Source organism: Curcuma longa, chromosome 6, assembly GCF_044706935.1.
Source record: "Curcuma longa cultivar G26 ecotype Majalengka, Jawa Barat chromosome 6, ITB_CL_G26_1.1, whole genome shotgun sequence".
Classification (NCBI taxonomy): Eukaryota; Viridiplantae; Streptophyta; class Magnoliopsida; order Zingiberales; family Zingiberaceae; genus Curcuma; species Curcuma longa.
In genome coordinates, this window is record NC_133866.1 from 3,564,478 (window position 1) to 3,626,314 (window position 61,837).

General features: G+C 36.2%; 5 protein-coding genes and 1 pseudogene across 7 annotated transcripts; 1 reads left to right on the plus strand and 5 right to left on the minus strand.

Moving 5' to 3' along the window:
• Positions 1-829: 829 nt before the first annotated feature.
• LOC141830903 (uncharacterized) lies at positions 830-9,701 on the minus strand. 2 transcript variants are annotated; one of them, XM_074718351.1, is made up of 7 exons: positions 9,407-9,701; positions 8,340-8,551; positions 6,159-6,476; positions 6,005-6,079; positions 4,754-4,828; positions 1,051-1,648; positions 830-952 (listed from the first exon to the last, which is right to left on the minus strand). In XM_074718351.1, exons 1-6 carry the CDS (start codon positions 9,627-9,629, stop codon positions 1,094-1,096), a joined length of 1,458 nt encoding a protein of 485 aa, XP_074574452.1. In that variant the 5' UTR covers positions 9,630-9,701; the 3' UTR covers positions 830-952; positions 1,051-1,093. The 2 variants fall into 2 exon arrangements, with proteins under 2 accessions (XP_074574452.1, XP_074574451.1); XM_074718350.1 differs by having other exon boundaries at positions 830-1,648.
• Positions 9,702-10,793: 1,092 nt separating this feature from the next.
• Positions 10,794-16,493, minus strand: LOC141831265 (uncharacterized protein C57A10.07-like). The gene is made up of 3 exons (XM_074718672.1): positions 15,446-16,493; positions 13,441-13,565; positions 10,794-11,362 (listed from the first exon to the last, which is right to left on the minus strand). The coding sequence occupies exons 1-3, from the start codon at positions 16,047-16,049 to the stop codon at positions 11,042-11,044; spliced, it is 1,050 nt and encodes a 349-aa protein (XP_074574773.1). The 5' UTR covers positions 16,050-16,493; the 3' UTR covers positions 10,794-11,041.
• A 1,748-nt stretch (positions 16,494-18,241) lies between these two features.
• LOC141831222 (protein ACTIVITY OF BC1 COMPLEX KINASE 1, chloroplastic) lies at positions 18,242-31,777 on the minus strand. 2 transcript variants are annotated; one of them, XM_074718634.1, is made up of 15 exons: positions 31,626-31,777; positions 31,223-31,549; positions 30,922-31,128; positions 30,743-30,832; positions 30,507-30,653; positions 25,105-25,269; positions 24,730-24,870; positions 24,387-24,566; positions 21,483-21,678; positions 20,286-20,413; positions 19,971-20,042; positions 19,041-19,153; positions 18,807-18,954; positions 18,651-18,720; positions 18,242-18,555 (listed from the first exon to the last, which is right to left on the minus strand). In XM_074718634.1, the coding sequence occupies exons 2-15, from the start codon at positions 31,514-31,516 to the stop codon at positions 18,491-18,493; spliced, it is 2,016 nt and encodes a 671-aa protein (XP_074574735.1). In that variant the 5' UTR covers positions 31,517-31,549; positions 31,626-31,777; the 3' UTR covers positions 18,242-18,490. The 2 variants fall into 2 exon arrangements, with proteins under 2 accessions (XP_074574735.1, XP_074574736.1); XM_074718635.1 differs by having other exon boundaries at positions 31,638-31,775.
• A 2,425-nt stretch (positions 31,778-34,202) lies between these two features.
• Positions 34,203-38,565, plus strand: LOC141830350 (methylthioribose-1-phosphate isomerase). Its single transcript, XM_074717792.1, has 9 exons — positions 34,203-34,372; positions 34,470-34,525; positions 35,468-35,623; positions 35,704-35,803; positions 37,172-37,314; positions 37,385-37,490; positions 37,635-37,773; positions 37,872-38,140; positions 38,265-38,565. The coding sequence occupies exons 1-9, from the start codon at positions 34,286-34,288 to the stop codon at positions 38,328-38,330; spliced, it is 1,122 nt and encodes a 373-aa protein (XP_074573893.1). The 5' UTR covers positions 34,203-34,285; the 3' UTR covers positions 38,331-38,565.
• Positions 38,566-39,330: 765 nt separating this feature from the next.
• On the minus strand, positions 39,331-41,677 carry LOC141831123 (protein NRT1/ PTR FAMILY 4.3-like). Its single transcript, XM_074718550.1, has 4 exons — positions 41,381-41,677; positions 41,085-41,302; positions 40,571-41,011; positions 39,331-40,504 (listed from the first exon to the last, which is right to left on the minus strand). The coding sequence occupies exons 1-4, from the start codon at positions 41,490-41,492 to the stop codon at positions 39,542-39,544; spliced, it is 1,734 nt and encodes a 577-aa protein (XP_074574651.1). The 5' UTR covers positions 41,493-41,677; the 3' UTR covers positions 39,331-39,541.
• A 13,155-nt stretch (positions 41,678-54,832) lies between these two features.
• Positions 54,833-60,805, minus strand: LOC141830351 (auxin response factor 9-like; annotated as a pseudogene).
• Between the last annotated feature and the right edge of the window lie 1,032 nt (positions 60,806-61,837).

Here is a 61,837-nt window from a genome sequence, read left to right on the forward strand (position 1 = left end):
TGAAGTGAAATACTTTTGGTGTTATAAGTATTTACATTTTAATCCATCAACACTTATAAGCACAACATTTGAGAGGAAATCCTTTCTTATAAATTCACCACAGTTGAATTTCAAATTTCAAAAGATCTATCATGGACAGACCTAACCATCTCACCATTGCCCCAAGAACAAATGTACATAATTTTAGATTCACTTGAAGATTTAAAAAAAGCAAATTTGCAAGTTAATCATTAGAGTTGGAAAAGGAGATGACGATCTCATCAAAATATACTTTTCTCTAACAAAGTAACTAGATGGGGTCATGCTCTTACTCTTCTGCAAGTCTGCTGCGTCGTAACCAACTCAGCTATGCTCTTACTCGATCATCATCTATTTAACTCACATAAGTTCACATATTGCAAGTGTCATGGTCATATACTTTGCTTTTACACATAACTTGGCTACAACAAATTACTTTCATACTCTTTCGCGAAGTCCTTGACTAGGGTCATCCTCTCATGGTTTGATGCCACGAGGTGCCGGTGGCCGAGCTCCTTGTCCTCGGCTAGAGGCAAGTGTCAATGATGAGCAACAACATTGCTAGTCACCTTGATTCTCTACATCGACTTCAAACAAACTCAAACCAACCATCAATCCGCTTCAAGCAACAAGAAAGAGTTTCAATCGACCAAAGCCTAAATTACTACTATTTGTACTCATTTAGCTACAGTCCTCAAAGTAAAGCCTAACCAATTTAATATAATTGACAAACTTGTATGAATGAATATAACTACACCACAACAACCAAGAAGCAACTCAAAGACACAATCAACACTTTAACTACTAAATAGAAAGGAAAAACTTCAAGACATTAGACTAACAAAATCATGATAAACAGAGTATTACCATGAGCTGAATTAACTTGGAACGCAAATGCATCCTCGAAGTAATCAGATCGGATCGATAATTAGCTCTACACATAATACAGATATTAGAAACCGTGAGCATTTGATTTCTGCTTGTTCTTTGAAAAACTGTATCTTAAATGAGGATTGAATCTGAATGTTGTACCTGTCAAAACTATCGAAAGAACAGGAATCTCAAGGTATTTGTTCTACACGTACTTGCCTCGATATTTTGGTTTTGAATCTCTGTCAAACTTGGGCTTGCCGTCTGGAACTTCCAGAGAGTCTGATGGACTGAACACCGCGGAGTGAAGGTTACCATCTTCTAACCACTTGAGATGGTTTTCTTTGAAATCCAAGTGCATTTTCATGGCTGCCTCTTTGATCTCTTCAGTATAGACCCCTGTCTTCACCATTGTCAGCAGATACCGGCTATAACGTAGGCTAAGAATCTGCTCACAAGAAGCAATCAGAGTGAAGCAAGGATGTTCAGGAAACTGGACATCGATCGAATTTTCATCTCTAACAACTGGGTAGAAAAAGACAAGCCGACCACCCATCACTAACATCTTTGCAGAGAGGTCAAGAAGATCATGTACGCATTCTGCTAAGCAGTATGCAGCAGTTGATGGTATATGGTCAACCCTTTTCTCCTGTGGAACAGTGTATGGAGCAACTAGGCCTTTCAACAATTTCCGGCCTCCAGATTTTCGACCTCCAGCACGAACACCATAAGGTGGGTCACATATGATAGCATCAAACACCTTAAAGAAAATTATTAAAGTAATAAGAAGAAATGCCTTGCTGAACATGAGGAATATATGCACTACATAACTAACAATCAGAAAGTTATTCGAAAACAATAACTAGGAGGATTAATTGTTCACTGGAACATAAACTACGCATCTTTACAAACAAAAACAATAAATCAGAAACACACATTGTGTATAAGCTGATTAATATATTCACTAACCATTCTGTAAAGTTTGAAACACTGGGAACATAGTTCAATGAAAGCAAAGTCTAAATGGCGTTCCAGTCTTTTAAGCTGTGAAATGTGCAAATATGGCGACAGAAAGCACTTGATTATAATGATGTTATGAACCTCACAAATCTATATATCTTCATGGTGAAAGAAAGAGGTTGTTATAATGATATTATGATCCTTACAAAACCAGATGACTTGAGAAAATGACACCAGCGTTCATTGGAGTAACAACTACAACTGTATATGATAAATCAAAACTGTTAAGGACTCAATTATAAATAGTGAGGTAATTGTGAACAAAAGAATCACAGAGGTGTATATATAAAATAATAATAAGATAATATATAGAGGTAGAGGGGACTGCTTACAGGATAACCCTTACAATAGTTTTCTAAGTTTAACATGATATTAATAGTTACCATTGCCAGTTTCCACACCAAATGACTCATCCACATATCTTATCTGTGAGGATCCATGCATTTCCACTTTTTGTTCACTAAACATGTCGAGCTCTCCTCTGCAATATGTCAAGTCTTTCTTCTCGGCGTCCAGTTATTTATTCTCCAGAAATCTCAAGCAAGAAGACACCAAGCAAGAGTGCATCATCCTCAACTCTGTGCATTGAGATTGTGTTCTTGTTATCTCCTGCATTTCTTCCGAGTGTGAGAATTTTGGGCATCACTTCACGTGTTTCTGGCTCCTTGATTTCAATTTTTTTTTTCTGGATCTTGGACAGTTTCTATACAGATTCCATTCTGTTCTGGTTTTCTCAAGCATCAGTTTTGTTTTCATCTGGATTTCCAGGTTTTCCAGAATATTTCTGCATCTGTGATATTCTTGTAGGCTTGCCTTTATTTCAATTACAGCAAGTCTTTTTATTCTATGAGAAATTGTCCAAAATAGTTGCCTAAGATGTCTCATTCTCCAACTACCACTGTCTCTTCATACCCCTGCTATTCCAAGCCAATTCGGATGTGTCTTATCACTGAGAGATTTAACAGGAAGAGCTTAAATCTCGGGCTGCGGCAATCATAGTTTGGTACATGGGTCAAGGGATTGTAGGATTGGACAACAAGAACCACCAATACTTGTAAGCCAGACAATTGCATGGGAGAGGATTGTTGCTTAGTTATTGGCCCTCCTTTGGCAAGACATTGATTCCAGGCCTTATGAGCATCTTTCAATACTCTTTCTCTTGCTACAAAACATGGACACAGGAATGAGATATGCACGCTAGTGATATCTCTGGTGCTTATGAGGTCATTGAAAGTCTCTTTCAACTTCATCAATATGATAAAGAGATGACTATCAAAATTGATCAATTTCTAACATTTGCTAGTGATTTTTAGATATTTACTACAAATGTCTACTTTGTGTAAATCTGATATTCAAGTTATGCAAATCAGATTGACAAATTTATCTACAGCTGCGCACAAAAAGTAGTACAGGATTATTGAGTGAGGGCTGTATCATCCGAGAGGAATTTAAATATATAGTAATGTACACATTGACTCAACCAAATATCAATTCTTCCTTTTAGTAGAACTATCCTTCCTTTTAGTAGCAATGTACTGTTTGCTCCTATGAAGCTAGGATGATTGATAAAAAATACAGCTATTAGATAGAAAAGACTGCAAAGCATGAGAAAATTACTCAATATCGGTGAACATTTTAATAGACACATCTAATTTGGTTCTTTTCTTAGCAGTGCAAAAGATAGAATAGATTCGAAGACATTATTTAATTAAAAAGAAAAAATCAATGCCATTCAAGAGTAATTGTCTATAAAGTTAACAACAAATGTGAAATTCAGTTTTGAACAAACAATACTTGGATTTCAAATATCAGAATGTGGTAAGCAAAATGGTGCAAAAACACATTTGTAGACACTAATATGGAACCAAGATCAAACATAATTCCTCATTGATAGAATCCATACTACTCTTGAAATTTGAGATGTATGCCCTAAGATCTCAAGATGGCTAACTCTGATGCAAGTCTGTGGTGACAATTAGTTTTTAAAGCAAATATGTTGGTACGATTAGTTGAAAAGAAAATAAGTTCTGGTGATTCATTCTTACACTTGCTTCTTTAGGACAAACCATCTTTTAATTAATGTTTGATCATGTTCAAGGCATGAATTATCAAGCATAAAAGAGATATTAGACATGTTCATTAGAGAAATTTTATGATTGTTTCCCTTTTTTAATCATTTGATGTTTTGTTTAAGATAAATATAAAATGTCTTTTAATCTTTTTCTGGAAATCATTGGTACTCATCATAAATCAGTTTATTCTATTTTATGATAAATCATGGATCTATCATCTATATATCCTGTTATTGGTGTAATAATTGTACGTTTTATATGTCATGTTCATCCATTTTCTTCTGTAGTATTTTATGTTTCTTCAAAATTTACGAGTGCTTCAAATATTTACAGTACATTGTTGGTCATTAAAGTAATTATGCTAATAAAAATTAACACATAAGTTTAAGCTATTTTTATCTTGATGTGATAATTGATGTTACAGATGTCTAATAGCACTGGATCAAATTTCATGATATCGTCCATTTTTTATTTCTCAGATTGTTTCGTGTCCAATTTGTTTCATGCATTCATATTTCTATACATACTCAGATCCAATGGTTTATATTTATATATATAGAGAGAAATTCAATATCCATTCCAAACATGATATAAATTGAGAACAGTGCATATCTAGAAGTTATCACGTATACTTTCATTCAAAAGAAAAATGATTAAACAAAAATGTCCATTATAAAAAGAGGGCTACAATATATAGTGCATAATCATACTTGGTATTAAATATGAATAAAGACAAATTGTTAAATTATTGAACAAATAAAGCAAAAAAGTACCTCTGTTAGTCCTGGGCGCCAAGGAGGCATGTTATTGTCTGCTCTCAACAAGGAAATTGGCATTGGAAGATTATACTGGAGAAATAAATGAAAAAAATAGAGATTTAACTATAAATAGAGATTTCAAACAACAACTTCATGAATGTTAGTAATGACACAATTGGACAAATACAAGGTTTAATTTTGAACAAAGCACAATTATTATTAGAATATCATATTGGACTGCAGAAGTCCGTCCCATTAAGCCACTGCTGGCAGGGTTGATTAGCTTGAAGTTGAAATGGCAATCATGTGCTAACAAAGATAATCTTATAAGGATAACTGCAGAGACATGAAAATCTGTTCACCTGGTCATGCAATAATACAAAAGCAAAAACAAGTTTAGGTTATTTTCTCTCAAAAGGATATGTTTTTTCTTTGATTACGAGTTTTCATATATTGTGTGGAATTTACATTCAAGATAAATTTTGGAAAGCCTCCAAAGTTCTGTCTTCTAAAACTTCAGTACACCTCAAAAGTCTATTACGTGGAATAGATAGGATAGCCTATCTTCTTTTCTAAGTTATAGTAGTAATTTACCAGTTCAAGAGTGCTGTTTTAAAGGGAATTTATAGGGTTTGTGAAATTAATTTACCAGTTATCGTATGAATCTCCAATTTCTTTTAGCACAGGTGTCCGCAGTTGCTTAAAAAATAAGAGTTTTTCAGACTCATTACATTTTACCCAACTTTCCTCAGAAACAAGAGAGAACACAAGTGAGAAGGTATATAGATCCTGATAGTTCATGCTAGGGAACACAACCAAATCTCTGTTCTCACTATGACTTCTATATCCCACTCTTATATCCATCACTAACCCTCTTTTGGGGCTGCTTCTTGAAAGAATAAAGCACATAATTGGATGAATATTGATTGGCTAGCAACAGTTTTCTATCAATTAGTACAAGTTCAAATTTTGCTCAACTGGATTTGTTTGCTCAATTTTGCTGACCAAAGGAAGTGCAATTGACCTGAAACTTAGTGCAGAAGAAAACTTATCAAGATGGAAACATAATAACAGGATTTTGGTTGGAACTGACAGCATTCCACACCTCTTGTATGCAACAAAGGCAAGGATGACAAAATCTGGCCTGAGTCCTTGTTCTCTCCATCATGTCAAACACCAAAATTATTACCACTATTTACCGTGCATTTTCTTGTATAATATAAACACTAGCATATCTACAGTTAACAAATTTGTATGACCAAATACCTGCTCAAAGTTGCTCCAAACATTGCAGTTGGGTCCACGTCCATCACGAACTACTCTTATATCAATATCTGCACCCTGGAAATTTTTTTGTCAGACTAACAGTGAAAGATTACTAAGCATGACAATAATAAGGATTAGTTCAAACAAGGGAGACCATTGTCAACGCTCCAAAATGTGCAGCAGCAACCAGTATACTCCCAGTTCCAACAAATGGGTCATAAACAAGCTTTCCTGGTTGTGCAAGGCCTTGATTAGCCATAAGAAAGGCTATTTCAGCATCCATAGCCGTTGGACCTAGGTACTTGCGACTTTTTAATTGGTATGTGGGCAGCAGCTTTCTGTCTGCAGCCCCAACCTCCCGACCAAAGAAGATAGTCCTCTGAACAACTGGAGGAAGGCCATTGTTTGAACCATAATCATCAGTTTCTATAAGCCAGAACTTGTGTTCAGGTTTACGAAGATCGACTCGGCCCTGACCCAAATTCAAAAGCAGAATAAGTAAGAAAGTTAAGAAAATGAAAAGTAGCATGAGAACAAAAGTATTAAGTTGTAATTTTAAATGCCATCATGCTTAATTGAATATGAAAATATAACTTATGATGTTTTAAAAGCCTGAGTGGAAGACAATTACGATGATTTACTAAGAAAGATAAGGATCAATGCATTTGTCTTCTCATAGTCCAATACCAGCACCAACTTCCATAGTTGGCCTTATGTTAAAACTACAAGTGTGTTCTCAGATGTCTGAACAAGTTCATGAAACAAGAGGTAAATATAGTTTTCATGAAAGCACCATTAGAAATATTAAGGTACATTGTGCAAGACCATGCAATAATACTATTTTATTAAATTCCATTAAAAAAAAGCCTGCCATGAACTTCTTGAACCATCACTATGGCACATAGACTGGTTAAAGTATAATAACGGATAAACACATTTCCTCAAGAAATCATCAAGAGAGTAAGTACAAAATACACAAGATAGCTATACTAGCAACAAAAATCAAGTTAAATCAAGAACACACATGACAAGGATGCTACAACATGCCAGTTCATGTAGTTCCAACATTGCAAGTCCATGCTACAAGAGCAAGCAGTAACAAGATTGAGAGAGTAGCAAAGGAGCAACTGGACTGCTTATAAAGGCATCGAACTACTTGACTCTATTATCTTATACCAATTTAATATGGATCCACGATTGTCCGCAAAAATATGGTTGCAAACCATCTGAATGCATCTAGACATTAATTTCTAGTTTTTCACCAGAATAATCATTTTTTTTTCTCTTAGTTAGCTCTTTCAGGACATGTATCGTACAAAGGGCATAAATTGTAAGGGAGGAAATGAAAATAGGAAAATAAATTTAATGGAAAAGGATAAGGAAGTTTAAACCTATTCATGTTTCCTTAGAAGGAAAGAAGGCATGAGAGAAATATTTCTCTCTGTTTTTCTGTAGGGAAATAAAGAGGAAGGAAAATTAAATTCGTAGAATTTATCTTGTGAAAAAAAATCAGTTAAACAAAATCAGTCAATTTCCAATTGTTAGGTTGAAATTGGTGACGTTGCAAAGTAATTTGACCTTTCCCTCCAATTTGGACAGAGTCCAAAATTGGTCAAAACTGGGGAAAAGTTTTACCCAATTGTTTATTTCCCTCCTTCCATTTTTGTCTAGAAAAAGGAAGGACAAGTAGGTAGGGAACTCTTTCCCTAGGTTCATAGTTATTAAAGGCACTCACGAGCTAGCTGCCCCTAGGTGCAAGGCGCAGCCAGGCGAGCCTCTTGCGCCTGTGCACCTTAAACGTTTGCCTTGTGAGAGGAGGAAGAAATCGATCTTGAAGAAACCGATGAAGATTCAGCTATACAAATATGAAACATCTGGTAGTGGTGATGATGAAAATGATATGATTGAGGAAGATGATGAAGATTTTGATGATTTAGATATGTATAATTTTTTAAAAATTTGAATTATGCGCATAACGTATATTTGCTAGTGAATTTTATATTTACATTATTGTTAAATATTTTATGGACTATAATTTTGTAAGTGAAATATTTTAGCAGAAATTCCCTATATATGTTTGAATTGTAAAAATTTATACTCAAAGCGCCTTACTTCAGTAAGGCTTGAGCCTCACCTTGCGTCATGCACCTCAAGCCCTATAACACCTATGCACTTTTGGGTGCCTCATGCCTTAAATAACTATGCCTAGGTTCATTCCATTAGGTATTTCGGACCAAGGAAACACATGTTAAAAGGACACCCTTGAAAAACAGAAATAAGATAATCAGCCCACAGACTACATCTAACCAGATAGGCCACAGCAGTCAGCACTAACCTTGAATGGAATATAACTAAGTCCTTGAATCCGTTCATTTTGTTCCTTGAAGCTTATCACTTTGCCAAAACTGTCAACAGTTATCCGGAATGAGCTTTCTGATAGCAAATATGGCAACTTACGTTCATCTGGAAAGTCCTTAATGGCCTTTTCCAGTTCCTCATAGCTACTTCCTTGTCCCCATAGTTCATAGAGTCCCTTGACCAGTATACCTGTAAGTTTTCAATATGCAACATTTGTGATGTTAGGAATGCTGGTTGTACTTTGATCAATATATTTTGAGAGAATTTTCATATACTTGAAATGAAGAAAAAAAAAATTCTTAGCAGGTGCTCCAACCAGTAAAGTATTACAGATCTAGTGATAACATTGGAACAGAAGATTCAATTGAAGCTAACAAACCTTATTTACGCAGGACTCAAACATACATGTTAAGTACTTTATCATCATAATTGCATTAGTCCAAAGTTTTCCAAGCTGATAAAAGTTATTGTTTCAGTCTTTCAGAAAGAAGTAAGTAGATAATAAGGGTGCGTTCCTCAGATTTTAGCCACAATTAACATGCATTTGCGTGGAACTAAACCACCTTTGTTGCATTAGCAATATACCCCATTAATTCAATTTCAAACTGCAAGAGTTTTTCCCCCACAACACACTTTGGAAGAACAAGAAAAATATTCAATTCTATGCTACAATAAGAAATCTCACCCTTAACTAGTTCACCGAAGAGAAAAAGAACTTTTCCAATTCTAACTACTAAAATCATTGCTCGTTATCAAAGAACAGAATACCACATCTCCAACAGATCAAACTATCCTTATACAAATTTCATCTCTATTGTGAAACAAACTGCCTTCTCAGAGATCCAATCATCACTAAACAACATTTCAAACAATGCACTCGCTTGTGAAGCTCAACCTAGAGCCATTGGTGGAACACTTAATCTGATCACAGGTAAAAAAAAAAAACCATGATACAGCCCCAAGGTCCCAGAGCATCACAGCTTCTAGCGGTTTCCATGTGGAGGAAAAAACACAGCGGAAATAAGATAAAGGCAGGAGCTTTACTTCGGTTGGCGACGTTTCTAGCAAACTCCTCGGAGGGAAGGGAGACGAAATGGAAGGGGGAGTCCATCTGGTGGTTATCCGGCAGCTTCCATTCCAACGCGCGCGTCGACGAGGACGACTCCCCTCCGCCCCCTCCGAAGGCTCCAAAGAGTTCGGCCAGAGACTCGACCTCCGGCCTCCGGTAGTCCAAGAGCCTGTGGTAGAAGACGCAGAGAAACCACATCTCTTTCTGCACTCGTCGTCCGTCGCTGCTGTTACTTCGCCTGCGAGGCGACGGCGGGGACGAAACCCTCAAAACTAAACCCTCTCCGGCGGCGAAGCCAAATGGGCGCGATTTAAAAGGGTTAAGCTGCCTCGCGAGACACTGTAACAACCGTGATCCGACGTGACCAAACAAATCAAACAGTCAAGTGAAATGTTTGTGAGAAAATTTAATAAAAATTTATTTATATATTTGTAATTCAAATATTTAATTTTTATAATTTTATTAATTTTTAAGATCATCCATTTGATTTTATAAAAAAAATTTTATCGATCATTAAAATAAATTTGAAAGCACATATAGGCCCCAACATCATGTGCTATTTGTAGGGTTTAGGGTTGTCACAGAGAGGGTTTTGCCTAGATTTGTTCAGGATTCGAACCCTTGCTACGGCGTCTTTTGCAGTAAGTCTGCTGCGTGGAGAACGCAATCAAAGGATGCTGGGCATCTGGATTGGCCGTCTCCGAGTTGTGCCTCGGGAGCGAAATTCATTCTATCTCATATCTTCACATTATAGTTCTAATGATCAATTAAATTAAATTAATAAGTTGAATATGTACCTGATCAATTAAACTAAATTAATAAATTGAATATATATATATATATATATATAGATTAAAATTGATTCATAAATAATATTCATGTTTAAATTTTGTGAATTGTGTTAGAATTCTTATAAATTTATAAATAAATAAATAAGTTTATAATATTTAACATATCAAATAAAATAAATTTAAAAAAATAAACAATTAAATAAGCTCTCATTACAATAATATTTAAATAAATCAAATTTAAATATATAAAAAAAACAAGAAGAAAATAAATCAAGTATCAATAAACATTTCAATAATTAATTTATCAAATCTATTATATCATCATTTATATTTAAAAAAATTTTAATATATTTTTATTATTATTAAATAAATTTTTAATTAAAATCAAACTCACACATAATTGAAAAATATAATCAAAACTGACTTAGAAAAGGAGAGATTTTCGACTTGAGTGGTTACCAATCTATGTATTGAACATGAAAGAATATGAAGTAAAATATTTAATTGAAGTGAGACAAAATCATCTATCTAATTAAAAGTTACAAAAAAAAAGCCATTTTAGCTATCAGAGTAGAAGAAACTAAAAACAATCTATGAAACATATGATGATACAAGCACACATTGTTGAACAAATATCCTAAGAAGCCTTTCGTTTCGGCGCAAACCTTGATCTTCAAGTTGTAACAACACTAATCGCGCCTTCGGTATACTTATGAATCTGAAAGGATGAGTTTATGCTTCATTGTACACACTGGAACTTAGGATTTGTTTCGTTAATCTCCGATGAAAATGATAGTAACCCGGCCGCAAGAGCTGAGACTACTTGGTCCAAGGAAGTGACCCGGGAAATGGAACTGGACCACAGTAGCTGAACAAGCCTTTTAGCTCAGGGCAACCGTCGGGGTAAGGGACAAACCGGTGAAATGGATCTCTGGTTAGTCTCTTCCGGTGAAGTGTACCGAAACATCCATATGGGTCTTCTTGAAACTGAGCCTGAGCAAGAGCTTCACCTTTCTCTGCAGCCTCCTGTGCCCCCGGGGCAGTCGGTGTACTGACATAGAAGAAACTCCCTTCTGGAAATCCTATCGCCGGACGGTGCAATTGTGCAAATCTTTCTCTCTTGAAATCGTAGCTTATGACCTGGCACCAGCATTGAACTGAATAAAATCATTTGTAAACCATGACGAACGATACACATGATACAAGCAAGAATGATAGAATTCAGTCGGCGGAATGTGAACCATAAGAGATAGGACCAAATAGAAAGTTAGCCATTATGCAACTACATTCAGATCTGGGTAGAAAATATTTTGTCTAAAACATGAGTATGAATGTTCAAGATATCAAAAAGAAAGGGGCAAACTAGAGTTTAAGCAACAGGTGGATCAGATAACTTCATTTTGCATATCTATCTACTTTAACTCAACTTGGCGTCGACTTTGTTCTTGAATTGGTCTGTCACCGAATTTCTCCTAATTCTTTTCCACTGATCATCTTCATCATGACTAGCTAGTTCAATTCCTCTTCGGTGATTAGTAAGGAAGCAACTGCTTTCACACTGCAACCAAAGCACACCCTTACGTTCTCTCTCCTTGTGCCACTGCAAAGGCCGCAACACTGCTCGAATGAGTGGTGACCTTCCGACAAGCTGCAAGAGCCAGATTCCACACTGCTCGACCACGCATAGACTAGAGCCCAAATGCATTCTTCAATTGATTAGCAAAGATTGAGGATTATATTGGTCGGTATGATATGACCACTCTTGAATGAATTTGATTTGCCAAAATGAAGCTCACTAGAGCTCTTAAGAAATTTTGGATAACGGAGTACTAAACTAAATTTGAGGAACTCCACATACATAGTGAAGCTAAAGAAGATCCTAGAATAATCCCTTATCTACTTCGTTGACACACTTATCAGAACCTCCACGTTCCATCATAGCCCTCCTACCGGAACCCCATCATCTTATAAGGCATCTTAAACAAAAAAAAAAGCATTAACTTAATCAATCGCAGAACTATCATCCAACGGGCAAAGGCCAACTCACAAAGTCAAAGACATCAAAATAACCACATAGAGTGTTGTTCGTATAACTAGAGCACTCCCCTAAACATGAAGTCACGCTCTCTAACTTTCGGAAGTGATGACAACATTGAATCCACAGACGATATCCTAGAAGCTATAAAGAGAGCTGAGGGAGATGCAATAGGAATTCATGTATAATCCAATCATACCAGAACCTCACTCGAATTCTTACAAAGTAGCATGGGTTAATCAAACTTCCCTTTTGATTACGCAAGATGAGATGAGCCTGTACACTAATAAAATTTGGTGATGTCCTCCCCGTGAATGTAGCTCATATCATTCTCAGTAGAGCTTGATTTTTTGAGCTCTCTACAACTCACCATGAGAGAGAAAACACCAACGTCTTTAAACACAATGGGCAAAATACAAAGTTGTTACCGTCCTAGCCTAACCTAGTTAAACCAAGACCCAGGTTTACCCAACCTTCATGGTACATCAAGGTGGTCTCTTCACCTTCTTACACATTTTTAATTTGAAAAAGAAGGGAAAGACATAATTGCCCTAGTAGCCGAGACCTTAAGGTTGTCTTAGATGAGTATCAAGACATGAGGAATTGCCACCTTTGTGCATGAGTAAACATGCAATAAACCTCATTCCCATGTAGCTAACCTCAATCACATTCATTAGAATCATGAATCAAGTCCTAAAACCTTGTATACGAAAATTTTTAGTAGTTTACTTTAATGACATCCAAATCTATAGCAAAGAGCATGACACCCACCTAGAAGGAATCCACCTAGTCCTTGAGACACTTTGAACTTAGAAATTGTCTGTCAACTTGAAGAAGTGCTCCTTACAATCCCAAATTCTCTACATGTGTGTTTATTATCTTTGGAATAAAGGTTCAGGCCATTGGTGATGTTTGTCGTTAACAAGAAGTTTAATCAATAAAGTGTTTGTGTTGTCATGATTCATTATGCAAAGGAAGATGAAATGAAATAGCATATTATGGCAACTATTCTATTACAAGATTATTAATTACCAAACATTGGACTAGCATCAACTCATTGCTCTAGATACATTCTAATACAATCCTAATTTTTAATTGGATTTTAAATTAGGAAATTCAAATTTAGAAAAGGTATGAGCTAACAGTTCAACATAGGAAATAATGATAGGAAAGTGAAGCTCACAGTAATATTCTGAGGGTATGAGCCTGTCAGTTCACGAAAACGACAAACGCTAAAAAGAAGGTTCTCAAAGCTATCCCGTGCATGTTCCTCTGTGAGTGCTCTATCCCTGACACTATCTTTGTGTCCTGTAAAGGAAGATTTAAAAAAAAAAAACTCAATGGAATGAGCAACCATAGCGCTGAAACAAAATAATGGTAGATCAAAAGACAGAGCAGACAACAATTGATGATGTAATCCTTTTGGAAAAGGCCTTGCGAATGTCAAAACTATGCAAGTCAAATTGGACATCTGATATATCCAAAACTTTGAGAATATTTCTTTGCGTGATAATAATACTTAAACTAAAAAGAATATCCATGTGTACTACATCTATATATCAATTTCCTATTTCATTTCCAATATTAATCATGGAGGAGGTAAAAATATTGTAATATCTAATCACCCAGACAATAAAAAACAACAAAGGAGTCAAATAATGTTGAAAGAGCAAACAAAGAACACAATTTGACCATTCAAACTGTAGGATGGATTTAATACTAAGGAAGGAACAAAACCTATATCATTAAGATACAATAAAAGTGATATGAAGCCAAAGAAAATAATAACTAGTACAGATACATGCAAAAAAATTCAATCAGAATACTAAAAAACATGTATAACATATACATAAAATCAGTATTTACATGTTGGCAGGGAGAGAAAAAGGGAACAAAGTACTTGGAGAATGGAGCTGGGTTCCATGATTCATGAATATAAACTCAATAATTTTTCTCTTCCGAATCTAAGACTAAACTAAGAGGTTCACAAGAAATGGAACAGTACTTTTAAATTCCTTAAGTTCATTATATCTTGCTGTCTTGCAATTAAATAGAAATATCTTCCTGATACTTGTAACATCTTTCTTTCCAATCCCTAACAAATAGACTTCTAGCAAGAAAGACATGGATGCATCCCTTCCCCTTAAGTTTTATTCACCATAAATGTATAGGACACCTCAAAAACAGAAAAAAAGGCTGAATATCAATTAATAAGGATGGCGCAGTTATGCTTTACCATGTTGCTTAATCATGCAAGATTGACCACTAAAAGGACTTTTCACATCAACCACAAAATCTGAGAGCCTTACTATCAGACTTTAAGTACATCTCCTATTTAGCTTGAAGATAACTAAAAGCTAAAACTCATAGGCTAACAAAGGATATAAAAATTGATCAAGACAGAAAGATTCACTACAAAACATACAAAAAATAATAGTAAAATATGTCATGATTTTGGTTGAATTAAGTAAAAGTTTGGGAAATGATGAATAGCCCATTTATTAAATTGGGGAAAGCTAGAGCTGGAAGATATGAGAGACAGTGTGAATCAACTACAAAATCATTTCAATGTTTCAGAGTGTGCATTTTCAATTAGATGATAAAAGTATGGTTGTAGAATTGATTTTCTCCATACCTCCATAATCAATTCCTTGGATAACACATTTACAATTAAGAAATACAACTAAGACACACCACTTTTTTGCCTTTGGGATTCAACAAAACTCTTCCTAATGATTTATATAATGGGTATCAAAGGATCGTATACACATTGTGACATGGCAGTCTTGAAACATACCAGTCATGGTAAATGTAAATAAATAAAAACTCCAAAACCTAGCATTTGAAAATTACAATTCTAGGTTTTCTTTTAGCTTTCAGACATGAACATGCACAATGAAGATGATGAATTTTAAGGCAGCCAAAGAGCCTTACAAAAGTAAATTTCACTTGACTTTTACAAGTTCACAAAGAGTTAAATTCAGGTTGTGCCAATCGAAATCAGCAACAATGCAAATTGAGAAAGAAATGAAAAATGTGTTTGCTCAAACCTAGTTCGTACTATTGAATATTTATCCTCTTCTTATAGCAGAGAGCAAATGATGAATTTTTATACAAACCCCCGGTGTCAATTGACATGAAAGTATGGAAGAAGGTAGCTTTACAAATAAAGGAATAAGCTATCATACCAAACCAGCCTTTAGACTCTGCAACAAACCAGTAACTTTGTGCTTCACTGCGAGGGCCGCCCTCCTTTCTGGTTTCCCCACCACTAAATAGAAGAAGTGCTCCCTCGTCCTTGGCTGCACTCTCCACTCCCACTTGGATGTGTGCCAAGAATGTAGCTGCCTGCCCCGGGTTCTTCTGATAGGGTTCTAGGAACCATGAATCCTCATTGTCAAACTTACCGCAGCTAGTGCTTGTGTAAATTGAATGTCCCGCAACCATCACAAGATTGTGAAGATTTGGCAGTGGATACGAGCCTGAGCTAAGACCCAAGTCATCACTTCTCCGGAAATCCATCATTCGAAGCTTCCTTTCGTACAAAGAAAGCACTACCAGGATGGCGATACCAAAGGACAGAGAGGTGAGAAAGACTGCAACTGGGTGAAGCTTGTAGAAGTAATAAATGCGGTTTGAGATAGAATGTATCATCCTGATGGGAGCGATAAATTGAGGATTCTTAGGCTTACGAAAGCTCTTCCTGGAGTTTCCCGACTCCAAATCGAAGTCACCTCGGGTGTAAGCATGAAAAGCTATGGGATTTCCTGATCCAAATGACTGATTGTTCATAATCGCATTCGGCAAGCAATCAACAAAGCTTCAATTAACCTCGAAAGACATCTACCGATCAGGAGAGCATAGAAGAAGGAAAAGGAAAAAAAAATCTAATTTTGCTACAAGATTTAGAGCAATATAAAGGCGAAACCAACAGAAATCAAGGTAAAGAAGAAAAAAAAAGAGGGATCTTCGACGTTTCCTCAAATAAACACAAGAAATTAGCGCAAAAACATTAAACAAACTAAAAACATGGGGAGATCGACGATTGACGTGACTTGAATAGCGACGATCCCTCAGATTCGCCGGTGACGGCGACGAGCGATCCCCGTGACGAGGAGGTCGACACCGGTGTGTAAACGGGATCCAAAATCACGAGAAGATTGAATGGGAAATGGAATCCAGGAATTGACTCCGAGGAAATGTCACTTGATCTTTCCCAGAATTTCTGAAAATTATAAAAATCAAAGGGCTCCTTAATTATCAAAATAAAGTAGCACCTCTCACACACTTCCTCAAATTCTAGGGTTTTTTTTTAATTCAGATTTTTTAATATCAATTAAATAAATATTTAAATGACCTAAAAACTCTAACGATATAAAATATAAAAATAATCTTAATAAAAAAATTAAAATTTTTTGAAGCTTCTAAAAAAAATTTGAATCGATATTTTTATCTATTTTTATCTAGATCATTACATATGTAAAATTACATCGGATAATAAATGTAAATTTTTAAATAAATTTAATTTTTATTTCAGTAAAAAATAAAATTCGTCATCTAATGGTCTACACAATCTCATTACCATCTATGAAGAGGATATTCGAAAAGCTATAATTGACCACGATGAAGGAAGATATTACCTCGACATAATCGAGATTTGATCTTTATCCACTTCAATAATTATGTTCCGTCGTAACCAACTCAATTATATCTCAAAGATAATAAATTTAGCTTTCATATATTATAGACTTATGATTCAATCGAGTCAAAAGTTATAACGTATTAACATTTACAATCAAAACCATCTCCAATGCATATGTGCATCATATTTTATCCCTATTCTCATGTTTTTTTCAAATGCTTCCACTCTTATAAACTCTCTCTAAGATCTAGGATGGTAAATAAATTAAATATTCACAAATAAAATTGATAAGAACTTGATTATATTTATTCAATAGGTACAAAATTAATTAAATAAATATATATTTGATTTATTAATATTTATGAACACAATAATAGCTGCAAATAAAAGCTTTTTATTAATTTTATAAATTAATATATAATATTAAGCTCACTAATCACATAAATAAATTTAAAACATAAAATTTTGAAACAATCATGTTCAAATTAAGAGTTACAGAACATCTAAACAAACGAATTAAATTCAAAATAAAATTAAACTTAAAAAAAAAATAAATAAGAGATTAATAGCATCTAAATTTAAATAATATTTAAACGAATCAAACTTATTTTTAAATTTTTTTTAATTTTAAGATGAATTTTGGTTTAGCCTCTAGTTCTTGAGTTTCTATATCAAACCTAAAAAATTAACTTGAACCATTATTACTTATGTATAAATATATATTAGTAAAACAGAATAACTAATTAAGAACATCAGTTTTCGAATTCTAATAGAAATTAATTAATATTTTAGAAATTAATAGAAGATCAGTATGCATAAACTGTACTCTAAATTACTCTCAAGGCGAATTAAAAAAAAAGGTTGTCTAACTATTAACAATAAATAAAATAAATATATCTTATATAGTTAATTAAAAGTCAATATATCTTATTAACTAATAATCTAATTAATTTAGAGATCCATCAATCAATCAACAGATGAATATTCGAGAAAATTTTTTTTAAAAACATTCTTTATTATTATTTTTGTTAAAAGAATGCTCTAAATTAAAAAAAAAACAAAAATTATTGCAGCACTATTAAAACAAATTTAACCAAATTAAAATAATTTCACTAAGTTAATTTTTAATATAATAATACTTTATATGTAATAATTTTAATCAATACTACCATAATAGAAATAAAATAAAGACATTTTCCAAATAAAAAATTAATAAAATGAAACACTGTTTTAATATTTTTTTAAAAAAATAAAAATGCCCCTTTTCACATAAAAGTGTCGAAGAAAGATTTTGTACACGGCCTATACTTATATTTGAATTAGTTGAACTTTACAAACAACATTATGAAATTATGAAGAGATTTACACCTTTAAGAAAGAAAACAAGCCTATTCGATCGATCGACCGATATAGCATTGCGATAGAGTTACAATAATTAGATTGTGTAAAGAACTCCAAAACTTGAGGGGCATATCGAGATCCCACTCGACAACAATGATGGTGAAACCATGACAACTTACCGATCGAATGGGACCGTTGAGGGGCACATCGAGATCCCACTCGACGACAATGATGGTGAAACCATGACAACTTACCGGTCGGATAGGATGGTATCAGTCCATGCGAGCATAAAATCGCGTGTCACATTCGGCAAGTCTGCAAACAATCGATATGTAATATGTCTTAATTTGGCATCCCAGAAGAGTTTCTAATGTGCCAAGGTAAAACAATAAGGGTGCCAGATGCTTCACCTTGCAGGACCTCCAAAGCAACAGAGGGAATATCAATCTGATCCTCGACCAACCGATATACATCTACGAGCTGCGAACGGGAATCGGGCAAATTTCAGTAAACTAGTGAGGGTGGAAAGAACTCCAAGAATGCAAATTTTCGAATAAATTGTCGACCTCTTGAATGTGAAGCTTGGAATCTTCAGTCAAAGCCATGATCATTTGACGACGAATCCCTGAATCAATGAGGAACATACGAGCTCCATCCTTTATGGTTTCTGTGAGATCCAATTTCTTCGCGACTTGCAAGCTCCTCGAACTACGACTGAACAGACATCAAACAAAAAAGATCAAGAAATAATGAAAATGAAATTGAAACGATGAACATGTTTCCCGGTGTATGTTACAGACCTGTTGCTATGTTGTAATGCAGGATTGCTGCTCATCTTGGCCACATTTTCCTTTGCAAGAACGATGAGGTTTTCAAGTCTTTTCCACTGGAACACTCCATCCTTAAACAAAACCTACAAAGACATAAAAGCGAGTAAATATATCGTGCGGTATCCTTTAGATTCAAGTTTGTTCTATCTACCTGAAACGGCTCGAAGATGATTTTAATTTATCAAACACAACCACACTGTATGATAAGTCAATTGTTTAGTTTCATTTTATTTTACTAATTCCTTTTTTGTGTGTGTTTAGAAGCAATCTTAATATGAGAACACTTTGCGATGCATATGCGGTATGTGGATGCATATTCGACCGATATTTAACAAAAGTTAACATTAAAATGTTGACAGTGATGCAGAACATGGCAGCCATAAACTGTATAAAATAAGAAAATTACATCTATCCTTTAACATGTTCACTGTCACTAGGCTTAGCAATCAGTATAAAAGCAAACTTTTCATGTTGACCTAATTGGTGATTGATCAGTTGAACAAGTTTTGTCGGTTTATATGACAAACTGATCTTATCAAATCAATATGGATTTGAATTTTAACAAATTAGATACCGGTTTAGTGTGTATAATCTTATGTGATCACAAGTAGATGCAATGTGATCCCTCATTGCACAAGTTTGTGGCTGCAGAAGAAGGCTATATTTTTCGAAACAATGGCCATTCTTAGTTCAATTGTTCTGATCTCATGTCCAAAATGATACTCCAGATCTATAATTCTTCAATTTGACACCGAGTAAATTAAACGACGACTAAAATGGTAACCGCTTTTATCTGAATCTTTTTGAGTTGGATAGATAGCAAACATAAAGTAACGCATACATAAACATTTATGGTATTCAAGCTTAGAAGAAAGAATTCTATGTCGCGTAGCAATAAACCTGAATGAGACGTTCCCGGAGAGCAGGGTTTGGATCTGTCAAAAGACGCTTTGCTATATATGGATAAGCAACCTAGATAGACAGAATTTTCCAGTAAGAAAAATACAAATTATGTAAGTAATCGATACATGTATATATAATATGACAATTACTGAAAATGTTACCAGTAATCAAGAAGATCTCTCCAGATATTTAACATAATACAGAAGTAGAAGATACATTTACATATTTGCGTGCATAAGTTACGAAAAAGTATATGTATAATAAAGAACTGCTCTCTGGCTAGATACTTGCAATAATAGCATCTTAATTTACCTCGAGAAATTTGAAATCCGGCTTGAGTGTGAAGCAAATTCCTTCTTGAGTCAAGAGGGAACGAATAACAAGAGAAAATCTCACTGGAATACGGATTGGATAATTGTACACAAGCTGATTGAACTTCCCTGAAAGAAACATTTATTTTACTGTAAAAAACTATTTTCAAGATTGTTAGAGGTCCGCAAAAAAAGGTAAACCCAGAAATTATGGATCAATAAAATCTTATTAAACATTATTTTAAAAGTGTCACAATCAAACTTGGTTACAAATACAAGCATAAGAAGCTCTACAGTTAGACCTCAGAATATGCACCAATCAAATAAGAGCTTCCAATCATTCGAAACTAATTCAGTTAAACATATTCAATGTCTTCTGTTGATTCTCAACAAATTTAAACTGTACATGGACAGCATTTAACATTCCATTAACTTAATTGACTGTAATACAAATAAAAGCTAGGTCATTGAGTCTGAAGAAGATTACTTATGCCACTACATTGGCCACAATAAGATAACAAAAATTGTTCATGAGAATGGACCCCAAATATGTCATAAAAAACACAAGAACGTTTGGATAATGATGGTAAGTGCTAGTGTTTTTTTTTTATCTTATGGAAAATAGTTGTGAAACCTTTCTATGCGAGATTTGAAGGAATTGCAAAACCAAAATATGGATAACATCGCTGCAACTATTAGAGGGCGTTGGTTGTTTTTTTTAAAAAAATAATTATAAATAAATAAACAATAAAAAGGAATAAATTCATACATAGTAAAAGTTAATAATTTCTTTGTGAACAAAATGTTTAGTTTTTTCCACATGCCTTTGCAAATTCACATTAAATTACACAAACTTATTCAGAATATTTGCTCTTTCTACATTCCACATCGTGCTATGGATGAGGTTCAGAAAATATCAAGAGATGTTTGTTTATTATTCCACACAAGTTCAATAACAGTGATCATTACGCAAGATACTTCTAACAACTGAAACCAATGTTGCAAAAGCTTCTTCAACTCATAGATGTACAGATTCTCGTGAAATGGTATACTCAATTCATCAAACATTGCATTTAAGATTACTTGAAAACGGATTGAAAACCCGAGGAAAATTGCAGATATAAAATTGAGAATAAATACTAATATGAAAAAGCTGGAATGCAAGGTTTGAACAAAAAATGTAGGCAAGAACTTGTACCAGTGACGATTCGAAAATTGAAGTCAGACAATCCTTTGCCAACTGAATTTTGCCAGATAGCCTCTAGGGCTGGAATAATGGGAGAGACATCTGTGTCTTTAGCAAGAAAGCCAAGCCTTGTAAAGTCATTTGCCATTTCAGCATAATCCTCATTGACAGCATGGACAACAGCATCAATCAAGATTTGCTTATTTAGCTGAAACCAAATGATGGAGATTCAACAAAAGGAAAATGAGTCATGTGTCAGAACAAGTCAAAAGGCTAGTTCTAAAACTGTGAAAATTAAGAACAAGAATACTGAAACATGTCCTATGCTCCAAATTCCAAATTATTAAACATACTTTTCTTGGAATTTCCAACCATTTAGTTCATAAATTAATTATTAGAAGCAGAGAGCTAGAATTGGATAATGCTCACATTCCACAACGTAGGCATAGGTTAAAGTCAGTTACTTTTGTGGTGGAGCAAACTGTTTATGGACACCAAAAAAATGATCGACTTTAGCCTCGTGCACTGTTGGTAGATGAAATCTATTCTCTTCTACAACTTTAATGCATGGACTTCTTTTCTCAATTATAAAGATGGCAACTGGAATTCCTCCATTACATTCTTCAAAATGTACTTTGAGAGGCAAATCTCCAAAAATAATCATGAACTCTTGAACTAGAAAAAGAAATAATCACTTCTCTCCTTTAAGATTGGCCATGGCCACATGCCTCCTTTTACTCCAAATGAAGACAACAAAGTTGAACCCTACCACCATTGACTTTATTTTCACTAGCAAGCAATATGAAGAAGAGAACTATATCACAGAAACCATGTCTATGTTTTTTTTGAATTTGAACCAATGTATTACCAAAGAGCACTTAACTTGTGTATTACCAAACACGAGGATATACCATCCAAATGAAGTTGAACATCATGGGCATTTCTTCTATCACTGCTCTTACTTCTATTTCCATATTTCAATCATTTTCAACAGAAAGAAATAATTTTCTTAAGGTGGGGCCAATTTGTAGAAATTATGAATGCTTGTCAGCTTGTTCCTAGTAAATTATAGAGAACTACCCACTAGAACCGTGGAGCACATTAGAAATAGTGTTAACACTCTCTAGAAAAATAAGTATGCATAGTGGGCCTTCATTCCAACCATTCCCATCATATGCGTCATTACCAAGTGCGCAATCATGAATAAGTATATGTTTTAGTTCAACATTTTAAATCTCGTGTTGTGCCGATTGACATGGGGGAATTTATCGTTCCGACTACAAATTGGAATCGTACTGGCACCGCGACCCCTGCAACAGCTTTTGTGGGGTCACAAAGAGGGTGTCACGACTCCTATAGAGGTCGTCGCGGGGGCGCGGAGGCTGCCACAGGTCGCGGAGGGTGCCACGACTCCCATGGCGGCCTCCATGGGGTCGCGACAATAGTTGTGATTTTTTTTTTCAATTTTTATTTTTTATTTAATTATTTTATTTTAGAAGTTGAATTTTTTATTTTTTAAACAGCTATTTCTTTTCCCCTATAAAAATTTTCCTTCTTAATTTTTTTCTATTTTATCCATTAATTTTTTTCTTCCTTATTATTTTTTTCCTCTTTCATTCATTTTTTTTCCAAAAAAAACCTAATAGAGAAAAAACAAAACCTCTTATTACTACTAATAAACTAAATCATTTTATATATAAATTAGATTTAATTTTAAATTGATCAAAATATATCTAAATTAAATATAACTTAAACTTTCTTAATGGACTTCAATTACCCTAAATCGATTTTTACTTAATAAGAATCAAACATTTCATGAGATAATATCAAAACTTAAACTCAAAATTTAACTTAATAATAAGTATTTATAATGATCAAATGTTAATAAAAATATTTTTAATTAATATATTTTATATTTTGAAGGAGAGCTTTGATGCAACGATAAAGTTGTTGCCATGTAGCCTTGTGGTTATGAGTTCAAGTCGGGAAAACAATCTCTTGCAATACAAGGTAAGGTTGCGTACAATATATATAATGTGATCTGACCTTTCTCTAGATCCCGTATTAGCGAGAGCTTCGTGCACCAGACTACCCTTTTAATATATTTTATATTTTAAAAAGTATCAAAATCATATCCGCATGGCACGATACAGTACCAAAACCATATTGTTCCCGTCATATACCGAAACTCTAGCATGACTCAAAATTTTAAACCTTGCTTTAGTCAATAGAAGTTCAAGGAGCAAGCAATAGGATGTTTACTTGTTCTCTACCACACCCTATCTTTCTTTCTCGACTAACATGTTTTAGTACATGCATGCAAAAGAGTGGGAAAAAACAAATAACAAACAACACTTTGGATAACAGTACAGTCTAACTCAGAAAACATCCAAGTTAAGCAAGTTATTCTAGAACATCAACAAGAAAAATAACCTTTAGGCATCAAATTATTGCTAAATGGCATTGTCTTAAACTTTTTGTTTGTTAGGCACTGTGAGTTTGTCATTTTTTCCCTGGAAAATGTTACAACAAACTAGTAAACAGATAAGTAGAGAAGGAATAGGAAAAAAATGAAGACAAGTAAAGGACTATGTACCATAGTTGATGAACAATATATTTTTTAAAAAAAAACTTTGACGACACATTATTGCTTCAGTTGTATGTGTAAACATATAGATGAGATAATTCTTACTTCCTATCCAGTTAAGAATAATAAAGAAAGGCTTTTCTTGCATGCTATCTTACTAAAGAACCAGATTTCCAATACCCAACGGAAAGCCCAAAAGCAGTAAATATAAAAAAGAATGAAATATGTCATGCAACTTATATCAGCAAAAGAATTACTCTGTAAAATATTGAATAACAAAGAAAACAACATTTATGTACAAGATAACCTGAAAGTTATTTCCAACTCACTTGACTAAGGACAGCTACATTTCCAAAGTCAACATAAGCAATACGTCCATCGCGCATGGCAAAAATATTTCCAGGATGTGGATCTCCATGGAATAATCCAAATTCTAACAATTGTCTCAAAGCAGCACTAACACCAATTGTCAAGAATCCATTTACATCAATCCCTGCTTCCTTAATGGCCTGATGATTACAAACAAAAATAGAAAAAGTTAACTAATATGTACAATTACTAAATCTCTTTTTTCCCCCTTTCACTTAACTATTAAGACGTACAAGTTTCAGAAAATTAAAATGAAATAAGTCAAATGCAATTACAGAAATAGTTTTCTATTTGCACATTAACCTGAGGATTAGTACACCGAATGCCATCAATCCATTCCATTACTAAAACACGTGAACCTGAGAATTGTTTATAAACTCGTGGGATCTTGACAGTTGGGTCATCTTTGAAATTTTCGATGAAGTCCTCAATGTTCCGAGCTTCCTGTATGAAAACAAGGATTAAAAAAACAACAGCACCTACTTTATGTGTTTTTGTGACATCTTTACTTGAATGAACTCTGCCTTATTGTAGAAGTTAACTGAGATTTTCCTTTTAGAAGAAATTTTCAAAAGGAGGATAGTATACTTCTTTAGTCCACTAAAACAAAGATTAGAAGCTATTGTGTAAGGAAGAAAATCAATTCAAAGAGGTGTAATCAATGGAGAGCAGACTTACAAGAGTATAGTCAAGTTCTTCCAATAGTTTCTCACCAAATTCATCAACAATAAGCTCTGCATTGCAGCCTAGTTTCTGCAGACTGATACCGTTCAAGAATGAAGCCAAAGTACGAAACAGGAAAAGGTCACGGTAAATTATGGGCTCTATCTGTGGCCTTAGCACCTGAAGACATGAGTCACTTCATAAGCAAAACACTTGAAAGACTAGAAATTACCATGCAATAAGTTGTTGATTACCATTAACCAAGATAAGATTAGATGATAATGGAAAAATTATAAAAAACTGGTTGTACAAAGGGACACAAGAACATAATTATAACTATCAATTTGGATTGGATCTGCTGGGTTGGCCCGCCCTGCCAAGCAATTTAGGCGGGTAGGGTTGAAACTTTATTAACCAATTTTAAGATGAGTTCAGATGGATTGACTCGCCTAAGCCCGCGACCCGCGTGAGTTGGCCTGCGGCGGGCTTGGGTTGGTCCGCGGATTGAGAAAGCTTATTTATTTATTTTAAATTTTAAAATTAAAGTAGAAAATTCAATGAATTAGCAAGCTTGATCTGTCTAAATTACAATTCAAGCTTAAAAATTACAACTTAAGTTTAAAATTTTCAACTTCATCAATTTAAACTGTAATTCAAATTTAATATTTTTTTATTTTTTGACAAGCCTGTGGGTTTGCCCGCCTAACCCGCAACCCGTCTTGGGTTGGGTTGGGTTGGAAATTTTTCAACCCGCCAAGTTGGTCGGTTGACCCGCTCAGCCATATGATGAGTTTTTAGTAGGTTGGCCCGTCCCGCTATGGGTTGACCCGTTTGACAACTCTAAACATAATTAGGACCAAAGAAGTAGAATTATATTTTATACTAAAAGGTGATAATTTCTACCCTATATTGCTCTTCTATTTAATCTAAATAGTGATTTCATAGTTGCTAAAAATTACTTTGGAAACTCTTATCTCATCTATAATCCTTCCATTAAAGTGTGTTGGATTAGTTGTGTTCGAATAGCCAAATAGTTCTATAACATGCATAATTGTAAATCAAATAACCTTCTTATACCATGTCGTGTTGGTTAGCATGGGTGGAATTCACCATTCCGCCCACTGACCGACACTAGCATGGGTACCAAGTCGAGACCACCGCAACCTCGTGGCATCCTCTGTTTATTTCTTTATTATTTTTCATTTTCATTTTTTTTTTTTTAGACAGTTAATTCAAATTCCTTTCTCTATTCCTTTCCCTCCCTTAATTTTTTTCTCCTTGATCCGTTAATTGTTTTCCTCCATCATTATTTTTTTCCCTCCTTCATTCATCTACGAGGATAAATAAAGGCGGAAAAAACCTCTTTACTTCTTTAACAATGGTTAATTTTTCCCTCCATCTGTCAACGAGATAAACAAGCAAAAAAACCTCTTAAAGGATGATTAATTTTTTTCTCTTTTTCATTTGTCCACGGGATATACAAAGAAAAATAAACCTCTTTAAGATAGAGGAAACAAATCAAGGTTTAAAATTTCGTGTTGTGCTAGAGTTTTGGTATATAACCAGAACGATACAATTTCAATACTTTTTACATTTGATCATTTTAGATGCTTATTATTAAATTAAATTTGAGATGTTGAATGTTGAGTTAAAGTTTTGATATTGTCTCATGAAATGTTTAATTCTTATTAGGTAAAAGTCGATTTAGGTTAATTGAAGTCCATTAAGAAGGTTTAAGCTATATTTAATTTAGATATATTTTGATCAGTTTAAAATTAAATCTAATTTATATATAAAATGATTTAGTTTATTAGTAGTTTAAACCTAATAAGGGATTTTGTTTTTCCTCTATTTACCATTAAGAGGTATTTTTTCTCTTTATTTATTTTAATGGAGGAAAAAATAATGAATGAAAGAGAAAAAAATAATAAGGAAGAAAAAATAGATAAAAGAGAAAAAAATTAAGGAAAAAATTTAATAGGGAAAAAATAGTTGTTTAAAAAATAAAAAATTCAACTTCTAAAATTAAATAGAAATAAAAAAATCAAAACAAATAGAACCACGACTATTGCTATAAGTGCCACGATCGCACAACGGCCTCCGCGGGAAGTCATGGCACCCTCTGTGACCCCGCAACAACCTCCACATAGAAAGTCACAATACCCTCTGCAACCTCGCAGAGGCCGTCGCAGGGGTCACAGTACCCACCTCGATCACGAGGTCGTCGCGTCACGATGTCAATTGATGAATGGAACGGTAAATTCTGTCCATGCCGACTCGGCACAACAAGAGTTTTAAAATGCTAAAAAATTATTAGAAAAAATAATTAATATAATATAATTTCTAAACGTATAAAATATACTACTATGAATTAAATTATAGTATATATAAATTTGGTTTAATTTTAATCTAATCAAATTAAATCCAATTTAAACCTACTTTATCCTACCATGTCTACTGGTAAAATTCAACCCTAAATTTATCTTTACTTAATAAGCATCAAACATTTCACTAGATAATATCGAAACTTGAACTCAGCATTCAACATCTCAAATATAACTCAATAGTAAACATCGATAACAATCAAATATTAATAAAAATAGTTTTAATTAATATATTTATATTTTTAAAAATACCAAAATTGTATTGGTACGGTATGATATGATACTAAAATCATATTGTTCAAAGTCATAAATTAAAACTTCGACATGATTCAAAATTTTAAACCTTACTTTTGGCATTGACAAATTGACCTGTAGCCCCAAACGCATAAGAAGATTCTCACTCAATAGCAATAGGACTTGCATAGCAATCTTAAAGCTTGAACCACTAAGGATTTTCACTTGAAATGACCCTATACATCCATATACTATGGTTGAATCCAATAAGGTGGTTTGGCACTACAGATCACACAGTTTAAAAAATTGTTTTGCAGCAATTGGCACAAGTGAAGTTTATCATTGCCCACCAACTGGCATACAAAGCATGGCGAACACTCAATACACGTGAGGCAAGGGCAAGGTCATGAGGCTTATATAAGTCGCAAAGGGAGGTGAGAGCCAAAGTAGGAGGCAAAGGTGAAGGCAGAAACCATATACAATTCATGTATTATGTGAGGATTCTAACTTGAGACAGTGAAGGTTTTGTCAGCCACTGTACTTCATGAGCCATGATCGAAGACCAACATAGAAGCAAGAGGCAAGTCACATGTCACATAAGGGTTGGTTTTATGACTTTTGTCTCTCGTGCAATACATTCGATGAGATAAGCCTCCTCCTCCTCCTCTTCCTCCTCTTCATTGATACCACCAATACCATGTGTAGTTTTATTCCATTAGATGATTATACTCTAGCTGAGAATAAAGCTTTAAACTTTGATATATCACACTCTAGGATATCTAGGTGTCCACAAAAATACGACACATGATCGAACCATCGCAAAAGCTAAGCTTCCTAGTCCCCACAAATGATTATCTCCGCACGCTTCAGAAAATGCAGACCGAAGATGTACCTTTTGCAATTATCCAATGGGAAACAACTAGCCATACTCTATTATAGTGTCAATTTGTGAAATTTGGATGGAAGAAGCTTGATTCATTCACCCACTTCTACAGAAAACTCAATTTAAGAACCACTTTGTCTAACACCTAACACCATGTGAACATCAACACATGCAAACAAGCACAAAAATTTTGTTGGTGTTGCATTGCAATGTTATGGGCCATTTGCATTGAATGAAAGTACCCTCTATGCACTAGGCAACACCCAACCCAAACTTGATGTTTACTAATGGTTGACTAAATTCTTTGTCACTCTTCCCCTTGCACACTCTCTTCATATCTACTCTTGCATATACTTTCATTGTGCTTCCACTTTTCTCAATATTAAATTATTCAATCAGTTTCTGGTATGCCTTTTCCTTAAAATGGACCAATGAGATGCCCTCTATTTTCAACAATTTATATGAAGTACATATTTGTATTATTACTATTGATGAAAACAAATAAAAATAGAAATAGCAATGGCACTAAGCAAGACATAATCCAATTCCAATCTTTGCATCACCTTTATAGGTGGCAAGGCAAGGTATGGTTCTTTTACCCATCGTAACAATGCAAATCACAATGGGATGTGATGGGTAAAGATATTTAGGTGACAATATTAGACTACTAATGACAAATATATTAAAAATAAATTTTTGTTTAACCAATCATGTGAGGCAAGTGGGTTAAATGGGGTAAGGCTAGCGTAAATTCTTAGCCTTTTGCCACCCAATTTAGTTCTACATGGTGAGTTTTGGGTTAATAAAGAGGATAGATAAGCCTAGATGGGTGAACTATGAATAACTCAAGCTTAACTCTTGAGCATTTTGAAATAATAGCATGGTTTGAAATCTCGTACCATGTCGGCGAAACGATCAAAACATATCATTCTAGTAAATCACCGAAACTCAATACCACTCGGCACCAAGATTCAAAATCTTGAGTTGTGATGTAGTTTCAATCTTTGCCCGAAAGATACTGTTCTAGTATCATGTCGATGTTCCAATGCACGGTGCAAGTGACAGATTAGAGGTTGAAGGAGAAAGGAGATGAAGCAAAGGATGGGCGTACAACATCGAGTTTTGGTAATTTACTGAAATTATATGTTTCTACTGTTTCGCCCGGCATGGTACAAGATTTAAAACTTGCTTGACACAGATTCATTCTATGCTTCATCTCCTTCCTTATTAAATTCTAATCAATTACCAACACCATACATCAAAACATTGGCATGACATCAAAACAGTATCATTCCAATCGAAGATCAAAACTTCGGCACGGCTGAAATTTTGAACCTTTAACGATAGTTTGGTGAGTGATCTCATTTAAGCAAGTGATGACAATTGATATGAAAGTGTTTCTGATTCTAAGCATGGTAAAGTATTGAAAAGGATTGTTTGTGTGATGAAGTAGCCATCATTTGGCTTCACATGTCTATGAGTTACACTTCGGGTCTTAATGGAGACATTAAGTCTTAATTGAGGGAGATTGTCACACCCTACTTTTATCCCACATGGTGAGTTATGAGCTAATAAAAAAGATTAGAAAGCTTAGATGAGTGAGCTATTATTAATTGAAAAGCATTTTGGACTAGTGAATGGTCCTGAGTGAATGAGACACATCTCTCATTTAAGCAGGTCATGACATCCTTGTGACCTATTGAATATCACTTTCAAATTTTCATCCATCACTAATCAGCAATGCAGATGATGTGCACCAGCCTCACTATCACGGTCACCAACCCAACCAAAAGAGTTTAAGTCTCATCCAAACAAGACATTATCATCTCAAGAAACAATATGAAAAAAAAGAGAGAGTAGCTACGAGCAGTGATTTATTATGACCAATAAAAAGTTTAGGTTGATGGTCTATGAACCTTTATTGCAACATCCTCTCCTGTTTCGCGCAGAGTGGCACGATAGACTTGGCCTAAGCTGGCAGCTGCAATTGTTTGTGATGATATTTTGCTGAACACCTGTTCAAGAGGTTGACCAAGCTCCTCTTCAATGATAGCAAAAGCCACCTGCAATTAAGTCCGCCAATCAAATCCATCAGCAGTCCTAGCGAATGAAGAACAATCAAGTGGCATTGCAGTAGTACTTGAAAATCTACCTGATTGGGGAAAGGGGGAACGTCATCTTGCAGAATGCAAAGCTCATTCATGTAATCTTCTCGAATTATATCAGGTCGATTTGCAAGCACCTAATCAACCATTGCATCAAGTATCAGTTACCTTCCACTAAACCACACGTCACCAGCGAAGGCTACAAGAATATGGATACGACATTGACCTGGCCAGCCTTGATAAAAGATGGGCCAAGATCACAGAGAAGATTGCGAAGTTGTCGAGCACGGTAAGGGACGACTTCCTCATCCCGTCCAACTAAACAGTCGTAGGTGAGGGCAGACCAGTACAATCCCAAGTTCCAGACGATTTCCACGCCGCGGGCGAGAAGCGACAGAGTGGAACCTCTGGATTCCAGAACCTTGTTCCTGACCTAACACATCATTTCTACTATCTCCATCAAGGCGAAAACTTTAATAACCCAATAGATTGGAGGGGGGAAACGTCTAGTTGTCGAGGGTTCGTACTGTATCAGGTGTGTATTTCCGGAAGGGGATGCAGACGCCGCGCTCGATGTCGAGCTGCTCCATGGCGCTGGTCATCTTCTCGGCCTGCTCGTTCCTCCGCTGTAACGGGACCATCTTCGCAGGTGAGGACGACGTCGCCGCAGCAGCCGAAATGGGGAGCCGCGCCCGTCGGCTCTTCCTCTTCCTGAGCGGCACGACGACGCCGTTGCAGCTGGAGACGTGGCCGCTCCATCCTGGCAAGAAGTGGCGCGACGCACCCGAAGAAATCGAGATCTTTGCCGAGCAGAAACCCATCAAAATTCAATCTTTTAGCTATAAATCTCAAGCCTGCAAGAGGAGCAATGAAATCAAAAAGCGCGACCGCGAAAAGGCCGTTCGATTCACTACGAAGCACCAAGCATACAAACAGACTGACGCAGTCCCAACTTCAAAGGAGCTGCACTGCCACTGCATCACAAAGCGTGGAAAGAACACTGTTCAAGCGAAAATCCGCCATGAAAATTCTGAGAGCTCTTCCTTCTCGTCGATTTGATTGGAGCACAAGGGGGAATCGGAATCGGGAGCAGGCCTCGAACTAAGAACAGAAGCCGGTTAGGTTACGACTCAACAGGTTGCGTGGAGGACTCTGCGTGACACGTGTCTCCTTCGGCTCCACAAATGAGCCACTTCCACGTAGCCACACAACCCCACAATCTCATCCAGAAATTTATTATATTTAAACACAATTTATTTTATGAATATTATTATAAAAAAATAAATTATATATTGATCTTGGACATTTTACTTATAAAATTTTGATATTCTGCGTGATCCTGTGCGCAATACCCTGACCCACCGCCGCCGCCCGCCGCTGTCGCCACCGTCGTCCGACCACCAGGCGCGATCGATGCGCCACTTGTCGGCGCTCCGTTTGTCATCAGATTCCGATCAGATAGTGGCGTCGGAATCCGACGGAACTTCGTGGACAAAACAGGAGCGCATAGTGAGGGGCGACGTTTTCTGGACAAATTACGTCGAAATCTGCGCCACTATCTCCGCATTTCCAACCAAATTGCATCGGCGCCAGCGCACATCAATGGCGATGGCCGGTGGTGGCTCGGACGGCGCGGCGAGGGCGATGACAGCGATGATGGATCAGGAAGTCGCGCATGGATCGCGCACGAGTTTATCGCGCACATAGTAAATCCGTATTAATGATGGATATATAATTAAAAATAAATTATATATTGTTCTTGGACATGTTACTTATAAATTATTAAATTAAAAATTATTTATCTTTTAAATGTCTTTAAAAAATACATTTTATCTAGTTTTAACTTTAAATTTTTATTTTGTAAAAATCTAACAAAAGAGCTTTCATTTTCATTATAAATAGCTGAGAAGAACAAAAGTGCTTCATTATTGTTATATTTTTATTCTTTAATGAATAAATTATTTAGATAATAATTAAGAAGGATAAAATAGATATTTTAAAATTAAATAAAAATATTTTAACAGTAAAATAAAATTAGTAAGAAAAAGTGCCCCGTTTTTACAAAAACCCCTTTTTCAAAAAAATAAAATAGCATCCTAATAAATTTTTTATCCTAAAAATATCTTTATTTTAATGTTACAGTAAGTATTATAAAATATTATATAGAATTTTGATGTTACAAAATTATTTGCTAATTTGATTAAAGTTGTTTAAACTTAATCACAATTATTTTAACTTATTAAAAATTATTATAATAATCATTTAATAGCTACTATAAAATACATGCTATAATATTATAATAATTATTAAATAGTTACTATAGTACTGTTAGGTTGTCATATATAATAATATTAAATAACTATTATAGTGTTGCTATATTGCTATAGTGTTTATTTAATAATTATTGTTATAATAAATTTTGAAATTTTGAATTGATTTTGATAAGTTAAAAATTAATTAAGTTGTAAAAAAATTTAATATAAAAATACTCTATATATACTATTTTAATCAAATTAAATTAATATAAAAATTATAATAATAGTCGTTACACCACTGTAATATTTTTTAAAAAACAACACTATTTATACGAAATAACACCTTTTTAGAGTTGCTTTAATCAAATGGATGCCCTATTTTAATTTTCTATCAAAAAAATATTTCATCTTATTATTCAATCATGTACAATTTTACTTAACTACCTCTCTTCTGCAAAAAAAGGTGGATCCGACACCTTAGCGACCCCACGACCATCTGTGAGGAGCTAAATCGAGAAAGTGCAATTGGTTACGACGCAAGAGGGTATTGCCTGGCTTCGCCAGGATTCGAACCCTTATCCTCTTCTGTAAGTCTGTTGCATCATAACCAACTCACCTATGTACTTAACTACCTCTCTAGTATTGTCTAGTATTATTATCTCTTATTTAATTCTGAATCTATATGGTGTATTGTAATAATTACGAAAACACATTATAATAATTACGATTTTATAATTACTATATAACATATCTGATCATCTTAAAATTTAAATAGAAAATAATGGTAGTATTGAACAATCTTTGAGAGAGTAATTATAATTTTAAAAAAATATATTTTTGTTTTTTATCGATAAAAAATTCTAAATTAATATTATTTTGATTAAAATTGAGTCAAAAATGCTTTAAAAGCATTTGAAGTTATTTTGATCAAAATTATATTACTTTATTAAAAACAATTTTGAAATGGTACTATTTTATACAAAATAGTTTTATGACAACCAAAGGAGGGCATTGTTAGAATTAAATAATGAGTGAGGTACTATGTTGATAAATTTTGAAAGAGGATGTTTTTTTTCGTAAATATTAAAAAATTTGAAGAGAATAATGAAAAATAGTCAAGTCTCAAAATAAAAATAAACACTTTCTCATCACCTGCGGTCGCAGGTCATCGTCATTGGACGGCCGTGATGGGACTAAAGAGAGCATCTCCAGCACGAAACTTAAGGCGTTAAATATTCCTCAAGGGCCCGGCTTCCCCGGAACGCCGTATCGCCGCGCGCTTCCTCCTCGTCCCTGGAACGGTGAAGGCGGCGGAGTGTTTCTTCCCTCGAGAGGATGGCGGCCGAGACCAACGGGTCCTCCTCCCCCGGCACTCTGCAGTCCATCTGCTACGAGCGGGGATCCCTTCGCCTTCTCGATCAGGTTTGAGATCGAACTCCCTCTCGGTTACCTCATCGGAATTCGGAATCTTCGGCCGTCTTGCGCGCTCATTAACCCGATCCGACTTGGCTTTGCGCAGACAAGGCTTCCCCTCGAAACCGTGTACTTGGATATCAAGGATTCCTCCGATGGATGGTGAGCTCGATCTTCTTCCTTTTATAATTATTAATTTTTAATGTCGCTTTCCCCTCTTTTTTTTCGTCCGAATAAATTTTGGTTTTTTTTTTACTTTTCGAAGTGATAAACTTACTACTTTTCGAAGAACGAATAACTGCCCGTTCATTAGTTCATAGTAATGAATTGTTGAGTTTCCATAAGTTTAACTGACAAATTACGGAGTTCTTTTGAATTGATTTTCTTTAGGTCGATGCTTTCAACGATTTATAATCTTGTTATTGCAAATGTAAAATGTTGAAATTTAACTGGCTTTAGTTTTTAGCGCAGTTGGCTCTATGTTTTTTCCCCACTATAAATCATTTTATTGTAATCTCTCCTTAGTGCCTGTTGAGTGATCACTTGGTACTCTGATTGAAGAATAGAATAGGTTGTTTTATTGAATGGTTGGGACTTAGTTTTTGAGAAACTAGACTTGTTGTGTTGAATAAACAAGGAATTTATTGTGTTCTTGTTGGTAGTATGGATGGATGGAACTAGTTAATAGACATGATTCATTGTTTCATATCTGAATTCTTCAGAATTCAGACACTTCACTGAATTCTTAATTCTGAAGCTGCCTATATGTGTACTTATGTTAAGTTATTTGCATCCTCAGCTATAGTTTTTTACCTATGGCATGCTCTTCAAGTTTGTAAACAATCTAGATATTGGAGTATCTATATTTTTTATTATTGTTGAGTAACATGTGGCTATGTAGCATTGAACTCTTCCTTTGCGTATCTCTTTGTAATGTAACTGAATAGTCGATATGAGTATGTGAAATTTGTGCCATCCAATTTTTCTTTTATAAATTTTAGTTCTTTCAGGACTCAACAAAGAAACATTGTGACCTCCTGTTCCTTTTCTCTTTGAGCTTGATATCATCTAACTCTTCATTTACAAGTGTGATCTTGTTTTTAGGACTGCAATAAGGGATATGGTGGTCCGTGGTGCACCAGCAATTGCAATAGCCGCTGCACTTTCCCTAGCAATTGAAGTTTTTAATCTTGACTTTAGTGGGACACCAGAAGATGCAGCTTCTTTCCTCATCAAGAAATTAGAATACCTTCTTTCTAGGTATTGTTTAGTGCTTTACTTAAATAAAGTTCTAGCGCACGGTTCATCATGCTTAAATTAACATGACCTGATTATGGCAGTCGACCAACTGCTGTGAATCTTTCTGATGCTGCAGAAAAGCTTCGAAGCCTTGTACTAAAGACAGCAGAGACAGCTAATGAGGCACAAACTGTTTTTCAGGTAGGCCATGGCGGTCACTTATATGAGATATCATACTGAATGACTAATAATTCTATGGTATTAGAATATTGGTATTGCTGTGGTGTGTCCAGTTTAAGATTACAATTGTGGAGCCTAGCTCTGGTTATTGCAAAGCAGTCAGCCTAAAATATAAATTTGACATTCTTGTCGGATATTTAGTCTGCCTATCAACTATCTTACATTTTCTTGAAAATGTAACATGCAATTTCTTGTTAATCTATCTTTGCAATTTCTAGTTTCCTTAATGACTAATTTTCATGGCTATGCCTTTTTTCAATATCATTCATAATTCATGGGGTTTATGATCAGTAGAATTAGGAAACTACAGATTTGAGACTTCTGTATTGTACAGGGGATGTAAAGATAGAGAAATAGAAATAGATAGAAATAGGAAGAAGAGTGATGATAGAATGATTTTATTGAATTGTTTCCTTGAGGTTAAAGAAATATATGAAACCCTTTTTCTCATCCTTTTATTAAAGGGCTTCATAAGATGAAAGAATTATTACTTTTATCCTTTTTTATTTTCTTTGAAAAGCTAAATATAAAAAAGAGATTTTTGATTTTGTTAAAAATCTTAAGCTGGTTGCAGCTTGTTCATTTCCGCTTGATTTGGGGGAACAAAATGAGAAAAATAGTGAAACATCTCTCTCCCTATCACTTTCCCTCTCAAATTTTTTCCAAACAAATGGAGAGTGAAAATCTGCTTTTCTTTTTTCTTACAGACTGCCATCTGCATGCAGAAGATGTTCCATTTCCTTAGGATTATGCTATATGTTTGTAGCTTGAACTAGTGCCAAGCTTGCGCACAATAGCAAGAGTTACTTCCGTAGGCCTAAAGTATACACACAATTGTTTTTCTTTTTATTTATTTAGCATCCACAATAGCTTCTAGACCTGTTAGTGTTTTAATACTATGTCACTTCACAACATAACTTTATTCTTTTATTTATCTTCCTTAAAAAAATGTTTGCTCATTCATATTGGTGTTAGGAAATGCAGACAAATAGCTGTTCGTCCTGCAATCTTTTACTGAGGTGGTGCATAGTTGCTACTCTTCGACTATATTGAATGTAGCCCTTCTATATATAAGGAGGCGGCTGGGTACAAGATATCCAATTACAACTTGTTTGATATATTGTAGCAACTAGTTTACATTTTGAACTATTCTAACACTGATTTTCAGTTTTATGCTTAATGAGTGATTAATTTTGACTTCATCAATTAAACTTTACCCCATTGGTGTTTGTTTGATGCTTATGTCTTAGATTATATGAATATGTTTGAACATGTATCCAAATTTTAGGCCATCATTTTGAAAGTTCCACTTGATCTGCTCCTCACCAGGCTTATGTTGATGCTGCTGAAACTATGCTTGTTGATGATGTTGCTGCTAATAAAGCAATTGGCTTTCATGGAGCTAGCCATCTCGGTTCACGCCTAGAAAACCTGCAGAAAATTTCTGTTTTAACACATTGTAACACTGGAAGGTGAATTGTTCACTTGTTTGGTCCCTGTTGACTGAGGATTATGTTTAATGGTCTTTTTCTCAATTGACAGTCTTGCTACTGCTGGATATGGAACTGCACTGGGTGTTATCCGTGCCCTTCAGACCGAAGGATGGTTAGAAAAAGCATTCTGCACTGAAACACGACCTTTTAACCAGGCATGCTTTGAGACCTTTTACCATATTGCGGCAAAACAGTTGCATTTATTGTCGTTTGTTTGAATATGTTTGTTAGCCTTCTTGACTTATGATCAATCAACGATTTAACGTTCAATTTATTGACATTCATTACCACACTTGCAGGGCTCCAGGCTCACTGCCTTTGAACTTGTTCATGACCAGATTCCCGCAACCTTGATTGCTGACTCTGCTGTGGCAGCTCTAATGAAAGCTGGCCGGGTGAATGCTGTTGTTGTTGGTGCTGATCGTATTGCTGCAAATGGTATATACGTCGTAAATATTTTGAACTGTTTTAGTTCTAATTTTAAAATTTCGAATAAAAAAATGTAGTTACTAAATACTGTGCATATCACTTTATAGGTGATACTGCCAACAAAATTGGAACCTACAGTGTGGCTCTTTCAGCATATCACCATGGGATACAATTCTACGTTGCAGCGCCCATAACTTCTATTGATCTCTCGATTTCTTCCGGAGATCAAATTGTCATAGAGGAAAGATCAGAAAAGGAGTTGCTGCATTCTGATGGAGGAAGAGGAAAGCAAGTGGCCGCTTCTGGGATTTCAGTTTGGAACCCAGCCTTTGACGTTACTCCTGCAAGACTTATAACTGCCATTTTTACTGAAAAGGTAGCTCCTTTTCTCCCTTCCACTCCCAACAGAGAAGAGATTGTAGTCATCAGCTTATACATTTCCTTATACCTAAAAATTAGATTTGTTATTCAGCTTTTTTTGTATTCTGGTTAATTTTCAGGGTGTCATCCGAAAGTCTAGTGAAGATGCTTTCGATATTAAAGGTTTCATAGAAAATGCAAAGTGAGTAGAGCTGGACCTGATTTTGTGCATCAGCCAAAGTTGTGTTAAGCCATTTCTTGGCTTGGTTAAAGATTGCATAGAGTAATCAAATAAATAATTCTGTAACCATTTTGGTGCTTGTTGATTTTGTTTAACTAGCTATTATGGTTGTGGTAATTTATAGCTTGTAATAAACACTGTTAGCCAGCTACAAACTTATGAAAATGAAAATTAAAGGAACTGAAAGGGTTGAACTGTTATGATGTGATAATCTATTATCCGAGTATCAACTCGACTATGCCCGTGGGGGCGGTTGAACTGTTATGATGATTGAGAGATTTATATTCTTCTTGAAAATTTAGTTTTAGGGATTTATTTTTAAGTAAATTTAGATTTGTATATGGATTTGAGAGTAGATTTATTTATATTTTCATGAACAGAAGAGGTTTATTATGCTCAACATAATACTAGCACTGATCTATTACTAAGAAATGTTGACTAGGTGTAGTGAACCTATAATAGAGATACAATTGATTGGTTTGGCGCCAACAAAGTTGATGAACAAGCTATAAACCATCGACAACGAACTACTAGATCACTTGACTCACCTCACCTCTTATTGGTCGGAGGGGATCGACTCGGAGAGCTCACACTTCGCGAGGGATAACAAGAGAATGACTTGGATCAAGAACGAGTTTGAGTTAGAGTTTGAGCGCGAGGGAGAAGAGTTGTGGGTTAAAAGTTGAACTTATTATTAGGAGCTTTGCCACTTTGATAAGTTGGGAATGAAACACACAAAATTATTATAATATTTGGCTGAAAAATATAGTTCTATACTAGTTTAAAACTAAAAAATAGCCCTCTTTATTATTTTCTTCTTCTTCCTTCTCCATATTTGAAAACCTTTTCTTAAACAATTAGTCTACCAATATCTCTCTTTAAGCTCACTCTCAAAGCCACAATTTTCTCATGCCAACATCCTCACTGCCACCAGGAGACCACAAATGCCACTTCCAAGATTAATCTAAGTGAAATTCAAACATCTAAATTATATAAAAACAAATAGGTTAATCCTATACAAAAACTAGAAAAATTTAGCTACTAGTTTCTTCATAGAGCTTTCATTCATTTTATGTTCTAGCTCACCAGTTTCAGCTCTTACATCTAATTCTATACTGCTTTCTTCTTCTCATAACAACAAAAAACTGTGAGGGGGATGATCAGTATAGCAGAGCTTTACAGGATTTCCTCAGCTCGAACATGCTTAGAGGAAGCGAAGCCGGTGTGGCTGTCATCGTCTTCGGTACTAGTCGATGGAGATGGAGAAGTAGAAGAAGTAGAATACCAATTGGAGCAGAGTAAGTAGATGAAGAAATTGACAAGGCTGAGGGCAGCAAGGAGCCAATAGAAGAGGTCCAGCCTATCCTTGTTGAGATCATTGTCGCTCAGCCAACCATCGGTGGAAGAGGTTGCTGTAATCTTGTTCACGAGGGAGACGAGCAGGGAGCTCAAGAAGAACCCAAATGAGTAGGAGCAGTAGGTCATGGCCGTCAGGAAGGACTGCATTCCGGCCAGCGACTGCTTGTAGAAGTGCTCGATGAGCCCCACGGCGGTGAACATCTCCGAGACCCCGAAGATCAGGAACTGGGGGGCAATCCAGAAGATGGAGAGTAGCTCGTTGGACTCCACGTATGTCTCCCTCCTCTTCTTCTCGATCACGGCTGCAGCCACCATGGAGAACGTCACCATGAACAGCCCGACCCCAATGCGCTGCAGGGGAGTGATCCCGGTGCCGGTTCCGGTGAACTTCCGAGCCAGAGGAACGAAGCAGGTCTCGTAGATGGGCACCAGTGCGATGAGCATGATGTAGGGGATGGCCTGGAGTGACGCAGGGGGCACATGGAATGAGTCGCTCACCTTGGTGTCCATGCCGCTTCCTTGCTGCACAGAGAAGGTCTGCAGCTGTGCCAGGATGGTGTTGAAGATGATGGTGCAAGCGAAGATCGGAACCACCGAGATGAGGATCTTCACTTGCTCCACTTCCGAAGCCGTGCACAGCTTCCATTGGCTCTCCTTCGTGTTGCTGCCATCATCTTCACTTTTGAGACATGCCTTGTCCAAGAACCTGCAAGGACCTGCATGGGGTTCAGAACTCGAAGGGCAGATTTGCTTCCTCTTGCTGAATGCAGCTACAAGGACCTGCAAGTTTGTTTTCAGTTCAAAATCCTCTTCTCTAGATTTGAAGAAGAAGAAGAAGAAGTCTACCCTTGCGATTGGTGTAAAGATGCTGCCTTGTGGGCGTTTGTTCCGGTAGAAGACGGCGCCGGCGATCATGATGCCGAGCCCGACGGCCATGGCGCCTGCTGAGACACCAAAGCCCACGTCCATCCCTGACCTCGTCTGTACCCAAATGAGGAGAGTGAGGGCGATGAGCTCCCCTACGCAGAAGCTGAAGTAGGCTGTGTTGAAGTACGTCGAGAGCTTCTTCGACTGAACGGGATCGTCTTTCCTGAATTGGTCAGCTCCATGGGAGATCATGTTGGGCTTCAGGCACCCGCTTCCTAAGGCCACCAAGTAGAGGGCGACGAAGAAGACAGTGGCCTTGAACCCCTTGGCCTCCTCGCAATGCTCCTCCGGCGACGTCATGCTGCATGAGGGTGGCCTCAGCTGGGGAAGATGAGCTTGCACCGACAGCAACATGAATCCCTGTGAAAACACTTCAAGGATTAGCCGCCGCCGGCCGGAACAGTTGGAAGATTTCAGTTAGCTTAGGACTCACTGAGAGCTCCACAAATCCGAATATCAGCATGGTCCAGAAGCTCCCCAGATAGGAATCCGAGAGGAAGCCGCCGAGCAGAGACAGGAGGAAGATCGTCCCTACAAAATTGGTCACTATATTCGCCGACTTCGACAACGAGAAATGCATCTCGTTGAACACGTAGGTGATGAGGTTGTTCCCCACTGCCGCAATTGCCATGATCTCAAATGCTTGAATCCCTGCAATCACCAAATTACCAGTCAATCTTCTAACACACACACAGAGATAGAGAGAGAGAGAGAGAGAGAGAGAGAGACCTAGGACAAAGAAGGCAGCTCTCATGCCACCATGCTTGTTAGGCATGCAAGGTTTGCCTCTCCAATCAACAGAGGTTTCTGAATCCTTTCTTGAACTTTGAATGTCCACCATCTCTTGAAGCTGAGAGCAGGACTGGTGTACTACAGACTATCAAGGCAGGATGCTGCTGCAGTTATTTATAAGGAAGGAAGGGGAAGAGATGATTAATGGAGGTGGGTCTTCTGTGTGCCTTTTGTTTCTGTTCAGTGCCAGTAGCAGCAAACCAAACACAAAACTCTTGCTTAATCTCTCATTCTGCCATGGATTATTAAACCTACTGGTAAATGGTGATCTCAGGGAAGGGAAGGGAAGGGAAGTGAGTGGGTGATTCATGATTGTGACTCTTGAGAATAAGACTGATATGAAGGAACCTTGTTCCATCTGACAATGGCATACAATTGTTTGGTTGAAATTCATCATTCTCTGTCCATGATCTGTAAGGAGTAACACCAGCTATCTCATCCATCTCCCAAGCAGGAATATGTTCTTGATTTCTCATAATGAGGACAAATGAGTTAAGTCCAAAGAATCTAGCCATGGTTTCCCTTAAATGTGTGTGTGCTTATGTTTCGAGAGAGAGATGATCAATAGATTTTTATAGTCAAAAGGCTTGAATCTCTTTAGATTCGAAGGCATTAGGATGATAAACATTAGTTGTATCCTTATAGTTAATGAAAAATTCATCTGAAATGTAACTGAAGGGCATCATCATGAACTCTTGCCACACAACATGCTTTTGTTTTTCGATCTTCACTGTTTGTTTGTGTTTTTTTTCACTGGCATACATTGAGGAGAATATATTCCGGCATGGATTTCGATCGATCTGTGCAAGTTGACATGGAAGAATCATTTCAAAGTATCGAAATATTTGCGGATCATTGATCATTGAAAGTATTGAATGACCATGTAAAAGAAGAGTTTTACAAAAGAGGGGACTATTTATACCTTAACCTTTAGGGGTTAAGGGGTTTAAGGACTTGTAGAGACTCCACTTGAAATCCTAACTCGACGAAAGACTCACATTAGAGTACTCTACGGGCGTGACTTCAAGGCATTTGATGGTTCGAGCTACCAATGCCTAAGTGAAGTATCGCGTGACTACTCGAGAACATTTTAATTATTATTATTATTATTGTTTATTTTCATAATTTTCATAATTGTTTCTTTTGCTATGCTCTCGTGATCTACTAGTCCTAAATATGATTACGTCACCACATGGGACGATTCCTAGTCATGGAACAAGCCACGACTACTATGAATAGAAGGATGGAAGATCTTTTTGTGGTAGCCCTCAAGCAAGTCTAGTTCCGTGAATATCGGTATGAGGGTAGAGTGGACCAAGCTTGGACCACAGCTTGTCGATCTCATCCCTTGCTCCTCCGCCATCTCGATATCGAGTGGATAAGGGAGTCCGACCAGTAGCCTATTCCCCTACACACAATGTGCTTTCGCACATAGCGAGAAATGTGATCGATTTGAATGTGATATGGTTGTGGGGGTCCAAGGGGGCTCACAAGTTCATCTAATTGATTGATGGCAATGAAAGGCTAAGGGGACACTTGCACTATTATTGGTCAAAAGAGGACAATGCCAAGTTGCCAATCTAATAAAGAGTTCATGCTTTTGTTATGTATTCTTTTCGCTAGATTATCGACTCGAAAAAACCCTAGCTAAGGACAAAGGAGAAAAAACTATGGTGCATGTGATTTGCATATTGCTTGTCCCCTCTCTTAGTTTGTGTTTTAGCGAAGGTGTATGATGTATAATGACCCACCTCGTCTCATTTCTCGGTAGCAATTTCCTATCATTCGACCGATCCTAACCATTTTGTTCCTTCACTTTCATGTTTGATACTAAATAGTTATCAAATAGTTATTAAATTGTCATAAACTCACTATCCTTAGGTGTTATTAGGGGTGTAAACGAGTCTATCTATTAAAAATTTTATCGAGCTCAAGTGACAGTGTTGTTGTCCTTATAAATTAGATTAAACATATATCTAATACTTGAAATCATGAATGTTAACAAACCAAGCTTATTGGTGTTCAAACTTATTTACCTTTTTTTTTTACTATTGAATGAATATAAACGAGCTTTATCAAACTGAATACTAAACAAATAGTAAAGTACAATTGAGAATCATTTAGTTTATAAATAACAACCCAATGCTACCTGATCAAGCAATGTAAACTATAAGAACTTTTGTTAGAGAAGCAAGCAATTGCATGTGCAAACAAAGCTTCTCCTGTCCTAATTTTCTGCCTATTTTAGGCAAAAAAAGGTGATAAAGAAGCTACTAAAACAAATGTTTATTGATAATGGAAAGTGAGATAAGTGTGTTAGGCTTAAATTTGACTAAACAACAAGTTCATTAATTGGATAGGATTAGCATGTTTAGTGGGGGCTTGTCTCCCCCTTTTTTGAGGTGGTGAAGTAAGGGAGTAGTCGTCATGTGTGTTTAATTTACTCTGGAAGATAGATTGTCAAATGAGTGAATCGTGTGAAAGTCGTGATGCTGTTTGTCGTGTAGTAGATATAGGATTGTGTTAAGGATGGATTGTCAATCTATTTATAGATTGATTTTTTTTGCCAAATTTTATCAACCCAAAATTGTGGAAAAAGATTTTATTTTTTTAAAAGACATCCCTTTATTCATATCATCAAAAAGACACTCGCTTTCGTTAATTTATACATCAAATATCACTATGTGCTCTATTTTAGATAAAAACTACTCTGAGATGGTGCAATTTTGATCAAAATCATTGGTGCCTTTAAAATTTTAAACTCTAAGTACTATTATATCAAAATATTATTTATCAATTTATTCAAAATTATTTAAACTTTATCAAAATTATTTTAAAATAGTTATAGAAACTACTAATTAATTGGTACAACACTACGAGAGTATTGTATTAAGTATTATACATTATAGCAACTATAGAATAACATCTACACGTTATAGTAGCTATTGATAACTGCTATAACAACACTGAAATAAGGTGTATTATGGAGATAAAATATTTTTTGTCCCTGTTATTTTAATAATTTTTGAAAGAGTGATGCACTACAAGAATAATCGCGATTAGCGACTGAAAATTCGATCGCTAATCGATCACTAAATCTGATTAATGATCGATTAGCGACCGATAAAAAAATCATAAAAAAATTCATTGTAATTCGATTTAGCAATCGATTTTCAATTCGGTCGCTAAAATTAACGATCGCTAAATTTCAGATTTGATCGCTAATTAGGAACTCTGACATCAGTAGGGAGCATAAAAACTGTCATGTCATTATATTAGCGATCAAATTCAGATTCGATCACTATAATTTAGCGACCTAAACCCCTGATCAATTTTTTTATACTATAAAAACTGTCAATCATTATATTATCAATAGGGAGCAATTCTGACATCAATTGACAAATATCATTATAACATCATTCAGAGAAATGATGTTTGTTCATGTTCAGTAGTCTCGTAGTAGCTGATAATTGGGAATGATTAAAAGAAATGTCTTCTCATACTTCTTTTTCACTAGCATTTAACATGTCATATAATTTTTGGATTTCAGGTGTTGGTATTTCATCAACATTTTGATAATCAAATGCATTCATCGTATCATAAACCATTGAATGCATTGTGTTGTCATTAAATGATGAATCATCTTGGGCAAATGATGATTCATGTTGAGTAATATAATTAGATGACAAAGTACTAGAATGCCCAATTGGCTCAAACACATAAGGTTCTCTATGACAATACTAGTTGTAATAATTTAGAACAAATTCATTTTTACATAGATACACTTTCACACAGTCATCACAGAAAATTGTATTTCTACATTTGCAATGATTACATGGACATCGTAAATGATCACCATTCATATACTCTGGATGACGCTTAGCAAATTCAACAAAATTTTCAACTTCATCAAAGTATTCATCAGTAATAAATCCATTCTCTAATCTATTATACATCCAACCTTTATTCATATACATTTTAACCTAATGAGAAAATAATTACGATATTGATAAATGTATAAAACTAAACATGCAAATTTCATAACATAAACCTAATTAAACCATAATACCACTTAAACTTAAAATAAATAAGATATTTTAAATTCAAAATTAAAAGTACCACCAGCAAAGTATATCCCAAATGGACAGAAGATGGTGCTCAGAATATGCAGCTAGAACACCTTGAAGATAATAAAAAAATATTAAAAAATCAACATCAGTCACATTACATAATGTCTTAAATTAGCCCCAGGCCCCGGCGGTCGGCCCGGGCAGCCCTAGGCGATCGGCCCAGGCAACCCTGGGCGGCCGGCCTTGGCAGCCCTGCGACCGACCCCTTCAACCCCGGCTTCGTCGTGCTCCCGACTCCTACAACCCCGCACCCCATTATGACCATATCGGGGCCGAACCCAGGGCCCAAGCTGGCCGCGCCACCAGACTCGCAATTGGCCGCGGGACCGGCTGCGCCACCAGACCCGTGGTCGCGCCACCAGCCCCAGGCTCAACCGAGGGACCGACTGCCACCACCCCGACCGTGCAAACTGGGCACCAGCCCGTCGGCACCGCAGCCGCGCCCAACAAAAAAAAAGAAGTAATAACTTACCCTGAGACGCCAGAGAGAAATCCCTCCGAGAAAATCGCACTAGAGGAGGAGATCAGAGAGATTGAAGAGAGATTGCAGTAGCAGAGTTTGGTGAGAATTTTAGGGTTCGAGGGAGAAGAGAGAAAGATCGCGATGATTTTTAGGGAAAAATTAACGACCGAACTCTGGTTCAATCGCTAAGGTTCCCTAAAATTCTCTTCGTGTCATCCAACTCTAAAATTAACGACCCAATATAAATTCGGTCATTGTTTTAGCGATCGATATTTGGTTTTCGTCGCTAATTAATGATCGATTTTTAAAGTCTGTCACTAAATAGTGACCGATTATAATTCCGTCGCTAAATTAGCGATCGAATTATAATCGGTCGTTAAATTAGCGACCGATTTAGAATCGATCGCTAAATAGCGATCGAAGTTAAAAATGGATCGCTAAATTAGTGATCGATTATAATTCGATCGCTAAATCCATCATAATTTGTGGTGATTTTTATAGTGTTGCCTTTTTGACAATATGAATAATTAAAAGTGCTTTTTTATTATGTTCAATGGTAGTTGTTATGTATCTCTTCCTCCCCTCCTTGCTTCTTTCTTTGTCAACTTCTAAACCTTTCAGTGCTCCTTTATCACACTAAATTAGATGTGGAATAACTCATGCTGATCGGACAAGTGGCAACGCGTCCAACCAATTTAGAATTTTAGATTGGAGATGAACATTATTAGAGGATATTTATATCATTTTACAGGAGCACATTGTTGACGATTCCATATAAAAAAAAACAACTTTTGCCAAAAAAGCAGAAGAGACAAAGAAGCTACTAAAACAATTGTTTATTGATAATGGAAAGTGAGATTAAGTGTGTTAGGCTTAAATTTGACTAAACAACAAATTCATTAATTAGATAGGATTAACATATTTAGTGGGGGCTTGTCTCCCCCTTTTTAGGTGGTGAAGTAATTTCATGCAAAGTCAACCTTTGGTTTTTGAGGTGGGCTTAAATTTAAGCTCAAGTGGAAGTGGTTGTCTACTTAATTTACTCTGAAAGACGGATCATCAAATGGGTGAATCATGTGAAAGTTGTGTTGCTATTTGTCGTGTAGTAGATATAGGATTGTGTTAAGGATGGATTGTCAATCTATTTATAGATTGATTTTTTTTTTGCCAAATTTTATCTATCCAAAATTGTCGATCTTTTTGGAAGGGCATCCCTAATTGTTCATATCATGGAAAAGACACTCGCTTTCGATAATTTGATACATCAAATATCGCTATGTGCTCCCCTTTAGATTAAAATTGCTCTAAGGTGATGCGACTTTGATCAAAATTGTTCGTGCCTTTAGGATAATGTATCTCCCTCTGTCTTAGAGTAACTTCAATGAAAATCAGAGATTGATCTAGAAATTAGAGTTGGGTTGGACTAATGTCGAATTGGTCGAGTCCGCTAAAAAAGAGGTCTGAGGTCACTTCATGTGAGCACTTTACCATCTCGTCTTTTTTTATATTTCACTGAATTTCAAATTTTATTGAATAGATTTTTTCCCCCATTATTTATGATATTATTAAATTAATTTACTTATAATGATATCTAATTTGTAGCGGTTGGAAATTTGGGAGTTGACAGAAGGCCTAACTACTGGTGGGTTGTTAGAGAGTATGCCATCGACAATGAGGTAGAGATAGCCGATCCGCGAGTGCGACATGAGGTCATACTCAAGCGTCTCACGGGATCTCAATTAACAACTGCTTGTCTTTGATGTCGACGTAACTAGTAAGGAACGTCAACGTAGAAGACACGTCGATCCAGTTGTGGCAGTCACAGTCGAGGGCGGTCATGCTGACGACTACACTTCCGGGGGCGAGAGGGTCTGGTCACAAAGGGAGTGGTCGTGGCTGCAAGTAGAGGCTTGCGCGTGAGACGGTGGGAGCGAGACTACATAAGTGGAAGAGAATTTAAAAAAAGTGAAGAGAATAGGTTTTTTAAAAAATTCTCTAATTCATTTTAAATCGATTAAACTGGTTTAATCTAATTAAATTTGATTCGGCTATAACTTAACTAAATTAAGTCCAAATTAATCTCAATTTGGATCAATTTACACTTTATCTCCACGCCTACTTGATGGATTTTATTTGATCCCAATCCGATTTTAATTCAACACTTTCACTATGCCCGATACATACTTAATAAAATTTATATAGATAATAAAAAGGTTAGTCTATAGCCCTAAGATAGTGTATACATGCATCTCCCTAGTGGATGTTATTTGGATAAAAATCAAAAGAGCATTCCAATTTATACAAATCATCAAAAGGAAGCTCCTTGTTTTTAAAAAAATCAAAAGAATGCTCCATCAACTATTTTATGCCTATTTTATGCCCATAATACCTCTTATTCTAGCGTGGTTGTAGCAATTATCGATAATTACTATAATGTATAAAAGTTACTCTATAGTTATTACAATATATTTAGGATTTAGAATATATTATTTATGATTTAGTTTAATTAAATTGAAATAGATGATTTTTCACATTGTTGTGATTTTCGAGTGGTTACTACATATTGTAGTAGCTACTTAGAGCTGAGTATTTAGTTAAAATTGAATCAAATCGATCTGAATTTTGAACTGAATTTTTGAATCGAATTGATCGAATTTTTAAATAAAAATTGAACAAATGAATCGATAAAATATTGATTAATTCGATCAAAAACTGAATTAATCAAAATAACTATTTTTTTAAATATTATGGAAGATTTATTAATTAGTTAAAGATTTATAAGTTCACTTACTTAGGAATTTATCGATTAAATATGATTTATTTGGTTTAACCGAATAAAAAATTTTAAAATTGAAATCAAACCAATTAATTAATTTTTTTAGAAAAAAATTGAAATCTTAAAATAATTAAATTGAATTTTTTAAATTCGATCAGTTTATTCCAACTTTTACTCACTCCTACCGGCTACTAATAGTTACTACATATTAGCTAAATCTTAAATCTTAAAATCTTGAACCTTAAATTTTAAATTCTAAAGTACTATTATATTAAAATATTTTTTATTAACTTGTTCAAAATTATTTAAACTTTATCAAAATTATTTTAAATTAATCAAAATCACTTTAAAACAATTGTTGAAGCGACTAATTAACTAATACAATACTACAATAATATTATATTAAGTGTTACCTATTATAATCAACTACAAAATAATTTTTCTATAAATTATAACAATTAATCATAGTTGTTATAATAATACTAAAAATAAAGACTAACATTGTAGCATTACAACAACGCTGAAATAAAAGGTATTATAAAAATAAAATATCTAATGGGACATATTTTTGATTTTTTTTTTTTAGAAAAAGGATGCCCATTTGATGTTTCCTTTGAATTTAAGAAGTCCATGTGATTTTTATCCATGTTATTTTAATAATTTTTGAAAAAGCAATGCCCTTTTGTCAACATGAATAATTAGAGGTGTGTGTTTTTTTATTAAGTTCGATGGTAGTTGTTATGCATCTCTTCCTCTCCTCCTTGCTTCCTTTTCCTTGTCAACTTCTTAACCTTTTAGTGCTCCTTTACCTTTACCACACTAAATTAGATGTGGAATAACTCTTGGCGATCGAACAAGTGGCAATCACAATCAAATTAGGGTGTGGCCTTTTGGCAAAGTGAGTTGAAAATGTTGTATCACCAAAAGCGAGCTTAAGTTTTCCCATACGATGTGTTTCGCGTGAGTCATGAAAGCTATCGAAATTCGCCTTTTCGAGCTACTCCACATCTTGTTATTGCATCCGCATCTAATTTTAGTAGTGTTTATGCTTAGACCATGTACAAGTATGCATATACTAAGAAGACTAGAGGCAATGAAAGTCCAAGGTTGGCATGAACACCACATAGTGGAGTTCTCGATCGATCGAGCAAAGACAAGACAATTAATCTAGCGGCATCTTATGCATGGCCCAAATCTACCAACTTAGACTAATTCAAGTTGACAAGCAACACGTCCAAGTTTAAGACATGGATTTGGTTGACCCTAGCATGAGACACAAGTCATGTCTGCAGGCCGGGCCTCTTCTTGGCCCTAATACGGGCACAACTTAACCTTTGGTGAGTCATGCTGAGCATAACCCACACTATATCTAACCGAGCGGTGTCATAGACAGCCCGACCTATTTGACACTTCTACACGAGTTATAGAATTTTACTCCTCGTTTACGAAGCTAGAGATACATGATTTCTAAAGTTGCCATTCCTTTAAAACTATAAAGACTTTCAAAGATATCCTCATGATCTTAGTTGAAAATGAAGATATGGGGCATGTGGCTATAGCACAACAATTATGTTCATAAATGTTAAACAATTTCTCACTTTTACTTTATAAAAAAAACAAAAATTATTTCATAGTAAATTTAGTTATGCTTTCAATTTGTAATAAAGTATGGTTGGCAATGAACACATTGTCAATTGTCAAAAGCATCTTTAGGTAAATAAAAACAAGAAAAAGAAAGAAAAAGACTATTAAAGGACTTCACAAGTTTGATCCCTCCTCCTTTGCTTTTAGTTGAAGAGACATTAAGAGGACAAAAGTGAAATACTTCACATGGATCCATTGGACTTAGGCGGCAAAGATGATGATCATCGATGAAGATGATGCAAGTAAACATGAGAGATACATGCACCAAAGTCGGGGGAAGAGATAAGTTACGACTCGAAGTGTAGATATGTGGCATAGTTTTGATACCTATTAGATGAGGACAATGACGAGATCCAAATTGACTACTCATAAATAATATAATGGTGCCCTTGCTCTTGGAACCATCGAATGATTCTACGATAATTGTATTTCATTGGATTAGAGCCCATGTCAATGAGATGACAATGAGAGCTTCTTCTCTTAGTTGGATGTGATGCCATTTCCACTTCTCAAGTATTTGCGAACACGACCCACCCATTATTTCACATTCATGTTTATCGTCTTACGAAATTAGAGAGTAAATAATCTGTATTGAAGTGTGTATGTGTGAATATCAATTGATCGAATATGCCTAAGAGAAGATAAACAAATGGCAATCCATCAAACATTTAAATGAGATGGCTAAATAAACAAGATAAGCCTCCTTCGTCCCACGAATGGAGTGTATTTAGGGTTGAACAAAATTCCTCTATGATACAATGAGATCGTCTATTGTATTACAACTTTCATTATTGTATGGAAGAAACCATGGTGAATTCACCTATTAGAGTGCACCAATATCGTGGTGGAGCTTTGTTTGCTCTTAAGATACATCGATCGTACAATGGATGATTCAAACCGCACCAATTCAAAGCGGAGGTTCGCATACGACAACACACGAATTGACCATCCTATGTGATGTTTGATGTGGATTTAAATATATGACTCGACACAATGATGTGTATGCGCAAACTATAAAGTGAGTCAACAAATCATCTCATCATATGAACCTAATTTTCCATGTATAATCATGTGTGCCACTTCTACACCCATCACACTTGATATGCACAAGCACACATCCATGTGTTTTCGCGATGTGATTCGATGCATTGCACCACTCATGTGCATTGATTGAACATGTTGAAATGGTTTTGGTGGTGCATCCCCTTTTCAATTTCTCTCTTCACGGTCTAATTGATTTTTCAACTTTGTCATTGTGTATATGTTGTTGATCGACTTGATTTATGTTATCACTCGCTCGTAACACCCATATTAGGTCATCTATTTCCGCCAAATTAAGATACGTTGTGCGATTAGAAGATAAAACTAAGAAAGTTCACATCAAACAACCTTTGACAAGAACACCGATTGCGGAAATAGCACCAAAAGTCTATTGTTCTTTGGTTACATGGAGTCCATCCTATGACCTAACTTGGCTTTTATGATGACCAACACATCCACTTATGGAACCTCCCCTAGTAAGGTTCCTTCAGCTTTAGGAGAGAAAAAAGACCGACAATTTTGAAAAATAATATCCTTCTCTTTCCCGTCTCGTCGTTACACGTATCCCTTATCGACCAATAGATTGGAGACACGATCATTGAGAATCGGACGAAACCTCCCCTAGTAAGGTTCCTTTAGCTTTGGGAGGGAAAGAAGTCCGACAATTTCAAAACAATAGTACCCTTCTCTTTCCCATCTTGTTACATGCTTGAAAACCAATCTCATAGTTGAATGCCTGGTTGCTTTTGCCTAAAGTGGTCGTTTGCTTTTCGATCTGATCTGATCTGATTGATCGGGAATCGAATTTTACTTAGTGCATTGCATTCGCTTAAAATGAATGCTAATGCAGGCCCTAGCAAAGCAATGAACCCCAAATTTTGAAGCTCCCTTTTTGTCTTGTCACTCCCAAATGCCCCCCACTTTATGTCCTTGTTTGAGGGTTTTGTGGTGATGAACATACACCCTGAGTGGCAGTCCTCGTCGTCGACTAACCGATCTCGGGGTCTTGTGGTGATGAACATACTACACCCGGAGGTGGCAGTCCCCGTCGAACCGCCAATCTCGGATCAAATCAAGACGCGAAATGGATCATCATCGATCCAAAATGAAGCAAGCTTGTCCATTATCAGTGACCTCATTTCACTGAAACTTCAATGACTTGCAACTTCTTTCCTTGTCCACTGTTGAAAGGCACTAAGGCAATGCTCAGAATCATTCCTTGGACACAATTAGTGGTTTCTGAACTTGTCAATCATTGTCCATGTGACTCGGCTCTCTCATCACCCACCCTTTGTTTCTTTTCTTAAACAGTGCAGTTGACAAACTAACCATTGAAGCCATGGCAGGAAGGAGAGAAGAAACAGGAGATTTATCTGTTGGACAGAAACAGGAATTCTATCCGTATCTACTTTCAGTCATTGTTTTTGATAATATGAGCAATCATCTCATCTATCAGTAATTGCATTATTTTTTTTTCTCTAAGACATGATTGAATTGATTACTGATGTGGCGGATCCTTATTAGTCCTACGTGGCATCAAAAGTCAAGAAGCATACTGATGTGTCAAGTCAAAAAGTCAATAGTCAACTTTAGATGCATCGGCTCAGTCACTCGGCCCTTCTCTCGGCCATCCCGATCCCGACTATCTCGATCACTCGACCTCGACCCTATCTCGGTCACTCGGTCTTTGTCTCGGCTATCTCGATCTCGACCATCTCGGTCACTCGATCCTTGTCACGGTCATCCCGACCTCAACTATCTCGATCACTCGGTCCTTGTGTCGATCATCCCAACTCCCGACCATCTCGGTCACTCGATCTTTGTCTTGGTCATCCCGACCTCGACCATCTCGACCTCGACCACTCGGTCTCTATCTCGGCCATCCCGACTTCGACCATCTCAATCACTCGGTCCTTATTTCGACCATTCCAAGCTCAGAAGACGACAAAAACTCTCAAGTGTGCGAGCCCTGCCAAAGAATCAAGACGATTACGATGTTGTCAAACCTGATCCCCTAGATCCCCTCGTGTCTCTGCCTACAGCCAAAAGATAAGAATAATCAGCTCTGTCAAGTCATAGGACGGTTATGAGGTTAATAGATTTGATCCCTCGGATGTCATATGTCGAGGCCATTTGACAATGATTATCAGACTTGCTCCCTCAGTCACGACAGGGGTCTGCCCTCATGCTAACGTGGATATTCCTTCTCGTGAGTATATAATCTCCCCCGCAGGTATGAAGACTCTCTTCGAATTTTTCAACAACTTCACATACTTCTTCCTCCTTTTACTGACTTGAGTGTTGGAGTAACCTGTCGGGAATCTCCGCCACCCTACTAACCCGCTAGCTCAGTTCTTCTTCAAGTCTCTTCGCCGGCGGGAGCTACAGTGCGTGAGATGACAGACCATCGACTGGTGACTTGACCGTCCACAACATCCGACTGAAACAATTATTATAAGACAGACTTGTCAAAGTGGACAAGGATCAAATCTTGATGAAATCGAGACAATGTCCTCTCCCGTAGTGGTTAGCTGCAGCTTTCCGATTTACCTCCTGATAATTGTGGGACCAACCATGTGAGGGCACTGGATGATGGATTTCATCTTTTACCGAAGTAATTGCATTATTTTTGATAATATGAGCAATCATCTCATCTATCAGTACTTGCTACAATAATTGGTGGGGTGCTTTACAATTATCTCAGTTTTATCTCTGGCTTCAAGATCATCTTCTTTCCACTGTGTCCTTCTCACATTGGCATTTGTTGCTAAACTCCATGAAATGAATTACCTTTGAATGAATAATGAGATGTGTATGTTTATGAATTTGATTATAGATCAACAATAATGAGATGCGCAAATAAGAAGATCAGAGTTCGAATCTCAAATGAGATGAATATCTTGGGAGATCGATTTCTAAATGTACATAAACTATGCTTTGAATTATCTGATAGGCAAAACTTGAACACCTAAATTATCAAAAACAAAACACTAATAATATGAAACTTAATAATTCAAAATTCTCATCACATACATCTAGTGTTATGATCACGCATGTATGTTTAAGAAAAACATGCGACCATAAATTCACCCCCACTCTAGATAGCATCCTACATTTCCATCACACATGTTCCACATGTGACTTGGTGTTTTTGGATCATTTAAATTAATTGTTAATCAAGAACTAAGCAAAACACCAAACAAAATTTCAAGATTGGAAAAAATAAATGTCTCTTGTTGTTTTATAAACAAAGCTTAATTATGCACATCTATTTGGTAGCCAGGAAAGCACTAGTTTAACAACATAGTAGCCACCTGAGACCTAATTATGTACATCTATTTGGTAGCTAGGAAAGTAGTCATACAAAGACAGCAAGACATATATCGCCCCTTATCCGATGCCTTATCCTTGTTCACAAGGACACAAAGTTAGCCAACTTGTTTCCGCGAATGGCTTAGCTTTAGCTCACCTATAAGGACCAGCCTAACTAGGAAGAAAATGCCCTACATAGACAAAGCATGGGAGTTCTAGACTAAAGCTCCATCTACCATCCTTTTTGGTTGGTTATGTTAGCAACAAAGCAAGGGTCTCAGTTACTGGCTAGAGAACAAATAGAGCCAACTTTTGTAAACGATATGCCGAACCGGCAGCTAACCTTTCTATGAAGAACAACTCATGAACTGGCTTTGTAGCTAGTAGATGGTCAGTGATCTTGTTAAAGCAGTAGGAATTTGATCTTCCAGTTTGTTAAGCAGTAAGGAACCTGCTTAACAAACTGCCTTTCCTTGCATGTGAACCTGAAGAAAAAGAGGGAAATCAAACAACTAGTTCAGCTTCATATACTCTTTTTCAGGGCATTAGAATACGCAACCACCGTGTGTTCGATCAGTGAAGCAGCAATACACAAAAGTTATTTAAGGATTACCTTGGTACAGCTCCTTGATTGCTGATTTTGTGATTCTTGGGTTGACCTCAAGCAAGACTTCTCAGGCTTGCTGCTGAGTACAGGTGCATCAGACCTAGTAAAGTTTGATGGTCGAGATTGTTGATCTAATTCCGCATCCAAAGACATCACTGGTTGTTCCTCTCTAACAGAAGAAATGCCAGTTGGTACAGAAATTTCCTTGACAGAACTCTCGACTAGTTGGACACCAAACAGCCTACAGCCAGACCTACTTTCTCGCTTCCTTTCAGTGTTCATCGTTACCACCTGACAAGAATGAATCAATTTGGTTGATTGTAGTCGTTGACCAGTACATAGGGCTGTTAGCAGATGATGGTTCAATCGAACAAGGCTTTCATGCTGATGTGAACAAAGGTATGGGACAGGATTGTGTATGAATCTCTTTTTCACTATGCGGCCCCGAGAATGAGATAGTTTGAGTATTCTCAACAGATGATTTCCATAACCCTGGAAAAGGGCACAAACACAAAGTGTGACGACTGAAAAAAAGGCATTCGAAACAATCGAGGACAAAAATAAATATACACATCATACATAGTGACTTAGTATATTGTTTCAGGCATAACTAATGTCAAACAATATATAGTACTTGACATAAACGTTTGAACAGTTTGTTCTTGGCAATTCAAATCTTAATAGAACGGGGTGACACAAAGCAAGATTGTGAGCATTTGCTAGCCAATCTCATGGGGGCCTATCAAGCTTATAAAATGCCAAATAAAAGCATGCAATTTGATAATGTTTGGGGTTAGACAGCACAAAAAGAACTAAATATCTCACTAATGATAACTGAATCCCACATGGTTTGTTGCCATGAACATCGAAGGAACTTAGACCTGCATAGAAAAAAGTGTGATTCTATAATGTGAATGGAAATGTGTGGTCAAAGTATCGATCTCATGAAAAGAAGACAAGTATAAAGGAAATCAGGAGTTCAGTGATCGTATAAAGTGATTCAGCCACATAAGGGGAGAGAAACATTACTAAATGCTGGAGTAAGATCAGATGTTAGAGCAGATGACTCCAGCAGTCGGGCACGTTTGTTTCTGCCCACCGGTTGAGATGTTGAAGGAGTAGCTGTAAGAGGTGGTTCCAGTTCCCATGGAGAAACTCTATCAGGCCTTGGTATAGATGAAGGTTCATCCCATTGAACCTATTCGTACAAATGAAAGCGCTTCGCGTAAATACATGAGAATAAATAGAGAGCTTGCTCTGATCCATAATCACCAACATCAGCAATGTTAGAGATATGAATTTCGAGTATGCAAAATTGTCTTGAGCCAGCAGAAAGAAAATGTTACCTTTAGGGATCTCCATTCTGAATCCGGCCATCGAGATGGTGCCTTGTCCAGACCAATGATAGTACCACTAAAACTGCAAAGGTGGAGAATTTAAATTGCACTGTAGATTTAACAGAGTAATCTATTGGATGTGCATCGCAGATTGACAAAAGTACCTTCTTTCTGGAGTTTCATCACCCTCAAATCTCATCTTAAATCTCAACCCGACAGAGACTTTGTGATTTTTGGCTTCAAGATATTTGTTTACACTTATAATGAAGTCTGATCGACTTGTTCTGAAAACACGAACCCATTCTTAATAAATATGTTATTCAGATTTTTTCTGTCAAGAAAACAAGGAACTTGAATATCTAAAAACTGGGTAAAACATTAAGCGTCTGTCTTACGACAATAAACATGTTTAAAACACATCAAAAACCACTGACATGGTTTTGGACAAGCAAGTATATGGTCGAGTTTGCACAAGTGTGTGCGTGCACGAGAGAACATAAAGAAATTAAAGAAAAAGAATCAAACCTTGGCTTGTAGAAAACAGAAAACAGAGTCCCAGTCATAATAGCATGAGATGCAGTAGCAAGAACTCCAACATGCATACTATGACTGGAAATGACTGATGATGGCATGCTATTTATAGGTTGCATAAGCCTTCTCACTCCGACTCGAAGCTCATCATTTTCACCTCTGAGATAGAAAATATATGATTACTTGATTACATATCTCTGGTTAACAAAATCTAGCATAATGGATGTATTTTGCAAGGTTGAGGAGTAAATAAAATAAAAAGAAAAGTAATTACAACCTTAAAAGGATAAATGCATCACCAGCTACCAATCTCTTTGAGCTCACAAAAACACTCCAACCAGTTGTCAGAAGATGACGCCTAGGTTGTCCTGAAAGAGAAGGTGAAACTCATATTAGCAAAAGTCTTGAATAAGATACTAATTTGAAGATTCAAAGTGGGAACAAATGAAATATAAATTAACCATTTAGGGGGAAAATTGTCCCACAATTAAGGGACTGCTAGAACTACCACAAGCCATAACATATCTATAACTAAACCTATACACTATCAAAAAATCATTGTATGTTTTGCTAGGATATAATTCATGTCATGAAAAGCCAAACAGGATTTCGCTGTACGTAAGAAAGAAAGAGTTTTATTTTGCTAACTTCTAGATTTCAGGACCCACATAAAAAAACAAGTTAAAAAGAAATATGGAAATAGTATAAAAAAGCAACTTATAACTAATTTGACATTACTCATACACACCTCGAAAAATGTGACGGAAATGCCAATCATTTCCATGGAGATCTTTAGCAACCAATTCTTGACATGCTGGATTCTGGGACATATCCTATAGAAAGAGAAATTGAGACTAAACAAGGTAGAGGAACAAAGTCAAAGAAATTTCAATAAAAAGCAATAAAAATAACTAACAGACAAGGATATGTAAGCATAAAGAATTCATTTCTCAAAGTAGCAACTAACCAGTGGAGGAAGGCACTCATCTGCATGCCTCCTTAGAACCGAGAAACCTCCATGAGTGCTTCTGTCTGATGCAGTTAGAACTTTACAGAACGAGCGGATCTTGCACCTTTCAGGCTCTAGTAGTGGAGTATCAGGGCTGCTCACCTCTGTTTGCTGATTACAAAAATAAAAAGAAAAAGGTCATAACATAGCACCAAAGGAGGTTATGAGCTAACAGAAAATGTGGAGGAGAGCTATAAGTCAACAACTTTTCGTATAACTCCTTAAGTCAAAATCATTACAAGCACATGGTTGTATTCTGTAAATACCATTTTAATACATGAAAAATTATATTCCATAGGAATCATAATATAGAGGAGAAAGTAAACAGATTCTTCTTTTGCAAATTAAGCTCGGGATGTTCTCAACTGACATAGGCTACATCTAGGAGGAGAAAGATGGTGAGAGAGACTTACATCAGTTTCAGGCAGCAGCATAATCTGAGCAAAAACTTCATCTGTATCTGCTTCAGCCTAAAAGTACAAAAAAGCAATTCATTTACTGATAAATGACGTTTGAAGAAAGATGACAGGTAACATAGAGTGACTTCGATGTGATTTACCTGAAGCTGAACGTGAACTACCTTGCATAGGATCTTTGATGGCAGATCAAACAAGGGCATTTGCTGGTCATGTCCTTGACTTGTTGATGCTTCTAGCTATAAGAGAAAAGAAACTAACTTAATGTTGATACAAGCATGTAAGTCCAGTGTTTCTATATTTTAGAAAAATAGTTAACCTTAACTATGGAACCATAAAAAGGGTGGATGTTTCCGCGACTCGAACCCCCCATGACCACAAGATCATACGGCAACAACTTTACCGTTGCGCCAAGACTCTCCTTCATGAAACTTTAATTTAGAAAATACAATAAAAGGATTTCTTTTTGAGCGAAGCTATCAGCAGATTCATTCTTCCAAAAGAAGGATAATGAACCTTAATTTAGAAAATACAATAATAGGATTTCCTTTTGAGCAGAGCTACTAGCAAGTTCTTCTTCCAAAAGAAAGATAACACTAATAGCCTACCTGCCTAGCAATATGCTATTAAGAAACCAAACACAGAAATTCAAGCAACAACTGATTACATGCAGAAACAGGATAGTAACAATGAAAATGGACAAATTCAAAACAGCTAAAATCACTAGAATGGCTGTAGTTATTGATGGCTATCGCTTGATGAAGAAACGATAGAAATAGATAGCCTGAGTTTTCACCAAAAAAGAAATAAGATAGCTTGAGTACTGAACAAAAGTTATTCAGATACCTGTTCCATGTGACCTTGAGGAAAGTAATAAACCCTTTCTCCTTCACGAGGGAGAGTAACTAAAGGTCCTGCACATGCTTTCCATAGTTCTGGGTATAAGACATCTCGATAAGTCCCTGGTTGGATAAAATTCCCAGCAGCATTCAGGGATGAATTAAAAATAACATATAAAATAAACAACAAGAACAGCCAATGGTTATTAGATGAATAGTAGTGAATTTTCTATTTGTCAAAATAACAAAGATTAGAAGTTTGTTAATTTGAAAGGAGCATTTGCCCAAACCAGCCAGATGAGTTAAAAGGTCTTTCTTGACAGAGTTGATAGAGAACTAACATGCATTCGCAATTAGCAGAACATAGTGAGAATAAAGAGTAAAAAATTGAAAAGAAAAGATGGCTACTGACCAGAGAAAATATCTAAATATTAATCCAGTAAAGTTTTAAAAATGAATAATTTTCAAAGAATGTCTACAGCATCAGGTATATATGAACAAATTAAAAGCATCAATAAGTGACAAAATGATACCCCCAAATAGATTGACATCGCCACGCTATAATAGCAAAAGCTGATTGACAAAATTTTAGGAGATTCAAAACCAATAAAGTAAAATCTTAAAGTTCTAATCTATTGTTGCCCACAAAAAATTTATATAAAAAAAGAGTTAATCAAGCAAAAGGAGAACCACCATTCGAAGAGGGAAAAAGCTCCAGATGATAATGAAATAAAATCAAATACTCGTAAAAAAAAAAGACAGAAGAAAGAGCTCTAACCTGAGCCAACAACTGCAGATGAACTATTTGGAGGAGCCAAAGCCATTAAACCAACCTAAAAAATTCTCTTGGGGAGAAAATAAAGGCAGTTCAGAGAAGCAGAAAAAAACCAGCAAGTTCTGCACTGGTAGAAGCACGTCTTCTTCTTCTCGCTTTCTTCCCTTGAGACGGGTGCAGCTTTGTTCTTCAACGCCCGCTGGAGTCGCAAATGTTCTTCATTTTTGCTGCCTCCGGATTTACTGCTAGCGCTGCACGAGTAAGGTGTCGCCTTTGCAATACTTCCCAGCCGAACAACAGATCTGAGGCAAGGAACGGGAAGAGACGGGGACACGCGGAAGTTGTTACTCTTCGAGCTCAAATCCAAACTCTTTCCTACTGGAAGATATCAAATCCTCGACCAGAAATCTTTTTCTGAATATAGAAAGAAAAGAAACATACAGAAACACTCGACGATCCAAATGAGAGCCCATTCAATTACTATCTGCCGACAAAACCTACAGCTCTCAGATCAAGAAGATGAAGGAATCGAGTGGAGGAAGAAAGAGTGGGGCAAAACAACCGCACCAGCTTTGACAAGGCGGAGGCGGACCTCCCTCTACTTTTACTACGGCGTCATCCGTCGACGCTGCCTCCTGATAGCTCGACGGATTCTCCGTTTCCCCGCGGTCCACTTCGCGTTTCCCCTCCTCCGGGATCCTGCGTTCCTGCTTGCCACCGGGTCATCCTCAGGCCGGCCAACCAGACGCCCTTCTGACTCCGCCCTCCTCGTCGCCCTTAATCTTCTCCGGCGGAACGCCGCACTCGCCCGCAGTCCCGAAATGGCGAAACTGCCATCGCCGTCCCGAGGTGACTTTTTGACGCCGGATCAGGAGGAGCAGCCGGCGGCGCCCGCCACGTCAGCGGTGGGGCCTGCACGTGCTGTCAGATCCGGCAGTGGCAGCCCTCGCTGAGCCGCGAAGGTAAATGGCGGAAAAAGGGAAGGGCAAAATGGTCTTTGGACAGAGTCTGGCCCCTCGCTGGGGCCCGGGGCTTGACCAGTTATATCCCGGTAAGCAAAGTAAGCCTTTTTAATAAATACTCGGACCACGTTGGCATCATCAATCAGAAACAAGCACCTAAGGAAGCCTACGTCACTCCCACACATGTGGGACCAAATCCAACTTGGGCCCACTAATTTTTTTAATTAAAAAAGTTTAATTTATTTTTAAAATATCATGGTAAATTTTTTGAAAAATAATACCTAATTTTCAAAATTTTTAAAATCCATCTTATTTTAGTTGGAATTTTCTATTTATGTAAAAATTAAAAAAGCATTCCTTATTTTTATTATCATAAAAGAGTATTTCATTTTTTAAAATATTAACAAAACATTTTTTATTTTAAAAATACCTTTATAGTTTTGATTAAAATTAAAAATTCTTGTCAAAGTTAAGCAATTTAAAGGAAATTACTTCATGTTGTAGTAATTTTTGGCCTACTACAATGTATATAAATTTTGATTAAAATTACTA

Excerpts from the sequence above, each read along its gene's own strand:
- LOC141830903 (XM_074718351.1), bottom strand. The coding sequence starts at position 9,629 with ATGTGGTTTCTCTGCGTCTTCTACCACAGGCTCTTGGACTACCGGAGG. Across the intron at positions 6,080-6,158 it reads ATTTTGGAGCGTTGACAATG|GGTGCAGATATTGATATAAG; the intron begins GTCTCCCTTGTT and ends AAAAATTTCCAG. Across the intron at positions 1,649-4,753 it reads GGCGCCCAGGACTAACAGAG|GTGTTTGATGCTATCATATG; the intron begins GTACTTTTTTGC and ends ATTTTCTTTAAG.
- LOC141831265 (XM_074718672.1), bottom strand. The coding sequence starts at position 16,049 with ATGAACAATCAGTCATTTGGATCAGGAAATCCCATAGCTTTTCATGCT. Across the intron at positions 13,566-15,445 it reads AGAGTCTAAAGGCTGGTTTG|GACACAAAGATAGTGTCAGG; the intron begins GTATGATAGCTT and ends CTTCCTTTACAG. Across the intron at positions 11,363-13,440 it reads CATACCCTCAGAATATTACT|GTCATAAGCTACGATTTCAA; the intron begins GTGAGCTTCACT and ends TGCTGGTGCCAG.
- LOC141831222 (XM_074718634.1), bottom strand. The coding sequence starts at position 31,516 with ATGGGTTTCTGCTCGGCAAAGATCTCGATTTCTTCGGGTGCGTCGCGC. Across the intron at positions 30,654-30,742 it reads TTCCCCCTTTCCCCAATCAG|GTGGCTTTTGCTATCATTGA; the intron begins GTAGATTTTCAA and ends ACTTAATTGCAG. Across the intron at positions 18,721-18,806 it reads CCAAGCTTCACATTCAAGAG|CTCGTAGATGTATATCGGTT; the intron begins GTCGACAATTTA and ends TCCCGTTCGCAG.
- LOC141830350 (XM_074717792.1), top strand. The coding sequence starts at position 34,286 with ATGGCGGCCGAGACCAACGGGTCCTCCTCCCCCGGCACTCTGCAGTCC. Across the intron at positions 34,526-35,467 it reads AAGGATTCCTCCGATGGATG|GACTGCAATAAGGGATATGG; the intron begins GTGAGCTCGATC and ends TCTTGTTTTTAG. Across the intron at positions 37,774-37,871 it reads TGATCGTATTGCTGCAAATG|GTGATACTGCCAACAAAATT; the intron begins GTATATACGTCG and ends ATCACTTTATAG.
- LOC141831123 (XM_074718550.1), bottom strand. The coding sequence starts at position 41,492 with ATGGTGGACATTCAAAGTTCAAGAAAGGATTCAGAAACCTCTGTTGAT. Across the intron at positions 41,012-41,084 it reads TCGGATTTGTGGAGCTCTCA|GGATTCATGTTGCTGTCGGT; the intron begins GTGAGTCCTAAG and ends GTGTTTTCACAG. Across the intron at positions 40,505-40,570 it reads TCTTTACACCAATCGCAAGG|GTCCTTGTAGCTGCATTCAG; the intron begins GTAGACTTCTTC and ends ACAAACTTGCAG.